Genomic DNA, 66,807 nt, shown 5'->3' with positions numbered 1-66,807 from the left:
AAAGTATTTTTAGAATAAAAATATCTTTCCATTTCTATAATTTAAAATGATTTTTTTAAAAAAAGTATATTTTAATTATAAAATCTGAAAGGTATTTTCAAATTTTGAAAATTATTTTCAAATTATAAAATCAATAAAGTATTTTCAAATTATAAAATCTAAAAAGTATTCTCCAACAATTTGATAATACCTTCCTCATAATCTGGAATGTACTTTTTAGAGAAAAAAAAATCATATTTTATAATCTGGAACACATTTCCGGTGGATTATACAATACAGGAGGTTTAACTAGAAAAACATACAATTCCAAACTGTAGAATTGAAATGTATATTTAAGAACAAAATGGTCTTTTCCTGAGTTATGGGTATCAGAAGAATTTATGGAAGTGCAGGAAGAAAGAACCGAATATTGTGTAAACCTCTAAAATGGGCTGAGCCCTTTTCAGTACCCATAATAGATTTTATTTTTTTCATCAAATCACAATTATATTTTAAAAAGTGTTAATATTATTTTTATTTTCTTTATAATCTTAAATAATTTTTCAAAAAATTCTGAATATATCTAACATAAAAACTATTTTTTAATTTTCATATTTTTATAAAACTAAATACTAAACATTTATTTTTAATTAGAAGAATATTTTATATTTTACCTTCTCTATTAATTTTTAGTATTCTTATTTTTTTTATTGTTTTTTTAAAATCAATAATATTTTAATTCATTTTATTGGTTTTATATCCAACTATATTTTTTGGAATTTTAAATTCAAATCAACTAATTGAACTTCTAAAAATCCAAGCATAAGATAATCTCTACATTTTTTTAGTCAAAAACATCTTTTAATCATTACCCATTGAAGTATGTTTGAGTTGCTTGACTTTAGTTGTACTTACAGCACATTAATGAACATAAGCTCTAACTACATATTTTTTATAATTAATTGTTTGTGGTTATTTTTTTATAATATCAATTTGATAAAAAAGAACACGATTAAAATATATAAATTATAAAATCTAATAATTTAGAAGAAAAATGTTTTAAAGACATAACTAAAATTTGACATGTAATTCATAACCTATCAAGTAATTTAACAAAAATAAATAAATAAACAAATTATTATCTTACATGGGGTACAAATAAATAATGAGTTTGTTTGTGCTTAAAAAGAGTAAACTTGCAAAAACTATGTGTTTGTTTACTTTCATAACTAATAACTAAGACTTGTAATTATGAAAAATCGGAGTGTAACCCTGGAGAAGGATAACTTCCCTGTAACCCTGGAAATTGAAATAAAGACTTTTTTTATTAAAAAAAAGTCATAAAACAACTGTTTTTTTTTTAATCAACTTCAAGCTGCTGATAAAAAAAATATTTTACTTTTTTTTTCTTCTACTTTTAAATAAGTTTACTCAACCATGTATTATATTGTTAATAAACGATTATGTTAATACCAATTTTTTTCTTAAAATAAGTTTAAACAAACATACCAAATATAATGAACCCTTTATCTCATTCAATTTTAAAATATAATGAACACTAAAACATAAAAAAAATTCTCTTTTTCCTTTTACTTTTGCAAAAAATATAAGATTAAATATTTTTTTATCATAAGTTTATTGAAAAGCAAATTAACTTTTTGTTCTTAAATAGATTTTTTTTGTATTTTTAATTCATAAAGTTAAAAAAGAGATTATATGAATAATCCTGATTACTGATCATAACTATGTACTAGACATAAAATCAAATTCAAGTAAGGTTTCATCCCTGAATATCCTCTAGATTCAAGTATTAGACTTTGTTGAACCATCAATCCACAATCACTTTATATTTATAGGTTGCTAGTACTGCTTCCTAAATTAACATTTGATGACATGTAGAAGATTGCGTATAGTTAGTGGAAAACTGAAAAATAATGCTTAAACAAGCTGAAATGCAAAATCTTGAAGAAACATGAGGGCTTTGATAAAACATGAATAAACTAAAAAAGAGAGAACAGCATGTTAAAAAATGGATATGTTTATCTGGTTTACTATATGAATTCACTCAGTTAAACAAAAAGAGTGTTCGGCATTTGACCTTGAAGATGTTTTCAAAAGCCATTTCAACAGGCCAGTAATTTGGTATATAATAAAGAAAAGTCACATAAAAGTGTTACACAAATATTATGATTTTAAACAATGATATTTATTTACCTCTGAGCACTTTTCATGAAACTACAATGACCAGAAAATGCAAAAAAAAAAAAAAAAAAAAAAATCGATGTCATAAAGTTTTTCATTTGGGAAAATCCTGTACATTATTATGTATGCTAACTTCAAAATGTAATAAAGTCAGAGAGGAGAAGCATACATTTCCAACCTCATCATGACAACAAGTAACTTATGAAATTCCTAGAATAAAATACCACTACCAATTAATATAATCTAAAGGTTTGCCAATACTTTCATTGACTCAAGAATATCCATTCACATGCTGTTCTTCTGTTGAATATGGAATCCAGTGAACCGAGCTATGACTACATAACATTCTTTAGACATCTGTCGCCAGCCCTGCGGATGAAAGTTTCACTTAAAGGGTCTTTAAGTGCGAGGGTGTCTTTTCTTTTCCCTCTTCTTTGTGTCAGCAGGAATTTATTTGTTAAAGATTCCAATGCTCTAATTGTCAATGGTCTGTTTCTTGTGCTTCTCCTGAGAATTATATCTTTTGGTTTCTGGTTCTGCTCATCTTCCTCAGCTGTTGCCATCAATTCAGCATCTTCAGACTTCAGTAGAACTTGAGGTTCATTGAAGTTGGTGGTACGTTGTGGTTCACATTTCTCCACTTTGTCAGAAGAAATGCCTTTGTCAAGACAAGCTCTATTAATATTTCTTCTTTCGTTTTTTAATTCTGCACTTCCTTCAGCTGAAGAAGAAATTGAAGTCACGTCCATCTGATGACCAAGTTCATTACTGGCTTTCTTGTTGGCGTCTGGAATGCAAGATGACTGAGAGTGTTCCAGTTTTTCTGATCCTATGCTTCCTGAGGAGTTCTCAAAAATGTGGTCTGTCTCAACCTTAACTGATATAGAAAGTTTTAGCAGTTTGATGGGGGGAAGTGCAAGATCTGAAGGACCTGATCTTGCTCTTCGTTTGAATTTATGCATTCTCTTTGGTTGATTGCCATCAGACACACAAGTCATCTGATTTTCACAGTTTTCTGCCATCTTGTTTCCATCATCATTATCAGACTTAACATTCACTTCTTTTTGGCCAGTAGAATCTCCAATGTGTTTGCCTTGCATGCAATCAGCATTGCTATTATTCTCTTTGCTGTATACCATAGCAGCTTCTGTCTCTCTTGGTGAAATGTTGTCATCATCATTACCTTTCATGTGGTTTGTTTTACTAGTATGTTTGTTCCCTTTATTACATGCCAAATCATCAGTATCTACCTCAACTTTACCCACCAAAATGCCTGGTAAAGATTTTGATTCCCTTAAATCAGATGGCTTCTCCCCGTGCACATAACTAGTATCAGAACCTGTACTGTTAGTAGAAACTTGGTGTTTGAGGTAACAATGGTGATGGTTACCAGGTTGACCATCCTCATTAGATCCCTTTTCTGCCTCTTCCTCGTTGCAGCCACCAACTCTTCTGTTTATAACTTCAAGTTTAAGAAGATTTGGTTCAGCTATCACTTTGCTCAAGACATCTCTGACAGAATCAAAGTAATGATCACCTTTTACAAGTTTTCTCCTAGAAAACTTCTTAACACCAGGGAGAAGAAAGACCACAAAACTTTTGGAGCTAAGATGGCCTTGATTCTTTAGTTTCTCCGAGTGCCAACCTCTTGCCAGTAAGCGGGGCCAAACAGCTTCCCAGAATATATCATTACTTTTGACTTTGCTGGGTTGATATCCTCCAGTCAAATGTTTGATTATATCACAGGGTCCAAGTGAAGACCAAGTTTTGCTAGCTTGTATAGAACAAGCCTGGGTTTTCTTGCCACATTCCATGGCTGGACTGGTAAGGTCTTCCTTCCCCTTACCAATCCCTACAGCTTCCACAAGAACACCAAGTCCAACTGTAGACTTTAAAGAAGAGACATATTCTTCTAGAGAAGTTCTCCCATCCGAATAGGACTTGGAAACCTGATTATAGACAGAAGCAGAGTGAGGACAGAAGAAGGGAATAAGATTCCATTGACAATAAATGTCTAAATAATATCATTGGTCCAAAATTAGCACAAAAGTAACCGGTAAATCCAATATTTTGCCTAATCACTGTATCTAACATCTTAGTAAAGTTGTAATACACATGTGTTCGTGGGCACACACAATGCACTGTATAAACTAGATTATCCTTAGCAAAATTATTATTCAGTCCCAAAAATAAATAAATCACATAACACAGAAGGGAGTTAAAAGTAGGCTGTCTAAAAATTACAGGAGAAAAAAAGATATTGAGATCATAGAATGCATTGACACAAGCTAAGTTAATAATCAGGTAGCTGAAAAATACATATTGCAGTTCATCAACATCACTGAGCACAAAGGACAGTAATAGAAAGCAAAGCTAAATACCTGTTGCAAAGCATCTTTAAGTTCTTCTGAGACATGAAAAGTCAAGCGAGACAATAGTTCCCAATGCTTCTGACCAGAAAAAAGTTTGTCTCCTGTTATACTTTTTCTTCCTTTTATTTTCTTGCACTCTGACCATCTACAATATTCATCGGACTTATAAAACTTTCCATAGTAAAACGACAGTATTTCCCCCATCTCTTTGTTCTCCAGAAATCTTTTTATCTGAACAAAATTTTTCCCGAAGATAAACAAGCCAAGGAGAAAGCTTTTCACATCGGCATCACTCCACGAGTTATTCAAATTAGCTTCTGCTACTGGTACAGTTATATTGACTGCACCATCATTGTGTCCAAGATATCTGCACCCTTCATGTCCAGTATGCTCCACTTCACTATGTAAAAGTTCTGAACCAGCAGGATTCACTAAAAGTTTAAGCCGTTCTGATTCTTTTAGCATGGAAGGAACTTCCACCTGGTATTCATGACCAATTCGGGGGCTTGACTTTGGGGCTTCAACTATGTAGCTTACATCAGGAGGAATTAGCTTTCTTTTAGATGTACGCTCCATAATATTGCCACAATCCTATCCAATTGATTCAACCTGCCAAGCATTGGAAACTCATACTGTAACTCAATCAATACTTGAAATATTATTAAGGAAATGTACATTAGATAACATGCACAAGAACATGATTCACACGAGTCAAAACATGTATCGGGAGCCAGGGAGTTCCATTTGTCACACACCAGCCATTTCATATTTTCCTTGCCAGCAATTATGCAAAGCATCATACTTATTGAAGACATTAAGATCTGATAACCATTAGCATGCATGTATTGAAGCTATTATTCTAACCATCTCATTTGCCATATTTAGCTATCTATAACAGAATATTAGATACCAACTTGTCTTCATCTTACACTGTCCCCATTATTAAGTTATCTAAAATTCAAACACTACATTAACTCTTTGTACTGTTTGTAAATTTCAAACATATAATTTAAAATGGATGATTAAAATTAGAACTCATAGAATAATCTTAATCATTCATGTATAGTTTTATATTCAAAATTAAAACACACATAGACTTAAGTACATCATTATACATACATATACATACACACACTTCCCGAATCTGCAGTAGGTTGATTGTTTACTATTGTTTTTGGAGGCTAATGTATTGTACATGATTATAATACAAATAATAAGGAGTGACTTTTGGGGAAGGAATTTTCATGTATCATTATTCCAAAACATGATTTTTTTTTTCTGAGCCAAGGTAATCAAAACCTAGCTCAAATTAAAACCATCAAAGCTACAGAAACTCAAACAATGGCTCCAAAAACACTCACGGAAAACCCTATCATTCTCTTTGCGCAAAGCAAATTCAATTTGCCTACCCTACACTCCTTCTCGAATACAACATTCTTCACAGATTGACACAGCTTCAGAATATGCTAACATTATATGACACCCATGCGATCTTATTAGCAAGGGAAAAATACCTTTATGAAAAAGACCAATGAAAAGAATTTAAGATAACAAACTCCATATCCTATCACAGGTAAGTTCTTGATCAAAGCTAACAAGTTGGTTTTAGATAAAACAATTCAATACTCAGGCGTTACGTATGAGAAAAATTATATGCAATCATGGAAGCCAGAGAATAACTAGTACGATGAGAACAACCCCACATGAGATCACGACCATATAATGCAAAACATTAATCATCGCCAAAAAAATTTAAAAGGTTGTTTCTTGGTATCCTATGATGACACGCCATCATGATTATACACACAGTTGCACATAGAGAAACATTAGGGAGATGATGGTTGATAGCAAAGATGGATGAATTGGAAACGTGAAAAGCAGACACATATAGTGCATAGAAGAAGGTGAGTGATGATAATTTGCACATACACATTAATACGTGTTACAAAAGTTAATACACATTGAAGGTGTGGAAAGAGAAGTGTAAAGGAATGAGAAGAGAGGAAGAGATACCTGATGTGGGCTTCGAAGGGTGAATTGGTCCACAGGGCACCCAGAAAGAGAAGAAGGAAGGAAATCAAATATAAAGCACAAGGGTGTAAACAAACCAACAACACTCGCTCTAGTTATAAAGCGTGACACCAAGTTATGCAACTTCGTGAAATTGACCCTGAGTTTACCTTCATAGAAAATCGTTAAATCAACTCATTTTAGTCTTCTTTTTAAAAAATAATAATGAAAATTTAGGTTGAAATTATAAAAGATAAGATAATTTTAAGAGTGATTTATAAGTTTTAAAAATGAATAAATTATAATTTCTTAGAAGTATACCAAGCTTATACATTAGTTTATGAAATTTTAAAAAATATATAAATTTCTAAATTTGTTTAATTATTTAAGCTTTTAAATTTAACCATTTATTTATACTTTTATTCTTAAACAAATATTAATATCAGCACTTAAGTAACATATTTTTCAAATTTTTAAATAAAAATAATTAATGGATTGTACTCTCAGCTATTATTTGAAGTTCATAAACTTATTTTATTCTTTTAATTAAATATATTTTTCGTTTCTATTTATAACATGAATATATGTAATATAAAAATATTACAATAAATTCTTTTAAAAACAAATTTAATATTTTAGGATTAAAATGGTGATTTATTTTCAAAATATAAATGTAAATAGCTTTTTGTCCTATATTAACATGCCCTAATTCACATAGTTGGATAAATAAAAATTAGTGATGAAAAAAAAGTCACAAATTTTCCCAAATTATATTGTATTTAATGCATGATTATTAATTATTTCTTAGTTTCTCATAAGAATGTTCAATAAATCTGATAAAAAAACACTTTAATAACATCATGGATAGTAACTACTATGAAATGGCTTGGTACATTATATTTAAAATAACAGAAAAAAAATTATGAACAATAATGACAACATCTAATTCTTTAGTTTTTTAAATGGTCTTACTGCGAATACATTACATCTAGTTTTCTTACTACTCAGGTTTGTCTTGACATTTTATAAGTTCAAGAAAGGTGAGAAATAATTATAAATCTCTCTTATATATAATTATTTTAAAATATAAACATTTATTACATAAAAAGTAAACATAGTTTAATTTAAAATTATATATTTCATTCTATTGAATTAATAATATGGTTTTAATCAAATTTAAAAGGTTTGTTGTAGTTTTTATTTATTTTTGTGAAGTCCTGGGCTATTGTCCATTTCCTTTTCTTCATTATATTTTGTTTTCTTCTTTCTTTTCTTTCTTTTTCAGTTTCTTATTTCTCTCACTTGGTCTCTCTTTCTCGTCCCTCCTTCTTCAATTTCTCTTTTTATTTTTTTATACCATTTCTCATTTTTTTCAATTACAAATTTTACCAACTACCATATTTGACTATAGAACACTTTTATCTAATCAAACTCTAATATAAGTGAGTTCATTTTACTTAAAAATATTCATATTCTTAAGCTTTTGATATTATATATGAGTATTTGACAATTTCACAAGTTCTGACGGTTTGAGCTCCTCTGGAAAGCCACAGCATTCCCTAATGTGCTAGTAACAGCGTGGTGAGTACTCATAGACAGAATTCCAACACGGGAGGCCCTAGTGAGAAGAGGTGTGCAGATGGAATCCACAGTCTGTGTTCTGTGTAGGAATATGGAGGAATCAGCAGAGCATCTATTCATTGAATGTGAGGTTGCGCAGCATGTTTGGTCCCTTTGCCAAAAGTGGCTGGGAATTGTGTTAGTACAAAATAATGAGATTCAATCCCATTTTGAGAGTTTTCTTTGTACTCAGGCCAGTGGAAAACAAATCTTAGTGTGGAAAGGTATCTGGGCAGTGATTATAAGAGGTATCTGGGACCAGAGAAACTCCATCCTGTACAAACAAGGTGTTGTGGATGCAGAGGCGATGATCCAGCTGGCGCAGCTAAAATCCTGGTCCTGGCTAAAACACAGAACCAACTCCTTTAATTACTCCTTCTCAGATTGGATAATTAACCCGGGTAGCTGTATAAAGAGTGTTAAATAGTTTTTCATGTCCAGCAGAGGGGTCAAGGGGGGCAGGTTGGCTCTGAGTGTTCTGGGACGTAAATAAGGGAGCTCCAATATGCAGGTAGCAATAGGAAGCAGAACTGGAAGGGCGGCTATGGTGTTGATTGACATCTTGGACCAGTACTGGAGTGGTAAGGAACTGCAGTAATGAAGGTGAAGAACAGCTGGTGTGAGGCGGTTAGGAAGACAAGGCTACCTTGGGGCAGAGGGGAGTTTTTACTAGCTAGTGATGGACATGGGTCTAAACACATAAAAGGGAAGCAGGAAGGCACGGTCCAAAGAACATTGAAAGTATGGAAAGCTGTAAAATACCATAAGGCATGGACCATAAACCAAAACGGCTGAGAAAGTAATGAGGAGGTGCAGCAGATGGTTGCATTAGCTGTTAGCAGGGACTATGAAGTTTGGAGTTGTGGATTATAGGTGCTATGGTGAAATGGTCTTGGCCAGTTTCGATGATGGCACTGCAATGTCTGAGTTCGGTGCAAGCTGGAATCGAGGAGCTCCTAGGTGTAGGTTCGGTTCGGTATAGTGCAGATAAGGAATGGAATGGAGAAAGGTTAATAGGTGCGCCACACTCATACACGGTTATATATCACAACAGGGAAAGATAACGGATGCACTCGCTGTGGATGGAAAACAGGTTTTATGGGGAAGGTTCTGGATACGAAGGAATGAAACTGTGTGCAATTTGTGATCCTCGGTTTTGGTGATATCTTAAATAGGCCATGCTTATGGGTAATCCAGTAATTGGAATGAATGGAAGAGGGGGATTGTGCTTCCCCATTATGCCGAAGTGTAAAGTATTTTGGGCAGCAAATGGTCTAGGACGGTAGAAGTCATTTGTAGCTTTATCTATAAGTTATATATGTCTGTTGCTATAAGCACTTTTTGTATACGGTTGGGACACCCCTTAAGTGTCCCAGTTTTAATTAAATTAATTCTTTGCTGATAAAAAAAAAAAAACAAGTTCTGACGGTTGAAAAATGTTTTCTTTTAAACTCTTTGATATTTTGACTAATGTTCTGGTTAGTTTGGTGTTATTTCAACAAGTCTTTAAAAGCTTGGTGTTATTCTCACTCCTTTTTCGTTATTTATTGGAATATAAGTAATTATCAAATAATGAAAACTATTTTGTATTTGATTCTAAATTTTTGAATTATTGATATGGTACTTTGAAGTGTTTGAATTAGAGAAAGTGATGATTGTGTTATTGATTATGAATAAGAGAATGACTTTAGAATTATCAATATGAGATGAGTTGTATTATAGTAAATAATTGTTAGTGAGAAGATGTATTAAAAACGTTTAAAATTGTTTTTTTCTTTCTAAAAGTAACTTGAATTATATCTTTATATGTTGAATCCTTGACTTAATTTTGGGTGTTTCATAACAATATTTTCCTTGAGGGGTATACAAACAAGTTGATTGAAAAACAATATTATTTTGATGCTTGAAATAGATAGGAAGGTTAAAGTTGATAATTTTGGATTGTGGATCACTTTTGTGCAATTCTTATAATTGTTGATTTTGTATAATTCACTAAATAGATGAAATTTATTTTCAAAAGAGAAATAAATTCTCTTAATTTTGTTTAAGTTTGATGACGTGTTTGCTCAAAGAATGCATTGATTCTCATTCAACATATGTATTGATTTCACCCAGTAATCTCAACCTAAGAGTAATTGGGTATTTTTTTCTAATTATACTCATTAAACGAATTAGATCTCATATGATAAATCTACCGTATTTAAATGAGATGATGTAATTGGATATATATCACATACTCATAATACATGTTAAGCTAATATGTGATTTGTAGTATTAATCACAAGAATTTAATATTGAAAGAAAATTTTCTTGTTTCATTAATAATTTAGATTATGTAGACTAAGACATTAGGTTGTAAAATTTTTAACAAGAACTATTGTATATTTGATCGTACAATTGTTTGTGTAATGAACTCATCCTAACTTATGAAATTGAGGTCCTTACATGTACTAAATATGCTTATGATAAATCACATCTTAGTTTTGGTGAAACATGTTTAATATAAATATTATAAAATTGTATTTATTTTTCATGTTATCTTGTATTCATTCGAGTTGAGGGTTTTAGATCAATATAAAATTAATCAAATATAATTTTTTGAATTTTTTTTATTTATTTAGAATCCTAATTAATATATATGTATGTATATTGATAATGATTCCTTGAGACCTACTTTTCTTTTTGTTTTATATGATGTGGTTGTACTTAAAACATTAGTAAAGAACATTACACATCTAAATGGATATATATAAGTTAATTATGCCTTTGTTGGATATATATATATATATATATATATATATATATAAATAAATGTTTATGTATGTAAGACATTTTACAGTATTATGTATATAGTTAAGTTAGTACATGTTGTTATAATTTTTTATGTTAACATTTATTATTGATTAAATATATCACTGTCAAAAGTAAATTTTATAGGTATTTTTACTTTTTTATTGATATGCCCCTTTTGTTGTATACATGGTTTATGGTACAAGTTAAATATTTTCTTTTACATAACTATTGTTATAATTATTATTTAATAAACATTTTAAGAATTTAAATTACGATATTATCGAAATTCATGATAAATAAATATCTTTAAACAAATATAAATTGGATTTAAGATTTATAATAAATAATTTAAATTGTGATATAATTAATTTTTTTTTAAAATTATAGTATATAAGTAAATTGTAACATATAATTAGATATTATAATATTATATATAATAAGTTATTTCCCCACATAATCGACAACATGTATTGAAAAAGTAAAATTTGAGTCACATTCAATAAATATTGATATTTTCTCTCCATTATTAAAATGTTGTTGAGATCTCTTCAGACAATAAAATTGACTTAAGAATGCATTTCTATTTCTAGAATATCAATAGGAACAAACGTTTTTGTTTTATCATACTTGAAACACTTAATGTTAATTCCAAACTAAGTTTTAACCTTTTCAAATGAGTACTAGCTTCAAACAGAGCAAAAATATTCAAGTTAAATGACTACAATCATCAATCAATAAATGTTTTTTCCACGTGCTTACCATAGGTCCCAAATGTCACAATATTCAAATAATGATTGGATATCTTGTTGAGTAAATTGAAAGAGTAAACTTAATAAAATGATAAATTTGACAATTGGAAGTAGAAAAAAAAAATCATTACTCAAAAGTCAAATAACTTTATGAGAGACACCTCTAAATCTATAATGTTAAACAAAAGAATATTCTTAGAAGATTTGGTATTCTGAAAAGAAAAGAAAAACATGATTTGTACTAGTCTAAACAAAATTAGAGTTATTTGGCCCTTCATAAGATTACCACTCCAATCTTTTAATAAGACTACCACTTCTTGTAAGAATATGTATACTTGAAATTCAAGATTTAAACATGTCTCTAATCAAATTCTCCAACTTTTAAATAATGATTTTTTATATTTCACACAATTCTTTTACTCTTAATGTCAAATTTGTTCTCTTTCCAAGTTTAAAATATTATTTTTCACTTTATTAAGAGATGTCTAGATCATTATTTGATACATTACCCAGTTTTGACATTTGGCCCTATAGTAAGTTTCTTATGATAACAAACATTTTTTTTCTAACCATGGTTGATGATTGTAGTTATTTTACTTAGATATTTTTAATATTTTTATCAAATGGTTAAAACTCAATTTGGGGTCAATATTAATAGTTTCTTATGTGACAGTGTAAAAGAATTTGTTTTTACTAATTTTCTAATAACACGGAGCACCCAACATCAATTTTTTTTATGTGGAGAGACCCATCAAAATTTAATAGTTGAGAAAAAACATCAACATATATTAAATGTGGTTGAGCTTTACATTTTCAATCCATGTTGCCAATCTAATTTTGGGAAAATATGTTTCCACTATTGTCTTTCTAATCAACGAGATTCCATAAAAATATAATTTATATTTGTTTTATGATACTAATCTCTTAGGTAAGTAACCAGTTACACTACCTATAAAGATATCCTAGTTTAAACTTAGTCTCAACGATCCTATTAAGGATTCTTTTGTATATGGAAGATTAACGGAAAGACTTGTGTACTTTACCATTTTCTTGGCTAGACATTGCCTTTGCATTTCACAAGCTAAGTCATTCCATGAAGAATTCATTAACCACACATTTAACTATGCCACTATCATAACAAGATTCGTTAGACTTATTGCGACACCTGCTATCAAGTTGCTATCTAACCATCCAAAAATATTTAGTCTCACACTTTAGATATCCAATATTCGATAGGAAAGACTGTATTAAACAAAGAAAGCTCAAATTAATATATATATATATATATATAAGTATGTATAAATCTCACTTTATAGTCCTTCATATACAATATGAACTAAACAATTGTCAATAAGGAGTTGAAATTCTTAATCTTATTCTCATTTTAAAGTGTAACAACCATTAACCTTTTCAGAAGATATTTGGTTTCCAAAAATATAAATTATTGTGTAAATTTAACTTTTAATTTTATTAAAATTTTATAATTAAATAAATTATAGTTATCAAATTATTGTATAAATTTAATTTTAATTTATATTTAAACTATATATTTAAACTTCATGAGATTTTTTAGTGATGACTCCAGGAGGCAATTCCATGTATACTTCTTCTTGTAGATCACCGTGTAAGAAAACATTGTTTACGTCCAACTGTTCTAGATGCCAATCCATGATAGATGCAATAGCCAGAATACTTTGTATGGTAGTAAGTCTAGCTACAGGTGAGTATGTTTCCATATAATCAATACCTTTACGCTGCGTATATCCTTTCGCTACAAGCCTTGCCTTGTATCTCTCAATGTCTCTATTAGCTCTTCGTTTGATTTTGTATACCCATTTGCAACCGATGGGCGTTTTGTTGGGAGGAAGATCCATGATTTCCCAGGTCTTGTTGACTTCTAGCGCCTTAATTTCCATCTCCATAGTTTTCATCCATTCAGAGAATTCTTTAGCTTCTTCATAGCATCATGACTCAGTTTGTGTTGAAATAGATAAAGTATACTTTAGTTGTCTTTCTGAGAGTTTTCTATAAGAAATAACAGAATTGAGTGGGTAGAGTGCCTTATCATTGTTTCTAAGAGTCTTGTTACATGGTGTTGCCATGATTTGATGATGATAATCTTCTAGATATGCAGGTGTTTTTCTTTCTCTTGTAGATCGTCTCAGAATTTCATGTTCAACTTGTTCTTGGCTTTGTCTTTGTTCTTCTTGATCTATTAAGTTCTTCTCAATTCCAATCTGCTCAGGATCATCACAGTGATACCTCATTGGATCATTGGTCTCTTGTCCAATCACATGCTCATCCCTTTCTTTTAAATCATCAAAGTAAGTCTCATAAAAAAATAACATTTTTGGATATAAATATTTCTCTAAAATCCACATTCATGATAATATAACATTTTGTTCCTTGTTTGTAACCGAGAAAGATGCACTTTCGTGCTTTAGGATCAAGTTTGCTTATGTTTTGTTCAAGAGTTGAAGCAAAACACAAACAACCAAACACTTTGATATCAGAAAGGTCAGACACACAATTATATAGAAGCTTATAAGGACAATTATTTTGAATAACATGTGAGGGTAAACGGTTTATTAAATGGAGAACATGCACAACAATAAATGACCAAAAAGCTCTAGGAAAATTAGATTGGAACATTATGCAGCCAGCAACATTAAGAACATGCTGGTGTTTTCTTTCAACGGTAGAGTTTTGTTGCGGCGTTTCATTACATGAAGTTTGATGTATTATGTCATGCTTATCATAGAAATCCTTCTAGCAAAATTATTTTTCATTATCAGTCCTAATAGTTTTAATGTCTTTATTAAATTGACTCTTAGCATAAGTGACAAAATGTTGCATATGCTCTCTAGTTTCACTTTTACTTTTCATTAAGTGTATCCATGTATATTTGCTAAAATCATCTACTATAGTTAAGAAGTACTTATGTTCGTGTATGGAGGAAACACCTAGAGGACCCCATATGTCCATGTGCACAAGATCAAAAATGCATTGGCTATTAGTTTTTCTAAGGGGAAAAAGAATCTTACGTTGTTTTGCAAGATGACAAGGAGTACAAACAGTTATTTCATTAACATGTATACTAGCATGATTCTTGGCTAAATTTTATAAAACTTTATTTGATGGATGTCACATTCTGCAATGCCAAACGTTCAAGTTTTCAATAACTTTAAAAGTGTTATCATTCTGAAAGAAAAAAAACAACATTTTCTTCCTTATCTGCACACAGCTGATAGAGACCATTCTTGATCTCAGCTCGACCAATCATCTTCAAGGTAGTCTTCTCCTGTATCTGACAAGCATTTTGTGAGAAAAGAAGTTGGCATCCTAAATAGTTTGTTAGTCGTTGAACAGAGATAATATTCAACATAAAATTTGGTATATATAGAACATTATATAAAATAATGTTTTTAGTCAATATAACAGTTCCAACACATGCAACAATGATACTTTGATTATTTGGAAGCTTAACTTTTACAGGTTTAATTTTATAATAGCTAGTGAAAGAATGTAGGGAGCAGGCTACGTGATTTGTAGCCCTAGTGTCAATGATCCAAGAGTGCATACCTCTCTTACCTGTGTTGTTTTTTATGGCAAACTAATCTCCTATGGTGTTGTTTATCAACTTATCTTTGTTCTTTGAATCTTAAATCATGTTTATCAGTTGTTGAAGTTGCTCCGGTCCAAAGGCTTTAAAGATTTGCTCATTGAGAGTTTCATTGTGTGTTGGTTTTTCAGTCTCAGTCATCAAATCACCCTCTTTCTAAAGAACATTTGCAGTGTAATTCATCTTTTGCTTCATCCAAGGTGGGAACCCGTGTTTTGAATAACACTCGTCAGTGTGATTCATCTTGTGGCAGTAAGAACACCTGCTTTCCATAATGTTGTCCTCTTCCTCTTCCATAACTATGCCCACCTTGACTGGTGTTGTTGCTCTTGTTGATTTTTTGATTGACACTGTTAATCATTATCTTTGTATCCATCCCCATGTCTTCATTCAAGTGACGTTCTTGTTGAATAACCAAAGAGAAGACACGGTTTATTCCTGTAGAGATTCTATCAAAAGAATTTTCGTTTTAACATCATTATACATTTCTCCCAATCCTTTCAAGAAGCACATTACCCGTTCAGAATCCTTGTAGGTGGACATGGTCTTCATCATGTTACAACTGCACTTAAAAGATTTGAAACATGAAAAATGGTTGCCTTTTGAAAACCTTTCTCTGAGATCTTCCCACAACTCTTTCGCATTGTCTATATACACTGTGCTTTGTGCGATTTGGGTCGTGATGCTCCGTGTGATCCAGGAGATGACCATGACGTTGCATCTCTCCCATGCTTCATATTGATTGTCGCTATGGGATATGTGATGGCTCTGGTAGGTCTCCATTGACGAACTTGAATTTATTCTTGGAGAGCAAAGCCCTCTTCATTGCTCTGCTCCAGGAATGCTAATTTAAACCATCCAATTGTGGCACGACCAAGACCATCCCAGGATTTTCTCCCGGGTGTAGATAATACGCGTTAGCGGGATTTTGTTGTTCATTCTTGAAAGAATTTTCCCGGGCTTCAGCCATGGAGACAAATGCAAGAAAAAGATAAGCAGGGAAAGAGAAACAGAATCGTTAGGAGCGGAGAGCAGAGCGGGGTTATACCCGCTCTGAAACCATCTTGGATTTTTGAAGGTTCTTCGTTGTAGAAGGCAATTAGTGGTGCAGTGAACGTGGATAGGAACAGAGAGCTATGTGCGGTGGGTGGTAAAGGGTAGAGAGAGAAGATAACCACAATAATTAATCAAAATAAAAAACTTTATTAAAATTGAACACCCTTTTCATAAGGAAAAATGATACATGTTAAATACACCCGAAGATGTAATTGGGATGCAATTGGGTTTGACCCATACAAACAGAAAAGGGCCCAAAAAGATAAAAAGTTTGTATTGATTTTCTTTGATGACATATTAATATACAGTCCTTCTTGAAAGAACCATTTGTTACATCTTAAATGGGTTATTATTGGTTATTCAGTTGTTGCAAAAGCACCAATTATTTGCAAAATTGTCAAAATGCTCTTATTGTGTAAATTTAACTTTTAATTTTATTAAAATTTTATAATTACATAAATTATAGTTATCAAATTATTGAATAAAGTAGGGATGACAATGTGGGCTGACCCGCTTCGCATAGGTTTGTCCCATGTTTGGCCCTGCAAAATGCGGGTTGGGTTGGCCCGTCCGCGTAATGAACGTGAACTGATTTCTCTGTTCTTCCACGCATAAGAGTCATCCCGTGGGTCTACAAGACAACGCACGTACAATTTTTTTTTAGAAATTCAATAAAAATGTTTGTTATTTTTTGATACTGAAAAATTAAATATAAAGGAATTCAAACAAAATATTTGCTACTTTTTGCATTGTTACTTAAATGTTTCGTGAGACCAATATGATCATCGTACAAAATAACAAAATAAATTGTTATCATAAAAAAATATGATCATCCTGTAATAAACAGAGAAAGAAATGATGGTTCAATTAGTTATGTCTCATTTAAAAAATATTATTGTCCTGTTTCTTTTCTATATTTTGAATCACGGTGATGCATATTCAATGGAATCAACCTCACACGTTGATCCAACTCCAATTGATAGCAGAATGGCAGTGAAAGAAGGACAAAGGATATATCTGTCTCATGACCTGCTTTCCAAAATTGCGAGTGGTTTAGGGCTTATGGACTTTCTCAGTTTCCGTTGTATCTGGAAAGATTGGCACATTGCTTCTTCAGAAGTTTTCCATGAAGATAAATCTTTGGACTGAACGAGTTCAACCATATGTATTTTTACCGGTTTATTGTGAGAGTATGATCATATTTTATTTTGTACTATAATCATTTGTTTTGTACGATGACCATATTGGTTGAACCATTAATTTTAATTTACACATTGAACAGTTGAAAACACATGGTCTTATCAGATGGGAGGGGTGGGAGGAGTGGGAGGAAAGCTCTGTGTCTGAAGGTGGATTTTGAAAAAGCCTACGATTCGATCAGATGAGATTTTCTTTATGATATGCTACAAAGTATGGGGTTCCACAGTAAGTGGATTACCTGGATGAGAGGTTGTATGGAAAGTGTCACGGTATCTGTACTTGTTAATGGGAGTCCTACGGAGAATTTAAACCTTATAGAGGTTTGAGGCAAAGCGACCCTCTAGATCCTTTCCTTTTCATAGTAGCAGCAGAAGGCCTGGCAGGCCTAGTAAGGCAAACTGTTAAGGCTAGTATGTTGTCTGGCGTTAAGATTGGTAGAAAGGAGGTAGAGGTGAGCATCCTTCAATTTGCAGATGACACTGTGTTTTTCTGTGAAAACTCTTTCTCCAATGTGGTGACTCTAAAAGCTATCCTTAGAGGGTTTGAGTTAGCTTCAGGCTTGAAAATTAATTTCCATAAGTCAAAGCTAACAGGCATCAATGTCCACAGAAACTCCCTTGCTTGCTACACTAAGACCTTGAACTGTGTCCAGATGGAATACCGTTCAATTATTTAGGCCTTGAAGTGGGAGGAAACCCAAGGAAGAAAAACTTCTGGGATCCTGTGCTTAATAAGTTAAAAGCAAGGCTCAGTGTATGGAAAGGGAGATTTTTATCCATGGCATGGAGAATTTGCTTAATCAAATATGTTCTTATGTCAGTACCGCTTTACTATTTGTCCCTGTTCAGAGCGCCGGTAACGATTTGTAAAAGCATCACAAGTATTCAAAGGAGGTTCTTATGGGGTTGGGGGAAGGAAAACAAGCCAATCTCTTGGGTAAGCTAGAAAGTTGTGTGCAAATCAAGAGAGGAGGGTGGTCTGGGGTTGAAAGACATTCGAATGTTCAACTCTGCCCTTCTGGCTAAATGGAGATGGCGTTATATAACGGATGTGTAAGGGAGGTGAAAGGACTTGTTGGATGCGAAGTATGACTCAGACCTACAACATATGCAAACACCAGTGAAGCTACAATCATGGTGGTGGAGAGATATCCTTAAAGTCTGCAAGGAAGGTGAAGGAGATGGATGGTTTATAAATGGAATTGGGTGGAAAGTAGGACGCGAATATAAAGTAAAGTTTTGGGAGGATGTGTGGGTTGGAAACTTCAATCTCAAAACTCGGTTCCCCAAATTGTTTTCTTTGTCTTTAAACCAAGGGCATAAGGTGGAAGAGGTAGGTGAGTGGGAGGATTTGGAGTGGCGTTGGAGTCTAAGGTGGAGACATGCAAGATTTGAGTGGGAATCTGTGCTAGAAGCAGAGCTCGTAATACTCCTATCCACTGCCAATCTGATTAAAGATAACAACGATGTTCTTGTATGGAGGAAAGATGAGGCGGGAGGTTTTTCTGTGAACTCCGCTTATGAATTCTTAGCTAAACATGGATGGAAGAGGCCCTCAAGTTGATGTATTCAAGTATTTGTGGAAAGCTAAAGCTTTCCCCAGTGTGGTGACCACAGCATGGAGGGCTCTGGTGGATAGATTACCAACTACAAAGTGCTTAAGAAGGAGAGGGGTGATGGTAACCTCCACCTTATGTGTGTTATGTCAGGCTAAGGAAGAATCTTGTCAACATCTATTCCTTGAGTGTAAATATGTCATGAGTGTTTTGTCCATGTGCTTTAGATGGATTGGTATCTTGTTTGTCCAACATAACGATATGAAGATCCACTTTGAGAGCTTCCACCTGTTCTAGGGTAGCTATAGTCAAAATTTGGTGTGGAAAGGGGTTTGGACAACAGTAGTCAGGTCAATTTGGGACCATAGGAATTAGGTTGTTTTCAAGCAAGGAGTTGTAGATGCGGAAGAGATTTTTCAAAAAGTCCAACTCAAATCGTGGCTATGGATGAAGCATAAGTCGGTCTCTTTTCATTACTCCCTAATGGATTGGATCTTGAATCCAATGCTTTGTATCAGAAGTCACAAGTGGGTTTTGAAAGGAGTTAACTGCCTTGTAAGAGGAAGGAGGCGCCAACGGTGGTGTGTTGTGAAAGTTGCAGAACAAATGTTGTGTATGATGGTGTTGCGGTTGCAGGTTATGATCCTTATGGATGAGGGAGTGGCATAACCTGTTGGGGTAGGAAATGATGTCTGCTGGGTGGATGGTGATCCAATGACTTTTTAGTTTGTTGGATGTTCTGGTGCTGACTTAAAGTGGTAGGGTAGGTTCATTTAAAGTTTGCAGCTGATGTATGATGCTTCTGAAGGTGATGAGGTCTTGCAGAAGTTGGAGAACACGCTGGCAGAAGTAGGTTCTTCTTCTCTGATTGAAGCTGCTGGTTGCAAGGGCTTGGCTGGGCATTATAAATGCAATCATTGAGGGTGACGTTATGTAGAGTTGAGCATGTACACGAACCAGCTTCTGGTGTATGATAATGAGAGCAGTAGGCAAAAACAGGATTAACTGCTCCGTTGGGTTGGAAAGGATTTTGTGCTTCACAAAAGGTGGTTATCGTGGCAGCTGTGACAACTATTTTTCGTGGCCATTTTTTGAGACTGCTATAATAGACCAAAGCAGGGATGCTACCACATTGGTTAAGGCATGATGGATTGGTAAATGAAGACTTGGGATTAATTATTTCCACCAAGGTTATAGTTCCTTTTCTAGGTGCAATAACTTTTGTCTCTGGATGGTTGAGGTCTTTACAAGGAAGAGGTGTCAAATAGATAGGTCTCTTCTTAATCAGTAAGGTATATGAAGACTCTTAACAAGTATATGGAGTGCATGGAAATCACTGCTGTAGGTTGTTGAGGTTCAGTGATGACCACATAGCCCAAAACAGATGTTTTTGGGGCAGCATGAGCTTTATCAATCCAAGCCATTGTATCAGTCCAAGCCAATTGGGGACAATGAAATCAGAGTAGGTGACTATGAGGAGGAATGAAGGATCAAGTATAGGGAGGCTTGGAGGCTGGAGTGTTTTAAGGCATTAAGGAAACATATCTCCAAAGTTGGTGGAGGTGGTTTTTGGTGATTGTGTCCTGTATTGGATAGATTTGTGGTGTAAATGGGTGCTGGTCCTTATGTGCATGACCTATCGTGGGGTTTTTGAGGTTTTTGCAAGCTAAACGTTAGTGTCAAAGGTAGCAGGGTGTCAAGTATGTGTTTGTTTATGCGGTTGCAATTTTAGCACTTTTTGTATAAGGGTGTAGGGGCACCCCTTAAGTGTCCACATAATGATTAATTAATTCTTTGTTGATAAAAAAAATGGTCTTATCAAAACATGATTGGAATAATCTCTTATGATGCAAAATATTTTGATAATACATATTTAATGGTTGATAATAAATTAATTATAGAGTAATATGTCAAGCATCTATGTTTGAATACATTATCTCTCCTGGTTTATTGTGGGAGTAGGATCATAATTAATTTTGTACGATAACCATTAATTTTGTGCATATATGTCTCTTTCTCAGTTTAAAACTAAAGATGATATTGAAAAACAATATATAGCAATGGATGAGGAAGATGTAACATGCTCAATTTTTCAATAACAATGCAAAAAGTAACAAATATTTTGATTGAATTTCTTTATATTAATTTTTCTGTAGCAAATATTTTTATTGAATTTCTAAACAACATTGAAATTTTTTTATTCAATTTTTCATTTTTTCATTTTTTTTTGAAATATAATAACATTGATGAAAGAAGAAATATTGAGTAAATATTTTTAAAAGGACATAAGCATATTAATTTTTTTGGTTATTGTAAAATTAAATTAAAAAAATTGAACTAAGACAAAAAATTAGTGACTAAGTAAAAAAGGGAATATATATTGCATATTGTTGGGGGTAATCTGACCAACTCAAAGCATAATAAATAAGTTGAGCTAATAAAAATTTGTTTGGAAAATGTTGAATCTTATCATTTTATAATAGGATTTTTCTTTCTTCACTTCCTTACTTTCTTCTCGCACTCTTGTAAAATACAAATACCAGCATGTCTTTATCTAAATATATTTTAAATTATGTATTTTAAAATATAATTTTGAATTAGATAATAAAAAATATTTTAAATCATGTAATCTAAAACAATATTATTTAATTTTTGAAATATAATTCTAGATTAGATAATCAAAAGAATATTTTATAATATATAATTTGAAATGATATTATTTAAATTTTAATACACAATTTAGAATATATTTTGAATAGTTTTAAATTTATTAATTTAAATTATTGTAGATTACATAATTTTAAATTGATTACAAAGTATTAGAACATGTATCTTGGTCATTTCATATTATTGAAGTAGGAGAAAAAATTTGTAGGAGTGCAAAACGAAAATCTCTTGAATATTCTGTTCATAATTTTTTGTTTGAACAAAAGGCCAGACCCAAGTAAAAACTAAGAGGGAAACCTTGAATCAGCCCAATAAAACAATATTGAGAATAAAATAAATTCTAAAAGGAGAAAAAGAGCCAACTTCTATCATGATTCTCACAGCATGAAAAAAACTTATATCGTATGAAAAGTTTCCTTAAAGAAATTTCTTTTACATAATTAAATGTAAGATACGATAATACCATTTTTTTTGTTCTACTGCTGATATAAGTCAGTTTTTTAATTCATAAATACATATAATGTTAAAAAATATAATTTTGAAAAAAATTATATCAATCATTTGTATATAAATTAACTTATATGAAAATAATTTTAACTTGAAAAAAATCATTTTTCTAAAGTAATTATAAAAAAATTATCCAAACAAGCTCTTAATATATTTTAACTTTCATATAAAATATTATATCTTCTTAATATATCTTTTTATCTTTACAATTAATAACCAATTTACTCGTAATATATGGTTCAGTTAGAGAAAATGATAAATAAATATTTAATGTAATATTAATTTATAAAATAATTGAGAGCTTTTTATAATTGAGGTTATAGTCTAAGCAAAATAACATATTTCTATGTTCTTAATGAGTTTTCAAAACAATTAATCTTCTTCTTCTCTTCTTGTTTTATCGGTTTTTTTGGATCCGCTAGTTTAGACTCTATTACGAGGACTATTTATAGTGATTGGTTTTGAACTTTAACTTAATTGGACTTTTATTTTTCACACCTTACGATTGTTAAATATATTTTTGATGTTTTCAACCTATTTATTGAACTTTGATACAATATTATTTTATTTTATTATTTATTTATATTATTTTAACCTTTAACATTTTCACCTCACGACCTAGTCACTACACTCTATATCACACGAGCTTTAAAACAAAACAATTTTATGTTTATTTTAATAGGATTTGGTTTCAAAATTAAACATGCAAAAATAAAACTTGTAATTTAAAAAGAATCAAACTTACGTAACAGTATCTAAAAAATTGTGTAAATAAAAAGATCCGTGTGTAAATCCGAACTTTAATTTTCAAGAATAAAATTTTAAACATAAATTAAATAAATATATCGAAATATCAAATTTGTGATTAAGAGGAATAATATAAGAATGAAAAGAAAACTGTGAAATTAAATCTAAAGAACTAGAGATGAAACTAATTCTAAAGAACTGAATTTAGATTATCCAATAAAGACTTAAACTGTATATAAATAGTTTATTTAAGAATATGATGAAAAAAGATACAAACACGCAAATTTTTATAGAAGTTAAAGTTAAAACTCAATTTAAATACACTTTTCTTATTTAATCTTCTAAGTGTTTTCTAAAAATTAAAAGTGATGCTTCAAATAATATACAATGATATTTTAATGAATTTAAACTTAGATTAACTATAAAAACATCAGTCATCTATATCTATTTTTTCCACCTCAAATATTATAAAAACATCTTAATTGTTGACAACTTCTTATGGTTATTTATTTTATAATAAAATTACACTTACACCACTTTGTTAAAAATTATGCTATACACATCCATGAAACTGTTTTCCATTTGTAACTAACAAATCCACATTTTTTTTAAGTTTTAAGTTGTGATTATCTATACCTGTAAGGTTATTTTTATAATCGTTTTTAAGTATATATAATATTTTTTTATTCTATTCTTGTTTAATCTATTTCATTTTATTAGTACAATGAAATATTTTATATTTCATATGAATTACTTAAAAAAATAAAATTATTTTTAATTTTTTTAAATTAATGTTAAGGGACAATTTTTATGTATAAACTAACTCTCCACCCTTCCATTAATCTCTTATTTTAAAGCAACAACATAAAGAAAAAGGGAGTATACCCTCACATTCATCCGATTTCCACACCAAATCTCAAGTATCAAATATAATAACTTTCATTTTCAATTATTCTTTTCACTCTATTTCAAGCAACTCTATTTTTTTGGCAAATCATTCTTTTGTATCTACTATCAAATGAATCATAATCTTAAGTGAACATCATCACACTTTTCGATCTCAAACTCACTAATGGAAGAAAAAAAAAATTGAAGAAAAAGATAAACTCAAACCAGAAGAAAACAAAATAGGTTAATTAATCAATTCATCAATTTTTTTTACATATTATTTTTTACTTTTTAATTTTCAACTCATCCAAAATTATTTATGTATATCATTGTAAAAATTAATCAGAGGAAGAAAATTCAGATACACATACATTATTACGTATATGTTTTCGCTAGTATATATAATCCTACTTGAACTTCCACATTTTGGACAAAAAATTATTATTCTGATTATATGATCTCATCAAATTTATATCTTATTGCATTATCTATTTCATCAACTTAATTTTTATTTTATTGAAAACCATAATATCTCTATTTTGATGAATTGACTTCCAGTATCAATAGTTTTTCTTTACTGGATTAAATAAAATAGAGTATTTGAGGATGTTCCTGCTTCAGACAACACGTTAGTGATAGAATTACATCGTATATGATTCACTACATCGTACTGATTTGGAGATATCTTGACTCCCTTTAGACTTGATGTTTTTTTTTTAAAATAGCTACAACATTCACAGAGAACCACAACATACTTTTTGTGTAGCTTGTATCCATATAACTAACAAAGTTGGAACCCATGACTAAGTGAAATATCTCCTATCAAGGTAGAAAACAGAGGAACCAATATGAACAGCATGCTACAAATGGAAGTTTCTGGTGCACAAAATGGCAATTCAGTTTTAAACTATGTATTTAGTGGCTTGGAACATTATTAATTTTGGATGTTGTGCATCACTGAATCATTGTGAAAGTAAAACAACAAGCGGATAGAAACAAGCAAATTTGTTTGGGGAACTTTTTTCTCAATTCACTCAAGAATTACCCTACTTATATACTATAAATTACTGCACTTCTGATATAGTGCTACGTTCCTGTCTAAACCAAACATAGCATAAGGGTGTACGAATGTTTGGAAGCATGAGAGAAAGGTAGAAATGTTAGAGATTCTGTGATGAACTACAATCCAAAACCTCAGACTTGAAAAAATCTCCTCGTAATAACAAATTTCATCCTTATATTGCCTTTCACTTCTTGTTATGCTATTCAACGTTGAATCTTTTCTCAACTATTATCATTACGCTCAAATTTATTTACTTAAATTTAAATAATTCAAAATAGATGCAAATGTAAAAAAAACTCTTCAATCTTGTGTTGAAATTAAATACGGACTTTTTTTTAACTCCACCAGATATATGGTTCAACGCACGCAAAAACCCTAAAAAAACGTCTAAACAAATACAAACTTTTAAAACATAAAAATTCAAAAAATATATAATATAAAAAATAATTTAAAAATGTGTTTTTTTATAAATGAATAATGCCATTCATTATTCAACAAACCATGCAAATATTACTTTCATATAATTGCACACAAAGTTACAATTGTCAATCAATAATCATGCCATAAAGTTGAAAAGAAGAAGCCCAACCTTATACATATGTATAGAAACATGCTTGCTGTAAACAAATTAAAACTTTTAGGAAAAAGTTCACTTTTGTTAATAATAACAAAAAAAAAAAAAGATTGATCACATATAAGAAAGTGTAAGAACATAACTAAACCTGACAGCTTTAAAAATAGCGTATTCTACTATCTTACATACAGCACATTAAAAGGCTTACCTTCTACATTGACTGTTATTAAAATCTATATAAAATGTGATTTTTCATGTGGAATATATATTTCATGTATTCATATAATTGATATTGAAAGACCTTAATTACATCCAACTATGCTCTTTCTACATTGATGATCAGTATAATCTTTAACAAAATTGATGTAAAATAGTGTTATTGTAGCTGCATTCAAAAGCAAAGTTATTAAAATGATGAGATGTAAACCTTTTCATATGTTGAGAATCTAAGCATCAATTGGTTTAGTTAATATTCAAGAGGAGAGTCCTAGAATTTGATAAAGCTTAAGGAATTCGAATTTATAAAAGAAGAAATGCCATTGCCACAAAAGATTGTCAAAAACATAATTTAACATAAAGCAAAGGCTATTATAAAAGAAATTATGGTATGTAAAAACTTCTTTTTAGGTATGTTTAGGTCGGATCTGTCCCAGAACATGAAAATGCAGAAATGTGCTCCACTTATGTGAGTAGTAGGAACACTAAGATTATATTATTCTCCAATAACTAAATAAATTATGGATAAAAAATGGGTGTGTGGGGGACCAATTGTACCTTAACTCATAAACTTTGATTCTAAAAAACACAAAAAATTGAACAGTAGCACTTGTCTTTGGATGCAGAATATGTGATTTTTAGTGTGCCACTCAGCTTTATGCCCACCCAAAATAGAAAGTAAATGGCAGACTTGCATATTTTTAAGCAGATTTCCCCAGGAAAACTGCAATCACATATGCCATTTAATTCATGCATTAGCATTAAAAATTGTCATGGAATTTTGTCATCTTTTTCTCGTATCTTCTCCTGCCATCTTTTAGCCAAATTGTATTGCAAAAGATTCTTAAAACAAATAATTTGAGCTCATTTTTCATTTCTATCGACTTCAATACTATTATTCTCTAAGTCTATTTTTTCCCTATGTTATATATATAACAAGAATTAATAGTTTTCATTTTAAATACATATGTATTGTTGAATATATATATATATATATATATATATATATATACACGAATGACTGATATTAAAAATTAATTATTTGTTAGATTATTACTTAAAAATGTGTATTTATCATTTACATCTACCATTAAAAAAAAATTTAATGATATATATTGATTACTATAAACAGAGGTATACCTAATCTAATACATATTCTAATAAAACACAAGTTGTAAATGATGATGTCTCCATTTAATTATTTGAAGAATATGTTGTGTACTTGGATAATAATTTTAGAGACTTGTTTATTTAAAAACTGCTATCATATTATGATTCAGCCATAATTATATTATTAATTTATATTTTAGATAATACATTATTTTTAAAAAAATAAAATTATATGATAATAATTTAGGTAAGAAAAACATTTCAACTAGCTTTAAATTTCTTTGTTATTAGCTAAAAAGTAGTTCGACTATATCACTAGTATTTAGTTTTAAGTAATATTTTAACTTTTCTTACTATTTAAGTTATATTTTTATCCTTAAAATATTAATTAAATTTATTATAATTTTTTTTTACATAAATTAGGATTCTATTATTTCTTTTTACAAGTTATTATATTTTATTTAAATTTGACTGGAATATCTTAAGAATATATAATTAATGCACAAAATTAAAATTAAAAAGTGTAATTAAAATATTTTATATTTAAAAATTACAAAATGTAAAATTAACTAAAATAAAATAAAACTTGAATTATCTTTTTTCCATAAAGTTAAGTTAAATTTATATAAAAATTTAATATAAACATATTTATTTGTGTAATTTTATACTTATTAATTAATTAGTATAATTTTATTTATCACTTAAAATTCAATAAGTTTTTAGATAACTTTAAATTATTAGTTATTTTTTTCATGTAATTCTTAAGCTCAACTTTTCTAGTAACTTTTTGTTAAACATAACCTAAAGACAAATTTTATTGTGAAATCGAAAAACTAATCAGTACTTGAGTAAAATTTATTCATCTCTTATTTATTAAGATGTGGTTTTTCCTCTCTAACATGATACATTGGCATATTTTTATGAAAAGACCTAATTAAATCCGTTAATATGTTGCGTTACAATAAACATACCAGCATTTTCACATGTGACATTTGTATCGTGTTTCACAAATTGGCTTCAGTTACACAAAAACATGTATAAATTTAAACAGATAATCTATTTAAAACATTGAAAGTTTTGTTCATACATAGATCAAAATCTAAGGTGTGCACAGTATCCATCTGATCTTAGAAATGGATCAGGAGGAGCAGGATAAAGCGTTGCCCATTGCAAATGTGGGTAGAATCATGAAGCAAATTCTTCCTCCTAGTGCAAAGATCTCCAAGGAAGGGAAACAACTAATGCAAGAGTGTGTGACAGAGTTCATAAGTTTTGTGACTGGTGAGGCATCTGACAAGTGTCACAAGGAGAATCGCAAGACCGTTAATGGGGATGACATCTGTTGGGCTCTAAGTTCCTTAGGGTTTGACAACTATGCTGAGACCATAGCAAGGTACTTACATAAATACAGGCAAGCTGAAAGGGAGAAAATGAATCACAACAAAAAATATGAAGGATCAGCAACACAAACTCTCAACCAACCTCAACTTATCCTTCCTCCTCCACCACCATCACTCTCTAGGGTTACTGGCAAAGTTCAAAACCCTCCCACTACAGATCAATCTGGATGAATACATGGTTTCTGTGTTTTTCTGAAGATCGAGCAAGGATCACAAGAACAACCCTTCTAATTTTGTTGAATTTTGTGAGGTAATTTTGCAACTGCACATCTGCTCAAATAAGAGGACTTCCCCTTCTACCTTCTTTAAATAGTGTATCACTACTGTTGAGCTTCTGTAATGTTGTATATTAATTATATGGGTATTGATTAAGAATAGTAGCGCTAAATTTTCTACTATAATCATTCATAAAAGTGATCTGATTTAGCATGTGTGTTGAAGATAAAACTGGGCAAGGCCGGTTTGCAGAAGGTATTTACTTCCAAATGAAATCTTGGGCTAATTATTATTTGCCATCAGGTTACTGTGAACACCAGATTCCTTCTATTCAATATCATATTCAAGACTTAAGGGGAATGTTTTGTTAAATATAGGGTTGATGAATTTAGTTTCTAGCTAGATTCAGCTTATATTATTACTATCTATTATTAGTTAATTACCAGTTAGCATTTTCATTCATTTTTAAAATGTATGTTTTACAAGTGATCTTATATGTACACAAAGGATTATTAGTAGCTGAGTTTCTGACAAACCAATAATAGAAACTAGTAATGGTAATGGTAACTAACATCTAACATATATTCTACAAAATTTGCTAGGTTTTGAAATGGATGAAACTCTTCTCATCTTTTTTATCATTTCTTGCATTTTTGCACTTTGAAACTTCCCTTTCTAGTTAATGAATTAATTGATCTCCGTGATACTTCAATGCATATCATTTGCTCCAGAACTAATTACAACCTTCCTGGTGATTGATGTTAATTTCTTTAGAACATTGTTTATGCAGAACATATTTAGTAGTTCAGTTCTGAGGCTTTGAGTAACCTTAGCAAAATCCCAACATTTCATTTCTATACGTCTATCATATGAAGCGAATGAACGAAGTTTATCAGTTCAAATAGATATATGCTTGGTGATTGATCCCCAACTTCTTCTCAACTGATATTATATATCATGATCAATTGTTAAATAGACTTTATAGTCTTGCCACAATAAGGATTTAACTGCAGAAGAAGCACAACTTTGTAACCCAAATGCAAGTAAAACTTAGCCAGTAACAGTAAAAAGGCTATATATAAAATAATCCAAGACATACATGTACTAGGTTTTGATTTTCTAACCCTAGAACCGGGACCACTATCTCGTTGCTTTACATGTGCATAATTAACCGTGAAAATCGAATCATATCTCAGGCATGCCTGCATTCTACTATATTTCAAATTAACTGTTAGGACATTGTCCCATTAAAGTTGACAGCAAATTCCTTCTCAATTTTAACTTCTGTCAGAATTAGGGTTTCATCGATGGCCTGAGATTTTCACACAAGCGCTTGGGACCACTTCAACTACTTTACCTTATTGAACTGAACTCTCTCTCTCGCTCTAAATAAACTTCACTGAGAAACATGTTTCCCGTCTGAGAAAGGCAGAGCGAACAATGGTGTTAACCTTTTACATTTGAGATTTTATATTAAAGGATAAAAACCGTAAAACCAAAGAGATTATAGAGCAATTTAGAATTAATATTGTGCAGCTTCAGAAACCGCAAAACTTTTTGGACTATCCATACCAATGCAATGATGTAGTTGACCATTTTACTTTGAAAACAGTAAATCACCACTAAGACTACGTGTACATACCACCAGTACTGCAACACTAAGATATGGCTTGATTTCTTGATAGAATAACTGCAAACATTAAAATTTGTAACCGGTGAATGATGGGATGATTTGCACAATTGAACACTTTGAAATGAACAGTGTTCCCATGGGCTCCGACCACGAAATTGCGGCATCGAGATCCATAACCTTGCGCTATAGCATTCCTTTTGAGGGAGTGGGTACTGACACTTATCAACCATTATGGCAAACAGCGTCAGATGTGCCTTTTTTTCAGGATCATGGGGGTTCTAGTCCATATAAGTTGCAGAACCTCAACAGCACAAAATCCTAACCTTAAATTACATATGTTCTTGCATAGACAAAATGGATTTGGATAGTAATTAGAATTGGTTGTACAATTGCTGATATCTCGGTCGTTCAATCGCTTCTCCACTTCTTACTTCAAGTCTCTTTCTTTAATTGCTGAATATCAGATATTCAGTTCGGGTTGATTTGAAAAAGTACTCCGACGAAGTAAGTAATCAATATACAGGAGTGTATATTAAAAATCGAAGTGTTGCTCGAATTTGGTGGGAGGTGTCCCTATTCTCAAAGAGTCCGTGTAATTGTCTTAACTACTATTTATAATAACTACTTTAAATATATTCTAACTCGATTGGTAATCAAGATCGAGTGACATGACTTGTCTGACTGATTAATACAATATATAAATATAATAACTATATACCGATTTAATGGTTGTGAAGCTCATTTTCAAAATATTAATATTCCATGTAATTTAATGAATGGCTGTGGCCATGGTACCATTCCATGAAGGAACTCTGAAAATTATACTGTTAAAAGGCTTTAACATGATTGGAAATATATGAATCTGAGTTACGAATTCTTATGGTTACTTCACCAAAATTTCAAGCTGAAAGCTTCTCTAATGTTCGATTTATGCTTTAAGAAGGGATCAATGTCAGTACATTCATCCCCGTTCGTTGTTTAATTCGTAGAATAGCCAGCTAGAATCCCACGCGAAACAGAAATTCATCAACATTTTTCAACCCTTCTTTTTGGAAATGTAAACAGCACTATTTTGTATTTTCATATTTAACAAATTTCTTTTTGCTGAAAAAAATGTTCAAAAGTTCAGTACCATATGTTGAATTATACTTATAATTTTGCACAAAGATATGAATTTAGTTAATAAGTTGGTTATAACTTTAAATAGCAAGTTTTAGTCAAACTGGTGAGATCTAAAAAAAATAAGTTCTAATTATATCGTAAGCTCTGATGAATAGTGATGTAAAGACATTGTTCTTTTGTTTTTATTTTGAATCATATGACAAAAGCAGTATCTTTCAGTTGCTATCTTGACATTAACTTTTGCCAGTGTTTGAGGCTTAACATGCATGTAACCTTCCTCGCAAACAGAAAAATAAATCTTGAAACCAATCAAAGTTGTGTTGCTCACAAAACCTGAAGGTTCAATCAGATTAAAATAAAAAGGAAGAAAATCATTTCCAACAGAAAGTTAAATACAAATATTGCAGAAAGATAGATGAAAATCTTATCAAGATATAGAACTCGAATTATATCACCAAATGTTAGTTCAAATATAATTTCATCATTTAATATATCCTCAAAAACAGCAAGTTGAATTGCATTAATCCTGACAAACAACTCAAGCGGAGACCACCATAATTAGAAACATAGGGTTTAACGATCGAAAAAGGGGGTAGCAGAAAATCAATGATATAAACACAGAAAATAAGAGGCAAATACGATTCAGAAGTGCTTATCTCTTCAGCAGCTATTGATGTCAAATCTCCATATAGGTGTATTGATCCAAAGAGTGCTTGAAATCAATAAAAAAGAAAAGGTGTCGATGGTCAGAACGAACAACTAGGTTGTGACATATATCTTGTTGAAGGGAATGGTTTTTCTGTCCAAAGTTGTCATCTCAAGTCTGGAAATGAGCTTGAGAGGCTCAGGTTTGCCATAGTTTAGAGTAGGTTTGGTGGTTTAGGTGATGTAATTATAGCTACATGAATAGAAGCTTGAGGTTTAAGATGAAAAGATTAGGTAATAGCCGTACTTTTTGCATGTTGTTTTTCTATGCCTGTTATGCTAATTATGCAGGGTCACCTCATAGGATGAGCGTATGGTGTGCTTATTACTAATCTTGCTTTCTTGGTTGGAAGGGTGGTTTTTTTGGCTGTTTTGATTTTGGCCCAATTCTTAGCATATGAGAGGTTTTTTTTGATAAATTTGTTTTATAATACCATGGACCAGGTACAAAGGGATGGTGTTGGTTGAGATGGTTTTTTCCGCATTGATGATGCATGTAGGTAGAGTTATGCAGGTTTTTTGGGGAGCCATCATTTCTTCTCCTTTGCTTTGCAAGTGTAGGCTTGTAAACATTTGGAGGTGTGTATATTTTTATGATTGTTTGTTTAGTTTTAATGTCTTGAATGAAGGTATTGTAGAATATGGGTTTTGCTAGGTAACTTGGAAACTGTGTTCTTTCATGTGGTTTAATAGATATTTGGGGATTTTTGTGAGGAAAGGAGGTAATACTGGATATTTTGTACAAGAGTTAGAAATATTTCTGAAGTATACACTTTTTTTATTTTATTTTACTAATTTTAGTAATCATGATTTCTGTTTGGTGCTTTTTCTCAGCAAATCTTCATGCGACCGGTTTTTGTTCCGTCCGGTTGACCGGGACGTCTTCGTGCGTGACCTCGACCGTCAGCTAGAGACTCCTTCCCACTGGTTATCTGTGGATTCCTGCAAAAAAGAGGACAAAGAGGCGCCCTAGCGGCCGTTTGCACTCCGACGCTCAAGTCAGCCAGCAAGAAACACCAAAACTGTCCACCTACGTCTCTGAGCACCGCGTATGGCACTCTGAAGGTGGTAAAAAGAACTGTGTATATGTGTGTGTGTTGTCTCCTTCAGGCAAAAAATATTCTCCAGTCACTTGTACGTAACCTTCAAGCACGAGCAAGCAACTAGAGAGTTCTCTGGTAAATTTGCCGAAAGTTCCAACCTCGTTTCCAACATTCCCCGCGCTATTTAAACCTCCCAAGCATTTAAAGCGCCTTAAAGCGCTTTTAATCACAAACGTAACGCACTCATTAAAGCGTTTAATTAGAAAACGTAGCGCATTTAAGACGTTGAAACGCTTGGGAGCCATCATAGTACCTGAACGCTCGAAACAGAAACTGTGTTGAATGACTTTAATTACCTGGCACCTGACTAGAGGGTGTTTCTATTCTGATATGGCTGTCGTACACGTGGAGGGCCTCACGACGCCATGACCCCATCTGGGGGCGTTTCTGCCCATCTGGGGACGTTTCTACATGTGAGTCCTCCTGCTTGGGAGTGCTACTGCGCTAGGGGTGACTTTTTGGGTGCCAACTCATGCCCCCAATTATCTAGTCACTTTACTTTGAGGGCGTATCTGCCTTCCTCTTGTACCCTGCACCCGGCTGCCCTGGGCGTGACCTTCCTCTTGAGTCGTATCTGTCCCACGGGCGTCTCTGGGGCGGCAGGAGTACTTCACGAATCAGGCTGCCCTACACTGGTACTATTACTATGGCCTTGAAGTCACCTTTTCCTTCTCTTTATCACTGCCCCGTGCTATCGGGACCTGAGGCCTTCCCACGGTGTCGCTCCCTCCATGGTCTTTCCTACCCATGGGTATCGGAGAACCACATCGTGATTGCCTTGTTTCAGCACTGTTTGATCAGGCGACGCCCTGGTGGGGCGACGTCTTCACCTAGGCGACGCCTTGCCTTGGCGACGCTTCCTCTTGGCGTCTCTCCACCTAGGCGACGCCTTGCGTTGACTTTGACTCTTCAGCTGTTGACTTTGACCTTGACTTAGTCAACACCCGGATACGGAACGGTACAGTTTTCATCAAATTTCATGCTGAATTCCCTTCCGCTCTTTTCCAATCATCGGATTCTAATCTCACAAATATTTGGTGAAGAAATTTCGCAAAGGATATTTGAGCACTGAAACTGTGCAATCGATCAAAAAAGATTAAATAAGATGAAAAATGAAATCTAGTTAAGCTCTTCCTAGGATACTATCCAGCTCAAGTTAAAGATTACTTTGAGGAAGATAATATTAAATGTGATGAAAGGAGAAGATGATAATTATTAATAAATTTCAAACTTAAAACACCCAAATATAAATATAAATATATATATATATATATAATAAGGTGGTTTAAGTCAAATTATGTTATTATGAGAACCAAATATATATGAATAATTGTTTATTTAACGGAGGAATTAATTTTATTTTATTTTATCAGCAATAAAAAATAAATAAATGGGAACCACTTCAGAGGTGGTCTAACCCTTATACATAAATAGCTAGCGCCTTACCAACCTCCAACCAAGGAACACCTTCTAGCTTAAATAAGGAACAACCAGAGCTACTCAAAAAAGCATTAAACAACCAGCCTCATACAATCCACTGGGTTCAAAACCCAGTTGGGGTACGTAAAGGAATTACAACAGGACTTTGCAAAAATCCAAGACCAAACATTTACCTGTACCAGTGCAAATACCTCAAGCGCATCTACCACGCCCCTGTCGAAGGTCACCGAGTTCCTATGTCTCCAAATACCACTCACAACACCAACCCAAATCGCCCCCCAAACGTCATTAACCACATCAGAAGCCGTACACAACCTGAATTGTTAGAAGTTTACCAAAGGGTCCTTGTGAATAACAAACGACACTCCAAGCCACTCAAAACAAAGACACCACACCCGCCAGGTAAACTCGCAGACGGAAAACAGATGACAGGACAACTCTTCCACCTTCCCACACAAACCACACACCAGATTCTCTACCACCACCCCTCGCTTTTCCAAATTTACCCTAGTAGCAATCTTATTCTCCATCACCCTTCAAGCAGTGACCAAAGCGGAATGCAAAGCTTTGCACCTCCACAACTTACTGTAAACTGGAGAAACCTCCCCAACTCTATCCTTCCTAACCTGAAAATAGGCTGAGTTAACCGTAAAAGTATGAAACCCTCCTGCCTTCCAAATCCAGCAATCTGCCTTCCCTGATTCCAACTTCGCCCCTTGTAGTAACTGAAAGAACTGCTCCACCAGAGGTTTCTCCCATTCAAAAAAGGGTCTACGCCATTCAAAGTGTCACACCCAAACACCATCAATCCAATTCCCTAGTTCAGCCACTTTTGCACCTTTTGTCACACTAAGAGAGAAAATTCTCAGGAAAACACTCTTCAACGCTCCACAACTCAACCAATTGTCCTCCCAAAAAAGGATAGCCCTCCCCTCACCAACTTCCCACTCAAACCCATCTTCAAAACTTCTTCCCCAACCCTCTGAAGCCCACACCTCCTTCAAATCTTTCCACCAAAGAGAGCCCCTACCAACTTTACCTTCCTCTCTCAAGCTTCTCCACCCACCGTACTTAGAAACGAGGATCTCTTTCCACAAACCACCCTTATCCGTACCCAACCTCCAGATCCACTTACCTAGTAGAGCCAAATTAAACAACCTTAGGTCAATAATATCTAGACCCCCATAGTTACGAGGCTCACAAACCTTTTTCCAAGAGGCCCAAGCGATCTTCCTACCATCTGAACCCCATCCCCAAAGGAAATTCCTTTGTATTCGAACTAACTTCTTTGCCACCACAGAAGGTAACTTAAACAATGACATAAAAAATAACGGGATTGAGGAGAGAACTGATTTTAACAAGCAAATCCTCCCAGCCAACGACAAACACCTGTCTCTCCATCTTGACAATTTACCCTGAACTCTCTCAATCACCCTGCTCCAAAACGCACCGTTTGTGACACCCTCCTATCGGCAACCCTAAATAAACAAAAGGAGTTACCATCACTTTACAATTTAGAATAGCCGCAAAACACTGAAGCAAGCTTTGATCCAACCCCAACCCATCAATAGTACTCTTCACAAAATTGACCTTAAGCCCAGAAGCAAGCTCAAAGCAGAGTAAGATCGCCTTCAAATTGAAGACACTTTTTGTATTAGCTTTACAAAAGAATAAAGTGTCGTCAGCGTATTGTAACATATTTACCTTCACTTTATCCCTTCCAACCTCCAGACTGTCAAACAAACTCTTGTCTTCTGCCATCCTGGAAACCCAGTCAACCCTTCCGCAACTATCAGGAAAAGAAACGGTGCTAACGGATCACCTTGACGAAGTCCCTTCCCAGGAGTAAATTCCCTAGTTGGACTACCGTTCACAAGCACCGAGACTGAAGCAGATTCTAAACACCCCTTAATCCACCAAATCCATTGAGCGCAAAAACCCAACCTCTCTAGCATATAATAGAGAAAATCCCAACTTACCGAGTCATATGCCTTCTCATAGTCAACTTTAAAGAAAACACAACCCTTCCTTTTCCTTTTATATTCTTCCAAAACCTTATTCGCCACTAACACACTGTCTAACAAACCCCTACCTTCCAGGAAAGTCGACTGTCTAATATCAATGACTTTACTAATCACCTTTTTCAAACGTAGGGACAACGCTTTAGAGATAATCTTATATAGGCACCCGACCAATGAAATAGGTCTAAATTCGCTAAGTTGCTGAAGGTTTTCTACTTTTGGAACAAGACATAGGAATGATGCATTTGAACCTCTAGGCCAATGACTCTTAGATGCGAAATCCTTCATTGCTGACACCACATCCGACTTAATGATTTCCCAACAATGCTTTAAGAACCCAAAATTAAAACCATCAGGGCCAGGACTCTTAGAACTATCACAATTCCATACTGCATCCCTAATTTCTTTTTCAGAAAAATCGGCAATCAATAACTCATTATCTTCTTTCGAAATAGAGTTGAACCTAACGTTGTCCAACCTAACTTGACATCCTTCTTTTCTGGCAAACCTTTCTTCGAAGAAAACTCTGACCTTGTCCTTAATCACCTCCCTATCCTCACACCACCGGTCGTCAACAAACATCACATGTAACTCATTCCTCGCACTTCTCCACTTCACGGATGAGTGGAAGAACTTTGTATTAAGATCTCCATGTTTCAACCACTTATGTCTTGCTTAATAGACTATTTTGAAATCTTCTCTTTGACATAGGTTAATGTTTGGTCTTGTATCTCGTCAAAGATACTTTCAGCGAGTTTCTCATTCTCTGATTGGTGCATGGAACCTCTGATATGTATGTACTTAATTAATAGTTGTTGATAAGGTGGCGGAGTTAGTCTTTCAATTTTAAGTAATTTTTAACTAATTGTAGCAGGATAGACAGTCGAAATTTTCTTAAATATATGTTTTTTTGTTTTGTAAGAGAATTAGATCATTTCTAAAGTGATTAAATACTAATAATTCTTTTAATTTATAAAATAGTTATTTTATCAACAAAGAATAAATTAAATAAAATAGAGCATGAGAAGGATGATGTAACAAGGTTACAACGTAATCCCAATAGTCAATAATAATTCTGAACAACAGTATTATGTTGTAGAACTAGCATTAGACAGATACTCTAATCTAAGTTACAGGAATTACATTACATGCAACCAGAATCATCACCACGCCCTGTGTATACAAATTCCCGGTCTTGATTACTCCACTTGATTATTCCAGCAGGACATGTATACATATTGTTCCATGTGTGTCATTGTTTTGCAAGTTAACGTGAGATGTTTCTACTTGAGACAATTGATCATATTTGATTGAGTCCTCCTCCTTCCCTAACCACTTTTTTCTTCAACCTTTGATAGGACATGATCTACCTTGTACCTGCCTGAACCTGCACAACTGAATCATATAGCTAGTGTATTCCCAGGCACTAAAACAGGTCTCTAGGATTGATGCAGTTAAGTTTGATCAGGTTATGGATGAAGCTGACATAGTTCCCTACAATCCAATTCATGTAAACCAAGTTATGGGTAAAGCTGGCCTTTTCATAACAGACCTTTTGGACTGTTGCGTCTTTTTTCTTTTACTTCACCACCCTTCAAGATTCAGTGTTAGATATGTAGCAAAAATGGACATATATTTGTGAACAATTGGCACAAGTATGAAAATGATACGAACAACCATCTTTACTAGGAACACCTTCAACTCTTTGATCTATCTGGTATCCCGACACTTTGCATCATATTCCTAATGACTCTAATAACTTTTTGTTGGAGATCCCACATCGACTAGAGATTAGGACATTTCATTGTATATAAGTGAGTGCAAACTTCATGAGCCAGTTTTATAGAATTGAGTTAGACTTAAAGTGTTTGTTAACCATTATTAAAACCATACAATCAACATAAATTTGATTTTCATTATTTATATGTTTATTTTCTAGGTTGTAGTTCCAATCACAGAGGTTATGTATGTCTTTCACCATCTGAAAAAAATCTTTATCTCACATCATATCATTTTTAATGAAAGCTTGGTTCCTTATGCCTTATCAATAATGTTTCGAATAAAAGTAACAATACTTTGTCTGTAACTACTTCTCTTCCTCTCAGTGTTATTTGTCCAATGACATCTATGGTCAATGTTAACATCTAATTGTATCCGCATAAATAGTTTGAAAACTAAAATTAAAAAATAATAATTTTTTAAAAAAAAACTAAATAAATGTAAATATATAAAAAATAGGACAAATATAATTCTTTAAATTGTTCTCTTTTTTATTATAAAATTTTAAAATATTTATATTTTTATCATTTATTTGTATTTTCAGAACCGAAACGAGAGAGGGAGGGGAAAAGACGCACTTCTCACTCGCGGAAGACAAGAAGAAAGGAAGTGCTCCCGGCGGCACCCTCCGGCGACCCCACCGGCGATAACAATTGCGCTCCTTCATAGGGTTGAAGGGGAGATTTTGCATCTGTTATGGTGTGTATTGCGTTGGTTGTTGTGTGTTTTCGTATGAGAGTCTATTGTGTTTGCATTGTGGTTATTTGCGCATTTTCGTATTTGGACATGTGGAAACTCTGTTGTGTTTGAAGTCTACTATTTTTGCATTTTCCAGCACTTGTTAAACTGCATCATACACCTTTTATTTCTACTTCCTCCCAAATTTATTTGCTGCTGAGCAGTTATGCAATTTCTCTGTGCTAAAAGTGGAATATGTTCATGACAACAACAAAAATGCATTTGGGCACAAAAGTGGTGATTTTGTGATATTGTTAATTTCTGATTCTGTATAATTATGAAAAAGTATTCTCTCACAAGAAACCAAACAGCATAAGTGAGCTTTCCCATGGTTTTCTTCTTGGGCATTTTGCAGTGAATGGATCTTTGACTCTCCAAAGAATATTAGTGCTTAAGTGCGGGTATATATATAATCTTATATTTATAATTTTATGCTTTATTAGTTTAAATACAATAGTTTGCATACAATATATTAATATTTTTTCTAATAAATTTATTTCTTACATTTAAATTTTATTTATTTAACTTTTGTACTAAAGTATAAATATATATATATATATATATATATATAAATATATATATATATATATAAATATATATATTTATATTTATATATTTGTACTAAAGTATAAATATATATATATATAAATATATATATATATAAATATATATTTATACTTATATATATATATATTTATATATATATATATATTTATACTTTAGTACAAAAAAATATAATTTCTTTTCATTAGTTTTATATTAGTTTTATATATTTAAATAAATTTTAAATATATATGATCATACATTTCATTTTATATTTTGTATTTTATTATTTAAAAATTATTTTATTAAAATTAAAAATAAATTATTCAGAACATATGTACAATCAATCACATTATCTTATATCAAATATTTTTTTGAATATATATATATATATATATATATATATATATTTCAACTACGATAAATTAAATACTTATCTCTTAAATAATCTACACATTTGTCTACAATATGTCTACTAGTTTACACTATCAAGCATAGTTACATTATTAATCTAAATTATAAATATCGATGTATAGTTACACTATCAAGTATAATTACATTATTAATCTGAATTATAAAAACGTAAAATCTCATTAAAAATATTAAAATTTAAAAATTAAAAAATAAAATACACAACATTTTTTTATCTAAAGAATTAAGTAATCTTGATTTTTTTTTTCAGTGTGAAAGAAAATATACAGTAACATAGTAAATCCTTTTCAGACTCAAATAAACAATTTCATAAATATTTTCTCAGTTAAGAAAATAAATAAATAAAAGTGAGTTTTTACATTATTTTTTATTTATTTTGAAAGAAAAAAAATATTTTAAAAATTACATTTATTTTACACAGACAACCGTCTTAAGACTTGAGTGCTAATATTGTGACCTACTCCACTGTCTTGTTTTCAAAAGATTTTTCATTATACGGTGACCCAGTTGTGACACTTCTAAATTAAAAACTAAACAGTTCTGTAAGCACTACTTAACATTGATCAAGTTACACTAATCACTCACATAAATGAATGCTTCATTTCGATACAAGTTTTGGGTTGAGACTTGTACGATAATTCAAAACCAATTCAAATTCGCTGATAAAGAGCCATTGATGCTGATAGTAAAGAATAACACTAGATTTAAGTTCAGACAACTTCAGCAGCCTATGCGAAACACTTCATTTTGTTTTCAAGTTCAATCTTAGTCAACTACAGCTTCGAAGAAAAAAAAAACGTAAGTAATTAACAAATCTAACATGCACACTGAAACCCATCCATCAAGCCTTCACAGAATTAGATATTATCCCTCCAGTATTCTTTTATACATGATACTCTCAATTTTCCAAATCATAGGTTAGTTTACGGAGCCTGTACTCAGTTTATCGAGAGCCGCACAGCCACTAAGAACATTAGATAAAAATGAAGCAAAATCAACCCTTATCTAAAAGAAGTAAACAAAATGGATCAATTCATTTGATTAATTACAGCTTCCACAAAACCCCACCCATCATCAGCATCAGGTCCCACCCAATATCCATATATAACTATTTCAGTGCCATAATCTACATCCAAATTATATGAATAAGCTTCATGTAGAAATCTTGTGCATGACATCAAGCAGCGATGACAGCTTCCTTTCAAGGATAGTGCGTTTTTATTTGAACTGCTAGATCCAATAATTTTTTGAGCTGCAAATATAGTATACACTGTCATATTAAAATGAATATTTGAGTACACAAACATAATAAAATTATTCAAAAACACTCCCAAAAGAAATTATCATATAACTTTCAAAAGTTGGCTATTTTTGTTTTAAGTTGAAGTTGAAGCTATCACAGGTATGTATGATAGACACAAATGGTCATGTGGGTGTATGTGTTGTGGCTAACATTTACCCAATATGATAAAATTATTCAGATTCCAATTTCCCATTCTAATTTCTCATATTCATCACAGCATCTCGCCATGGACGTTTCTGATAAACATATAAAATCCTAGCGGATGGGGGTGGCAGGCAGAGGATTACATTGACCTATAAGAGTAAATTAACACCGCAAAGACTGGACTCATAATTATGAAATCTGAAATAAATTCCTGTCCAAGGAAGCCAAGACATGAGCAATATTACTACACAATTAAAATTCTACAACAAAAAAAAAATAGACAAAATTATGTACCAGAATGCTGCTTATCAAACTTCAATTTTGTATATTTCACAGAATCTAACTACAGCTAAACCATGTATATACAATACGCAGGTTTAAAAATCCAATATGTCTGTTTGTCCTTTACTTCGTCTTTTAAGAGTGAGGAAGAATGTCAGAATCAGATAGGTCACCTTTTAATTCACAAAACTTGGCATATTTTTTACCCTCTTATTTTATAAATCTTCTTCCCCACAGATGATCCACCTCCACAAACTGGAAATTTATAATACCTTCCAGACATTTCTTTTCAGTTCACATCTAAAAGTATGCGACTAAGATGCAGATTCAAAACTCTAATCCAATCTAACCATAAAATGGCTGTAGTAATTCCACCCAAAAAGCGAATATCTCACTCCCACTAAGCCAGCATGACTCAGCAAAAGGATTACACAGTTTGCAAGTTCAAAGCAGACATATTAAATAACTAATTATGCAACCTTCCAATTTAACATTCGGCCAATTACTACAGCAAAAACTGAAAGATCCTGGCAGTGAGTTTAAGGTAATAAATAACCACTAAGCGACCATGAGAAAGATGGAGTTATACAGCGAAGACAGGAAGACCCCATCGCCAAACTCTGGTGTGTAAAGAAATTCAAATCAAACTACCAAAGTTATCAAACATTGTAAAGTAAAATATAGTGAACAGTTCTGTCGATCGATCAAGCTACTAACGGAAAAGCACACGGTTATTAAGCGAGAGGTTGAAAAGAAAAACCTGCAGGAATTGTTGCTTTGCATAAAAGTGTATCCAGAGCAAAATTTAATTGATGTCGATGCACACCCTGATAGTAAGTAATCAAAAGTAACGACATTTCATTCAGCGTGAATATACAAAGAGAGAAGAGAAACTTAGTTCCAGCATCTAATTAGAAAAAACAGCATCACAGAGACAAAGCAAGTTGCGCGGCATAGAGTTGTCAGGCAAGTAAAATTGTCAAGTTTATGCACAATATCATTCAGAATTATAAATTGAACTGTTCATCCATTTTGAGATTTAATTAGCGTCAGTAGACGGAAATGAAAAGGAAAAGAATGAGAAAAAAGTAAGATAAAATTCAGTTGTAGAAGAAACGAACGACAGTGTGTGGTTTGGTACATTGTGGAACGAAAATGGGTTTTGCGCAAAAGATACTTTAACGAAAATTGAGAAAGCTAGGGTTATTTTATGTTATGTTGGAAGACGAAAAGGTGAAGAATTGCCTTGTTGAGTGGTGAAGCGCGCAAAGGAAGGGTGAAGGTGGAGGAGGCTAAGCACGCCATTTTGATTTTGAAGGCTTCCACTTCGGACCCTGCGGGAACATTCGCCAACTACCATTCGCTCAGGAGAGAACAATCCATTCTCATTAGGACAGCCCAATCTTTCTTTTCATTGTGGGCTTGGCCTGATAGATAACACTCCTATTAGCCAAATTCTCCCTTCATATTCATTCTTGATTTCCATACTTTTTTCTTCATTTTTAAGTGATGTTAATTGTTTGTAGTGATTGATGATGAACATTAGTGATTGAGATAAATTTTGTGGTGTTTTTATGGTTGTATTTTCTTTCAGCTATTTTTTTTTTATTCTTTTAGAAGTCACAAAACCAAAAAAAAAAACTACCAAGGTGCAAAAATGGAGTATCAAACTCTAAAAAACAATTATCTTTGCATTGAGGAATGTCGGATACAACAAATCTTCTTGTCAACCTTCTCACACACGCTCAAATTATGGAACTGCTCTCTCAAACATTGTGGTTGGAGAAGATTGAAAGTGTTGCGGCTAGAGAAGAATGCAAGTATTGTGACTGGAATTGGAGGTATGAGAGTGCAATTGAGGTTATCTAAAAATGTGAGATTATACTTCATTTAGGGGTTTTTTTACCATCATGGGGTATATTTTTTTTGCTTTTTACCAAAATGGGTCCGTTTAAAAAAAATTACAAATTTGGGCAAGTCGTGCCAATTTAGCACGACTTCATATGCACAACTCGTCCCAATTTGACACGACTCTGCCATGTCATATTGAAGTGTCATGTCATACTGAAGTCGTGCCAACTTGACACGACTTCTGCCACGTCATAATTTTTTTTATTTTTTTTAAATTTTATTGTTTATATATTGGGTAGTAAGTTAAGTAATGTTAAAAATTAATTTGATGCATAATTTTCTAAGAGTGTTAGTTTTAAGGAACAAAAAATTGGATAATCGTGTATGGATTATGTTTGACGGTAATGTAATACAATAACTTGATTATTTGATTAATTAAAAAATGAAGAAAATTGTTATTGAATTTGGAAATAAATACATAAATGAAAATTTATTGTATTTGAAAAATAAATAAAGAATTATTGTTTTGAATTTGCAAAATAAATAGCTTGAGAATGAATGATTTTACAAAACACGTAATAATGAGAAAAAATTAATTAGAATTAAACAAATTAGTAAGATTCATTACAAGATATAAAATAAAAATATAAAGTTGATCTAGAAGTAAATTATTTATGGGAAGACGTGCTACAATGTGGTCTTCGTATTTGTCGTCGAGGTTTTCGTGGAGGGTGATGATCAATATATCAAATTAATTTTTAACATTACATAACTTACTACCCAATATATAAACAATAAAATTTTAAAAAATAAAATAAAAATATGACGTGGCAGAAGTCGTGTCAAGTTGGCACGACTTCAGTATGACATGGCAGAATCGTGTCAAATTGGGACGAGTTATGCATATGAAGTCGTGCCAAATTTGCATGACTTGCCCCAAATTTGTAATTTTTTTTAAACGGACCCCATTTTAGTAAAAAACAAAAAAAAAAATAGCCCCATGATGTCAAAAACCCTCATTTAGGATTATTTAAAAATTTAAAAAGGTTAAAATTGACTTTTCACCATTAATATGGAGGTGAGGGGAAGGTATAGAGGTGAAGGCAGAATTTGCCCTCCAATTTAGGACTATGCGATTGCAACCCATAGTGTATGTGAAAATACCAAACTACCCCTCTTTTATATTTATATTTAGCCTACAATTTTTTTTCTTTTCCCCATCTCTTCTTCTTTCGTCTTCGCTCCACCTCCCTTCCACTACTCTTTAATTTTTGTCCTCCTTCGTTCGTGGGTGGGTGAGAATCCTATTTGAACTGCATTGGTCACCATCGCTAACGACTACAGTGCACCATTACACTTGTTAAAGAGGTAAGTGTTTATGGGTTTATTTTTGTTGGTTTTGTGTTATATCATTTTCTAACAAAAATATATTCTTGAATGCACAATCCAAAATGTGTGTATATAGTGTGTATATATACTATGGATTGTACATTTCAAAGTGTATTTTCATATTTAGAACACATTACAGAATATATAATAAAAAATGTATATATACTCTGCATTGTGCATTCCATAATGTATTTTTGGATCCATAATATAATTATTAATTTGAAAAGAAGTATTCATTGTTTATTATTATTATTGGTTGAGATATGGCCAGGACCAGAGTTGGATCATCATCATAAGCGCAAGTTAGTGTCGGTCAATAGAAGGGATATAGAATAAGTTTATATTGACCACATGGCTTGTAGAATGTGGGAGGATGAGGATGAAGAGGAACTAAAGTTGGTCTCCTATGGACGTAAGTTAAGTAAGTTTGGAATCTCTCATTCTCAAATTGAGGCTACGATGCTTAATACCAGGTTGTTGCAATTGTGCAATGTTGGTTATGAGATCGTTGATAAATTTCATACCAACCTTTGTTGAAAGATGGCATTATCACACCAACAATTTCCACCTCCCATGTTGATGAGATGACCATTACTCTAGATGATGTGCCTGCACTGTTGCATCTCCCAATTGTGGGACAGTTTTGTTCGTATTTGACGTTACATTTCACATTAATGTCATCGTTGTTGGTTTAGCTGCTTGGAGTAGATTTTGATAATGTCGCAATAGAGTTGAGGTAGTTTCGTGGTGCTCACATCTGATTAAGTTGGTTGCACGAGGTGTACGAAGATTGCATCGTACACCACATATAGGAGTTCGTCACTCACGCTTATTTGTTGCATCTAGTTACGTGCACAATTTTTACTAATAAAAGTGTTACATTGTTTAACATGTTGTACTTGTCGCTATTTATGAATTTGAGGATATGTGGCAGGTATGCATGTGGAGTTTACACACTCAGTCATATGTATGACCAACTTGGTGATGCTTAACAAAGCAATTAAAAGGTCATGTCATGTTGTTAAGGTAAATAATATACATAAATTGAACAATTTAGATTTATTTTCAATTAAATATATAAATAATATTCGGTTCATTTGGATCAAGTGTAGAAATATGAACACTACCTAGAAATGGGAATCGGTGTATCGCTCTCACATATCAAGAGCTTCTCCTCCCTTGGGCGTGCCATTATGTCATCAGACGCCACATATGTACAGTTGTCATTGTGAGGGTCTAGATCAATGATTTTACCCATGTTGTGATGCTTTCATCCTAGTCAGACATTTAAGACATGGTCATTTTCTCAAGATATATCTAGTTTGGGATGTGTTCACAACGTCATTTGCCAAAGTGTGTTATGCGTCAATTTGGCATGAGTAGACAATTCCTCAACCTCCCCTACCTTTTGAAGGAGGTGGTTATTGTCATTGATGATCGAATGTTGCACTTTGTCGACCATCTTGTTACTAGTGTGATACTATTTCACATCCCTCAGCATGTGCAGCCAAATACATGCACTGGTTCAGATTAGTGTCACACTCATATATACTTTCTTGGGCAAACAAAGATTGATTATAAGTATTGTATCGTCGTTCCAGTAGGAATATGTTTGTCCAATAAGTTATTTTCATTACTACGTTACTATAGTTTCTTTTTTAGTTTTCAGATGTCTAATATAATTTCATTTAATGCAAGATATATTCAAGAGGATCATGCACGCATAATCGACTGTGGACATATGACAAAAAGTACTCTAACATGATACAAAACCAGCAAATCATTGTAGTTAGCCTATGTAAAAAATCTAAAAATATCAAATTATTTTAAAAAAATCTAAAAGTAATGTAATCCATAATGTATAATCTGAAATACAAAATATATATTCCAAAATACACAATTCAGAAAATATTATGAACTGTGCATTATTAAATACATTTTTTTATTCTGGATTTTACATCTCATTATATAATTTTTAAACGGTAAAAATGAATTTTCAGAATATATGAAAGTGGCATTTTAGACTATGGGGGTCCAAAACGCAACTCCCCTATTATAATTCAATGTCTCCCTCTATAATAATTTGATGTCTTCCTCTATATCATGTTTTCTTCTAGCACATCCATCTTAGATTAGAAAAATCTAAATTCTACGTGATTCAGATTTCTAATTGAAAATATACGTATAATTTAAAATATGCTTACAAATTTAAAATTCTATTTCGTAATCCAAAAATATATAGGTTGTAACATTTCCGAAATCAGAAATGCATTCCACATTTTTTTATATAATCTAAAATATATTTTGAATATATCCAGATTATGTATCCCGAAAATTTATTTCAAATTAGATATGCATTATAAATTATTCAATTCAAAATATGTTTAAATTATACAATTTTAAATATATTCCATGAATCATTCAAGAAGTATCGAAGTGTCGAAAGAAAATGCCCTATTATAAAATAGCATGGTTAGGGTAGGTTATTTTCTTCTCAATTTCCTTTTTTTCTCTTTTTATCCCGCTTCTGCATTTTTCCTTTTTTTCAACAATATTCCTTACGGGATTAAATTTAAAAACATTATTTTGAATTTAAATAAATGTTTTATATATTGTAATGTATCAAATAATTCCAAAAACAAATTGTGAAACTGTAAAAACTTTGGGATGGGAGTTTTTGCAAATTGGAAAACTACTTTCTTCAATTTGAAAGCACACAGATAGAGTCACTGAAACTGTTCTATTGGTACATTAAAAAGGTGAACTAATGCTAGACAAATTCAATATAAAAATGAGTATTTCATTTGAAAATAAGAAACATTCATGTAATTTTGTCAGATCTAATGGACAGTTTTACATAAATAAAACAAAATTAAAGACAAGAGAATAGATAGACAAGGGTTTTCAAAATTGTAGGAATTGCATAGAAGGTGTAAAGTAAAGCAATTAATCAATTAAAAAATGTCAGTTTTGATGAAATAAACCAATTGTTAACAAATTATTGATTCACAAACACTTAAGAAATAGAGAAGTTGGGGGTGGGGTTCATCAGGGAAGAAAGACAAAAGAACATAGGCGAGGGGAAAATATGTGTACTTCCACAGCCATACTGTTGAGTAAAATGTCAAGCACAAAATATGAATGTCAATTGAGGGGCATAAAGTGAAGCAACAAAATTAGACTCACTAGTAAGCAGGCAGGAGTTTTCAAAAGGCTCCTTGCCCTCAAACGCTCTTGCATGTAGGGTCAGGTAACGTTAGACAAAAAGAAACTGAAAAATTCCAATCCATTTGAAATGAATATAACGCTAGACAAGAGATGGCATATTTTGTGCTTCACTTGAGCTCCGTTTGGACTTGTGCTTTGATTTCTTTTCCCGCTTCTTGCCCCTGTAAACAAAGCCAAAGTTATTAATACAGAACAAAAGGTTTTTTCTTTTCGGTGGATTTGTAGGCCGGCATGTAATTCAATATAAGGTTGAAGGAAGTACTCGTCGTGAGAGCTATGACCCCAACAAGACTTCAGTTTTCGGTTGATATGCTTCAATTCCTTCTCAGACGGAATTTTGTATTTTTTAACCTGCATACATATCCAATGCCACAATGGTCCACATGTAAAACAGAAGAAAAACCACAATTGCTGCCTAATACAAAATGTTTATTCGGAATTTCACATCAGTAGTTCAGTTTAATCACAAATATCAGAATAAGAAACAATTACACAAGAATCAATTGCATGCAGTGATTCATCAAGCTCGGCCATTGTATGCATGGAATTCTGACGGGAAAGAATGCTCCCAAGATAACTGCAATTAAGTGTCGGCATAAAGACATAAAGAGTGAATATATACCACAATAACACATCTCAGGCAGGCCATTTTGTTACATGACTTTGTAACAGATAATAAAAGGGAAAAGAACAGGGGGAAGGTTCAGAATAAATTATCGGAAATAAACATGTGAAGCAATTATTTGTACCTATCGAAGTCAACGACTTTGTGCAGTGCATTTGAGTTACCCAGAGCAGCCAAGGCCAACTGCATCAGAAGAACCAAACAGGTAGGGTTAGATTTTGATGTAAAATGGTTTAAAACAAAGCTGAAGTAGAATATTGATCTAGATTGACTAGAAAATGTTTAGTTGCAAATCAGTAATTGAGAGGTATAGCTTAGGTTTTTTGTTTTGCTGATGATATGGAAAACCTGGCAAGCATATTTCTAATTTTGAAACAATCAACTGATATTAAAGAATAATGATAACGGTGAATCAATATATGTGAAGTGATTAATGGGTGACTAATCTTTCTTAAATTTAGTTCATTAATTTTCACTAGCCTGGGTTGTAATTTGTGACATGATTACTTGATTTTGGATAGTACACTGACCTAAATTAATTACAAAACATGCAATTTTTTTATTTGAAATCCTTGCTAAAGGCAAAAGAGAACAAGGAAAACTTGTGTTGTGGCTGCTGTCAGTAACAAAAACACTGCTAAAGGGACTCTCTCTCTCTCTCTATTTGTCTATATATATAGATAGGGAGATTATTTTTAGAATACCTGCCCAGGAGGAAATAAAAGTGGTGCATCTGTAAGCATCATTTTATCAACTTCCAACCTTGCTGTCTCTTGCAAAGTCTATATAACATCAACAAAAAATTATCAAATGCCAGTGAACATGCCCAAATAAAAAAGATGCATGAAGTTTTTATACCTAGGGAAGTACATCGGTTAAACACATACAAAAAACATTGCTCCGGAAGAGAAGGGGATATAGGAGCCCATCAATACACACATATTGGAAGTTCATCACGAAAGAATCAGATGTGAGAATGGCCCACGTTGACCTCTTCACACCTTTCATTTCATATGTTCCGAGTGTATAGAAAGAAATTGCCCCAATAACTTTTGTTTTTATGGTCCTTTATACTCAATATTTTGCTAAATGCCAATTAAAAATAAAGCAATATATTTACATTTCAAGTAGAACAATGATGGATGGAGACCATTTAACTGCAAGCTATGCAGTTCCCAAACATAAATTATTTAAATTCATTATGTTTTAGAATAAATTTTAGTTATAGAAAACGAATGACTGGGTATATTAAAAAAATATTCTGGTACAAAATAATCTAGTGCTTAAATTTTAGAGATATTTGAGAAAAGAAAGCAAAATTATGCTTGTTTACAATCATAAAAGACAGTTCTAAAAATAGACAATTATTACTACAAAGCTATTAAAAATGCCTACTAACTAATTTTCAATCAAATTTTAGATTCTTTTCAGCTTCTTACTATTTTGAAAAGTTGAAGTACATGCATGAAAATCTTAGTAGTGATTTATTTGAAAATAGTTACTTTTATGAAAAGAGCAAGTAGCAAACAGCCCCAATTACCACCAATTGTCACAGAAATGGGGGGTGGGAGCGAATGTTACAAGACAGTCTACAAATAAATAAAAAGCAAAAAGAGTTCCATCTACTCACAGTCACAACAATGTGCTCAGCAAGATATCAATCAATTTCGTTGGACAATAGGAATATAAGTAAGTACCTTGAGCATTTGAAGCTGATCATCACCAGCATTGCAAAATTCCTGTCTATGCCGATAGATATTATTTTTAGCATAAAATAAAATCACTAAAAAAACACAGTTTATATCAGCCAAGTCATGAAATTACTAACCCAGAAAAAGAGTAACTGTGATATTTATTAACTTTCTGAGATGCAAAAATAATTTAATAAATTTAACATTTTAAAAAAAAATCCACTCAGGCCAACCAGACAAACCTCCATATCATTTATAAAACCTTCAACTGAGCGATATGGTGCGTAAACAATTAGATCAAATTCCAAACTCTGCAAAACAAGGATTTCATGTCAAAGATGAACAAAAACAAAAAATGAGAAATAGATCATTTTCTTATTTGGGGCCTATCCATGCCTGATAAACTATCATCTCATTATTGAGAATCATTTGATGATCCTGTGAGATCCCCTTACCAAGCTCCTCAGCTGACACATGATTTTCTTCTATCTTACAAGCAGCATATATGCAGGTCAACCTGAGAAAAATTCAGTCTGATACACTGAAAACTAACAAGTAAAACAGAAAGATTGAAAAAATATATATAAATAACCATACAATCCATCAAACTTATGACAGCTAAACAGGTGATCACTCAAACCAAACCATACAAAATAAGGAATTAGATCAAAAGGATAAAAATATTAACCAAAAGAAAAACTAATGATCAATCCACAGAAAGTATGTGGCGCACCAGGTGCAATCATCCAACCAATATCAACATCTAAAAATAAATAAAGTAACAAAGTCCCTATAATTATGAATTTAAATTCCATCGTAATATTGTCAAAAGTACAAGTGTGATCTTCATCTTTAGACTAGAGGTTCTCATAAGACTGACTGAAAGCAAATCTTACATAATATGTTTTGGTTGATGTTCCATCACCGACCATTGTAGATAGAATCTTTTAAAATAGATGAGGGCTGTTGCCTGTATATTCCAAACTAATTAAAAAAATGATAATAGAAAACAGTGTTGCCCTAATCAACTCATCACAGACTGCTTTACAAATCACAATTACATTTAAAATATCTGGAGGATGGCTTGCATACCTGGATTTTATGAGGGAAGCGAAAATTGTTACATACTTCTTGTAGCTTGTTTTCATAAAATACCCGTATGCATTGTTCTTCTTCAATACTAAGAGGTTTTGTCCGAGAATGCTTCTCACCTAACGAGAAATACTACCCATGTGAACAGTAGAAAATAGAAACTCACACAGACAATCAGGGGGAACCAAAACATAATGAAACACTTTGAAAACAATTATTAAAAGACACATTATTGTCTACATATTGAGATAAAAGTGAATCAAATTTGTGGAAAAGACATTACCAGTGTCTTTTGCAGTCATCTGGGGTTCAGGATATGACAATGAACCATCAACATCTACTTCCATTAGAGTTGCACCATACTTGTTTAAGAGATTAATAGTCATCAGCAGCCAAATAACAAACTTTTATAAAATATTATACAGTCGTTTATATGGAGCTTATTTAAATTTATGACTCCCACAGGCTCTTTTTAGGTTGTCCAGAAATTTCTTGGTGTACCATATCAAAATAAACCCTTCAAATAACTTATTCCAGCAGTTTATCGTCAAATTTATGGCATATGTTCTAATGTGACAAGAGCTTCTTAAATAAATCAAGTTGTGCACCCAAACCCACCAACCCAATTTCTGTCTACAAGTTATAAGGAGAAAACAGCACCCAAAAGGCCACATTGTTCACAAAAATATGCAACAACAAATACTATAAGGTTGTATGGTCCTAAAGCTTGCTGGTTAAAACTTGCACTAGTTTATGAAGATAATTATAAGGCAAGGGAAAAGTCTGTATACCTTCTCTAGAATTTGTTTGGCTCTCTGATTAGCTGCTTTATATTTCTCAACCTAAAATCAAAATAGATATAAGAAAAATGAAACAGTAAACTGTACAAATAATATAACATAAAATAGATTTTCTATTTCCCCTCCCCTAAAACTCCCTCTTGCACAGAAAAATTATGTCAGCCTCATTTGAGGTAGCAAAAGTGATTATGAATCTTGATTTTAAATGAATAGCAAAGGCAGAAGCGAAGAAAATTACCAGCTGTTGAGGGGAGAAAATCCACTTCACTCGATGAGTAGAGGTCATAAAATCAGCCATGGAGAATCAGAGCCCTAACTGAACTGCTTTTATTGTTTGATTCACAAATAAAAAAGGACAAGCACAGATTAAGGCCGAGGTTCTCCAAGCTGAGGTCGTCAGATAGCAATGTCCGTGATGAGGAACCTTTAGAAATCAACATTATCAAACATAGGAAATTTAATCGGTAAGTATTGTTGAATACCTAAAACCAAAACTAAAACTAATAAAAGAAATAACCATATATGTTTTTCTTTTAGAATGACATATTACAACTACAATGAAGGACTCTGTGGCCATTAAAGTATTAAAAGAAAGGTTTTCAACTGATTCTGAGATTTTTAACCATATAAGGGGTAAGTTAAAACAAAGGTATTAGGGGTAAGTTAAGACAAAGGTATAAAGTTATAAAACTAAACAAGATGATGAGGAATTTAGGTCACTATTACAGGATTTTGTATTAAAATGCACTAAAAAATACAGTTGTTCCGGCCTCCCACAAAGCATCAAGTGTGTAGGAAAATACAAAATAATTCAGCAATTGCGAATTATACATTACTCTCGGTTAACTAGTATTCCAGTGTCAGAGTGAATAACAATAACACATGGTACGACACACGAATATTAGACAATCTTCTTGAATTTAAGGATAAGATATCTGGATGGATAGTTATAAAAATCTATACATATATGCAAACTATTGGCAAAGAAAGAGACAATAAATCATCTTTTACGATTTTATTTCTGTAAACCCTACTGTTGAAGCAATGTCATAGCAGACTTTGGGTCAGGGTAGAAGATACCAAATCAATGAAAATAGCTCTAAGAATTCATATATGCATTCGAGCCCTAACATTGAAAAGAGAAAACGAAAAGGGGCAAGTGCGAAAATAGTGACAAAGCCGCAGTAGTCCAAAAATTGGAGAGTAACAGGCAATATAACAAAATCAACAGAAGACTAGCAGAAAGATTTGAATTATAAAGATTAAAAAAAGTAAGATAACTGAAGTGAGAAGAAAAGTGATTTACAGGGGCAGACGAACAGCGAAGAAGAAAGGGTATTGAAGAGATTGTACAGTGGCGGTGGTGGTGGTGGTGAGAAAGATTTGGGGGAAGAGGCGCAAATGGAGGATGATTATGTTTTTTTGTATTTGGCTTATTCTTTAACCAGCAAAAACACAGCCATCAATGTGTATTTAAAAAAAAAAGTAACTATGTATAAAAAGTATACAATATCTTAACATATATACATTTTATGTAACATATGTTAACTATGTAATCTTTAGTGTGAACTTTTAATTTTTTTTTCTCATAATTGTATTTTTTTTCTTTTTTCACTCTATTTGTGTGATAAATTATATTTGTTAAATCCATGGGATCATTGAAAAGTACATCACAAACTATTGACTATATTTAACTTTCATAAATTTTTACAATGTTATTTTACTAACTTCATAACTATGACAGTGATTATGTACCCACTGGTAATAATTAAATGTAGCCCTCTTAGTCTTGGTAACAACTTCTTTTATTTTTTGTAAATAACTTTATTTATAATGTGATTTTAATTATCTGAAATTTGTATCCTTTTATTTATTATAACAAAGTGACACTAATTATAAAAATTATTTAATTATAATTCACTTAGTGTGGTCTAGATTAAGCATTATAATCCATTCATAGATTCACAGGTTAAGAATAATATTATCTTCTGAATTGGGTGGAAAGAGAGCACCAAGTAGGCTGCTTCTTCTTGCACCTCCATGCACACATTCTTCACACCTCATATTAAACTTATAAAAGCAAATGCATCTTATTTTTTATGTTATTTATTTTTAATTATGTATAATTAGATATAATTTAGATAGTTTATTATTATAATTTAAATAAATGTTTAGTAATTTTAAATAATTATTTATTTATTTTTTAAAATTGTGTATTTAATTATTTATAATTGATTATAATTCAGATAATGAAAATATTTAATTAGTTTAAGTTATTAATTAAAAATATAAACAAATATTAATAATAAAATTAAAAAACAAAAAAACCAAAATATATTGAAAAACAAAGACACATTGAAAAATTAAAAATATATGTAAAAAGTGCTTCCAAACAGTTAAAAAATAAAACAAAAAGTATGCACAAGTTAGAAAAAAAAATATTGAAAGTTGTTTATGTAACAATTAATTATTTTTATATTTTTTTATAATTTAGCCCAAAAAAAGTTACTCAAACTTGTAAATTTCCCTAATATATATTCGTGTGTGATGCTGTCTCAAGTCATTGTAATTATTTTCCGTTTTGGAATGTGGTAAGGTTGCAGTTTTCCTTTGTCGTTATGCTTCATCTTTCATGGGATGATGCACTTCGGTTCTTTTGCTTATATTAGCTTTTTGCATTTTTTTTTTTACCTGTTGGACTTGTGACAGCTGCATATTCTGGTTATTCGTGTTGCTCCCTTAACCATTTCTACGCATGTAAACTTAGGTATTTGCATTTGTGGGGTGGTTATTCATGCTCCAATCACATTTATGAAACTTGTTTTATATACAAGATTGTCTTTTGTCTAGGTTGAGGACTTCAGTTCTACTGGTATCTCAAACAATGGGTGAAATTGTATTTTGGTGCATGTCTTTTTGGACGTAAGTGTTGGTGCATGTATAGAGAATATATCTCTTCATATTTTTTACTATGTTATCATTGGACGATGGTCATGATCCTTTTCATCATGATTCACTATTTCTTTCATACTGCATGTTGTGTACCCTTTTTACCTCTTCTTCCTCTCTAGAAAAAACTAATAAAGGAGCTGAACATTTCACATTTCAAATTTTACATTTATCAAGTAGCTCATATTATTATTATGCATTGTGAAAGTAATATTTCCTATACTTTTTTGGTTTTAGTTATACATGCTGCTCATATTTTAATGCTTTTAGTTTAATTGTATTATTGGTCAATTTTATTGTGTTTTGCGTGCCAATTCTGATGCAATTCTGATCCTTTAGTGCTTTTTTCAATGATAAATTTTGAACTATGTGTTTTTATTTTTATACAACAGGTAATTGTGATTTTGGATAAATTTGAGTTTTTTTTTTCTTTAGTCTCATTCTTTTTTACACATGTAATAGATATTTTTTATGCACTATCATCAGTACATTATGCGGTTTTAAATAAGATAAATTATTTATCCCTAATGGTAAACTCTAAACTTTTATATTATTTGTAAAAAATCAATTTTAATTTTTTTAAAATGTTTAAATAATCTAAATGAATCATAATCTCACATTTTAAAATAATATCATATTGTATCTCATACTTTCATACCTTCCTTAAAGTCATATATCTCTCTTTCATTCACAACATCTCTATTATTTTTCAACCATGACATTTGAGAAACAGTTTCATCATTTAATATGTTTTAATTTACTTCATAAAGTAAATTCACATTTACCTGAATGCTTAGGTCTCTTGTAATTAGAAGTTTTTTCCAAACATAGCATAAATTCTATCAAGAAAATAACTACTTGTAATGGTTTCATGAAGTGGACTATTATTATAAATTGTGAATCTTCAAAACCAAAAGTTTATTTTACAATGTGAAAATATTATTTTTTAGTTTTATATTCTATTTTTTCACCTCGTTTATTTTGTTCTAGGTTTTGTGGCTTTTGAATTATACAATAAACGAATAAAAACACGGTCACCACAAATAAAAATATCATAAAATTTAAATTTACTTCAATCATCAACGTTCACCACAAAAAACCACCACCATTTGAAAAAGAAGGAGAACACACCACACTCTTCATCATACTCAAAAGGGTATCTTTAAAATTAAAAAAATATGAAGATGTTGGGGGTAGGTATGGAGTTCTAAGAAGAATTTGTCTTCAAATAATGCATATTTTTGCATTCAAGGTTTTTTAAAAAGAGAGAAAGATACAAAATGAGGTTTTTTGAGAAAAAAAAAAGTGACTAAGAGAGAACTTGAAAAGAAAAAAGAGTAACAAATGTATCATGCAAATCTTTACAAATAAACTAGCTTGAATTAGAAGTTTTATTTTATGTACCTAAATATCCATATTGTGTCGTTGTCCACCTCATCTAATGTACCTACACACTATCCATTATATAAATTTAAAGCTAAAATGATATTTTAAACATTCATACCCCAAAAGTACAACCATACACATTAATTTAATAAAAAAATATACCTTTCATAACAGTTTAAGAATCTTTTAAAAAGTAAAAGTCTACCAACGACTAATAAGTAAAAAAAAACATTATCATCTAATAACAAATCATTATTCATAAATTTTTTATTTTAATAATACCATCAATGAAGATAAACTGTTTTATATTAAAAAAAAAATTGTAAAAGTTTCTAAGAACATATATTACAATTATTAAAGCACCTTTTTCAATGATTTATTCCTGTAATATATTTTCGTTTTGATCCTTAAGGAAATTCAAGTCATTGAATAAAATTATTTTGTTCTCATTTCATTTTAATCATTGCAAAATACTCTTTTTTGTTTTCATCTTTTAATATATATAGATATCCACTTTTAGATCATGTCCTTTTTTCCAAAAAGACTAACTCAATCAATAAAATACTATTGGGACTTAAAAAAACAAGAGACAAGAGACTTTGAAGGAATACGAAATGATAACTTCAATAAGTCAAATTTGATTTTGTAATGAAAAATACTAACTTTAGGTCCTACAGGGTTTAAAGGGAATAACAATTCTAATACTTTTACTATTTTTGAGTTAGGATATTTGGAACTAAATTACAACAAAATTGAGCCTCTTATAAGGCTTTGTGGGAAAAGGGTAAATCAATCAAATACCCTTATTCTTTTTGCGTTTTTGTCTATCACTGATAATTTCACCTATAAAGCAATATGTTTATCGCATTTGACGATAAAAATGCTTACATAAAATAAAAAAATATTATTTGTACGGGTCGGATGACCGAGTCAAGCGACATTCACAATATGACAAATGCAAATATTTGTAATTAAAGTTGAATGAGTTAAAGATACACTCCCAAAATATCAGGGAACTACTTCTGATAACCACTACACACGTTTTGGTGAACTGATTATCTGACTCACACAAGTAAAGGCTCAAGTCAACCTATAAATAAAACTTTTGAAAAAAAAAAATTATACGTTTTTCATATTGTATACCAATAGATAAATATTACCTAAGTTTTGTCATCAATATATATTTCAATCAATCAATTTATTAAGAGAAACTTAATAAAGTTATGTTTTACACGTGTAAGAGCAGTTTCATGTTCAATGAATAGTTTGTCACGGGGAAGTGGACATAAAAGTGCAAATAAACGTGAAGGAATCAAAATACTGTGACGTGGTCCTTACGACCAGATCAACGTTCCATTCCACTAATCGCAATTAAATAGCTATCTTAACGGTAGATAGATATAGTTGTATTTTGGAAGATGTAGTTTTGAGATTATTTTCCCTTCATTTTTGTGATGAGAAAAAAATAGAGTAATTGAGTAGATAATGAAGCAGCAATGTAGCTTTCCGTGAAGGTGGTAAGTAAAATGGTGATGCAGTATGTTTAATGACTCCGTGAATGTCTCCAGCTAAAAGGTGTGGTGTTCATCATGTTCATCAGTCTTTTTTCTTTGACATTTTTTCTATCATATTTTTTTTCCATAATGCAAATGTTATTTTATTTTTCATTTTAAAACTCCTTTTTTTTATTTTTTTTATCAATTAACTTATTTTTATTGTTGATAAACAAATTATTTGAGAAAGTTGGGCTAGAGATCTCACTTAAAGTTAAATTATATATATATATATATATAAATGAAATACACAAATCAAAATCACCTTTAATATACTAAAATATGTATATAAATGAAAGATAACTTTTATTTTAAAATTCAACCCAAACACAGAAGCTAGTTAACATGGTGAGTAATAAATATAAAAAACAATATAGATGTATTATTGATGCAATTTTTTTAATAAAAAATGTATTAATATGTTGAACGAGGGTTTTTATACAAAAAAAGTGACTAAAATATAATTGCGTTTTATTCATTAAAAACTAGATAAGATTGAACTTTAACCTCTCGTCAATGTTTTAGGTTTTAGTTTAGTCTTTTTAAATTTTAGAAAATAATTTGAACACGTAATTCTATTAGAACAATTTGATTTTTTATTAGTTATCTCACTAATTTGGTTAATTTATTTCTAGTTGTACTATTTATGTTTGAGGAAGATTAAGGAATTCTTCGAAGTTAAATTTTCAAAGAGAATTTCAGTTAGATTTCACAAAATCCAGAGAAACTGAATTTGAATATTCGTTGTTTTATTTGGATATGATAATTTGAATTTATTAAATTTTCATACTTTTTTTGGATAAAGTATTTTAATTACTTTAAATAAAAATAAAATATATATTTTAATATTAAAAAAATTGAAAAATAATTTAGCGATTTTTTATATTTATCTATTGATGCTGTAGAGATTATTTGGTTAAATAAAATATATATTTTAATATTAAAAAAATAATATATAATTTATCGATTTTTATATTTATCTATTGATGCTGTAGAGAATATTTGGTAGAGATTTTTTTAGATAAAACTTTGTAAGAAAAAAATAGTTAATGTTGAACACGAGTTAAGATTATTTTTTTTTATTAATGTTGGGTACAATTATTTTAATTAATATCTATGAATGTTATTTTTTAGTCACATTTAAATAATATCAGTAAACTTTTACAAGTTCTTCATATTTCAATTGAAAACACATACGAATGAATATTTAAATATCATTTTATTATACAAAATATATTTAAAAATAAAATAATATCAATCATCGAATTATCAACGTCATCTTCTATGTACTGTAATAGTTAGAAAATACACATGTATGAGGAGACATTAAGGAAAAAAAATATTAATGAAGAATCATGATACTGACATTAATACATATTGTTAGAACTAAATTTAAAATTAAGCTTTTGATGAAAAACTATAATTTATATAACCCTTAATTTACCATGTTAATTATCAGAACTTAAAGTGGAAACATATCTAAATTTGCAAGATTTCACAATGATTAGAGAGAAAAGAAAGTTGGCCTCAACACATACTCTTCTTTTGAGAGAACATTTAATAATCTCTGTTTTTTATTGACAATGGGTTGTGAGAATAGGGATGAATGTAGTGTGATATGAGAAACTAATTTCTTTATAGAGAGATGAGATTGTCATTTGATATTTCTATTTACCTATTTGTAAAATAGTAGTAATAGTATGGTCATTTAATCACCACATGTAACTCTGTGGATGTCAGGGCCAGAATAATATTGGTTCACGTCGATACACAATTGTTGTCTTGTCTGTAGCTACCTAATTCTTTGAGTTCTTCCTTCTTCGTGTTTGCGTTCGTTTGCGATTGCACTCTGACGCTCAAGTCAGTGCTAGTGTTTAGTTTAGTCTCTCAGAATATCATAAAACGTACCTTTCCCCTTTTCAGAAGTTCCTTTTATAGGTTGACTTGGGTTTTGGCTCGTGTGGGTCAAGTAACCGATTCCTAAAGACATGCGTAGTGGTCCTTAGGTCATGTGTATAGTGGCTTCCTAATATTAAGAAAGTATTTCTCGAAGTGTCTCTGACTTATTAAAGGTCTCATAACCTTTTAAGATACATAACTACCAACAATAATTTAATAATGATAACTATTAATTTGACACAACAATAACAATGTGTTATTAATATCTTTGATATATAATTATTTATATACAAGACCAATTTGGATTAAGGATCTAATAAAGCTTTAACAAGAGAATATATTCTATTTCAAATTCACTAACTAAGATTATCTAAAGTAGATTATTTTTCCTAACCTCTTCTTCTTAGTGAAGCTTTCAATTCACACAAGAGATCACTCAACACTTCGAAACTCAAATAGACAAATTAGTCTTATAAGAACAATATCAATTCTCCAACTAGTGTGAGTTGTGATTAAATTGCGAAAGAGAAACAAGAATGAATGTAAAGAAAGTAAGGATAAAACTTGGGAAATTTCACCAAAATGGTGCATTTTTTTTCATATTTACGTAAATAGGCAAAAACAGAAAAAATTACAGAAATAGGCAATTTTTAGTCAAAGTTGTCAATAGTGTAGGTAACATCAATTAAATTTATTAATCCACTCACTTTTTATTTTTTAATTAAAGTTTCTAACTGGATTAAATAAAATTGGATATTGAATTAACAATTTATCTCATTTTTTTGTTTGATTGACAATTTATAAAGTTGTGAATTTAATCGACAACCATCATCCATATTTTACTATATTTTTTTCAAGATTAAGATCATAGCGTCAATCAACCATCTTCTAAGGTATAGTGCTTAATGAAATATAAGTATTTAGAAATACAGACTTAAGAATACAAGAACTATAATTAACAAAATGATAAACAATAAAACTAAAAAGGAACCATGGAATTCTTAAAAAAAAAACAAGAAAATTCTGAACAGAAAGTATCTCTACTTCTAACGGTCTAATAAACTGAAAACTATAAAATTGAGAACAGAAAATAGAGCATGATTGAGATTAAAATTGAAATTGAGATAAACCAAAATTTAAAGGAATTAAATGCGTAAGTTGAATCATAAAAACAAAAATTAAAGGTAATGCAAGAAAGAGTAGAAAATTCATACAAGAATTGTGAAACATCAAACTAACCATGGTAAAGTCATCTTGAAGGCAAAAAATTCAAATATGAATTACTTATTTAAAGAAGAAGACACATAACCAATTAATTTATATATTAGAAAAAATAATTCTTAATAAAAATTGAACAACATAAGAATTTAAGAAAAAAAAAACAACTTGAAGAGTAAACACTGATGGTTCTAACTTCAAGAAATTAATTTGTTCCATTATGTATAAGAACATAAATTGTAAATTCCATAAAAGAAAAGCAGAAGAAAATAGAATTTAGAAGATTGAAGAAAAAATACGAGAAAATTGAGAACAACGAAGAACTACAATAAACAGAAACTGAAAATTTCACAAACTGTAAAAATAGAAAACTAAAAGCTGCAGTGACTGAATGTATTGTGTGTCTTCAACTATTCCATATTTATAATGTTTCTAAATCATCAACTACAAACGAATGGGTCTAAGCTAAAATCAAAATATCCATAAAAAATCTATATTACAAAGAAATTGTATATTAGACAACCTCTTTTAACTTGATTCTCTATCAGCTATACACAACAACTATGAATGAACTCCATAAATCACATTCCAAGTATCTAAACTGAAACTCTAACAATAAGGAATTCAATGAAAAAAGGAATCAGTCAAAATGGATCTCTAAAATATTTTACAAAATAGTAAACTAATGTTGGTGTAGAAAAATATACAAATAAGGAAACAAGAAGACACAATAAAACTATAAATATGAAAATAAAATTTGAGTTATCACTGAACTGATAATGAGAAAATAAAAAAAATTAAGACAAATTTAAAAATTTTCTTTTATGTATATAAAATTTAAAAGTTAAGTTGTTCTAATAATTTTTCAATTTTTTAATTCTTTTAAAAACTTCTTATTTAAATAATCTTTTATGATAAAATATTTCAAATTCTATATAAAAAAATTATTGTTCATGGTTAATAAGATTATACTCAGTGAAATTTGTAAACATAAACTATAAGAAAACCATTAAATTGTGTAACAACGTAAAAAAAAATGACAAAACCTCCCACCACACGATCATTTTTTTCTTTCTTCTTTCTCTCTTCGTCTCTCCCTTCTCTCTACACTCTTCATTTCTGACTTCATACTTCATCTATTTTAAAATTTTATCGTACCACGTTGTAACTGAGGAATGAAAGAACATTTCTATCCTATCAGAATTTCAAACAGGATAGGTTCATTTTTGCTTTAAAGATCGTTTATTCTCTATTTTTCCTTAGGATTTAGTCATCAATCTTGATGGGGTTAGTTGAGAAGAGTAATTCTCTCAATTTATTCTACTATATACTGAATTTATATTCTGTTTGGATAACTTGCATTAAGTCCTTAAATCTTTAAGCTTATCCAGACTTGGAGAATTCTAGAGGTTGCTTGGAAAGCAATCAATTAAGATAAGGGAAACTAATTTTAATTTTTAATAACACCCTGGACTAGAAGATCTGAATGTGAAGGGGATGTGGTCTCAACATTCAATTTCTCTTGCGGGATGTTGTGTGTTTATATAGTGTTGTTTGTTTATATATTATTTAAACTTGTAGAAATATTAGATTTGGATGGTTTCGTATTTATGTGTTGTTTTCTTTTATGTTAAATAGACTTTTGAATATTGTGGATTGTGTTTTGTAAGATACTCTATGATGAAAATGGTACGGAATTGAATCATACATTTGTGATAATGTATGGACTCATCTTTGTATGTGTATTAAGTATTGATGTATATGTGATAACAAAGATATTCAAACTTTACTAATGATCTATGTGACATATAAGATGCACGACTTGAGTTGTATTGAATTTATCTTAATCCTTTCTCTTGGATTCGCCGGTAATCTTTGGATCAGATATGTTACTCTCTAGTGGGACTTAATACGTAAGTTGTTATTTTGTTTGATGATTTTATTTATTTTAAAATTTTATTTAAGTAGAACATTAAATAATTTAGAATTATTATTCATTAATATTTTGAATAATTTAAGAATTTTTTTTATTTCAAATATTTTATTTAAGTAGGACATTAAATAATTTAGAATTTTTATTTATTTAAAATTTAGAATAATTTAGAAATTTTATTTATTGTAAATTTTTATTGAAGTGTGACATTCAATAATTTAGGATTTATATTTATTTATAATTTTAAATAATTTAGGAATTTTATTAATTGTAAATTTTTATTTAAGTATTCAATAATTTAAGATTTCTATTTATTTATAATTTTAAATAATTTAGGTATTTTATTTATTGCAAACTTTTATTTTAATACTACATAGGATTTGTATTTTTTTAGAGTTTAAAATAATTTAGACATTTTTTTATTGAAGTTTTTTATTTAAGTATGACATTAAATAATTTAGTATTTGTATTTATTTATGATTTTGAATAACTTAGGAATTTAATTTATTTTAAATTTTTATTTTTGTAAAACGTTAAATTATTTAGATTTTGTATTTATTTAAGATTTTCAAAATATTATTTATTTTATATTTTTATTTAAGTAGGAAATAAAATAAATTAGGATTTTTATTTATTTAGAACTTTGAAAAATATAAAAATTTAATTAATTTAGACTTTTATTTAAGAATGACATTAAATGATTCAGGATTTTTATTGAGTTTTAATTTTTTATTTAAGAACGACATTAAATATTTTTGGAATTATATTTGTTTAGGATTTTGAAAAAACTTATAAATTTAATTTATTTTAGATTTTTTATTTAAGTAAGAAATAAAATAATTTAAAATTTTGAATTTATTTAGGATTTTGAAAAATTTAGAAATTTTATTTATTTGAGATTTTTTTAAGTATATCGTAAAGTGTAAGGATTTGTGTTTATTTAGGATTTTGAATAATTTAGAAATTTAATTTATTTTCTGTTTTAATTTGAGTAGGATATTAAATAATTTAGAATTTATATTTATTGAGATTTTGAATAATTTGGGAATTTTGTTTATTTTCTATTTTAATTTAAGTAGGATATTAAATAATTTAGAATTTGTATTTATTGGGATTTTGAATAATTTAGGAATTTTATTTATTTCAGATATTTTAGGGAGGACATTAAGTAATTTAGGATTTGTATATTTGAGATTTTTTTAAGTATATCGTAAAGTGTAAAGATTTGTGTTTATTTAGGATTTTGAATAATTTAAAAATTTAATTTATTTTCTATTTTAATTTGAGTAGGATATTAAATAATTTAGAATTTATATTTATTAAGGTTTTGAATAATTTAGGAATTTTGTTTATTTTCTATTTTAATTTAAGTAGGATATTAAATAATTTAGAATTTGTATTTATTGGAATTTTAAATAATTTAGGAATTTTATTTATTTCAGATCATTTTAAGGTGGACATTAAGTAATTTAGGATTTGTATATGATTAGAATATTTAATAATTTAAAAAATTTATTTATTACAGATTTTTATTTAAGCAGGACATTAAATAACTTATGATCAATATTTATTTAAGATTTTGAATAATATAGAAATTGAATTTGTTTCTGATTTTTATTTAATTAGAACATTAAGTAATTTCAGTTTTATATTACAAATTTTAATAATTTAGGAATTTTATTTATTTATGATTTTTATTTAAGTAAAACATTAAATAATTAAGGATTTGTATTTAATTATAAATTTTAATTACCGTATTACCTTAAATAATTCATGGTTTTTATTCATTTAGGATTTTTAATAATTTTGGAATTTAATTATTTCTAATTTTTATTTAAGTAGAACATTAAATAATTTAGATTTTGTATTTATTTAGGATTTTGAAAAATATAGAAATTTTTTATTTTTATTTAAGATGACATTAAAAAATTTAAAATATGTATTTATTTAATATTTTGAATGATTTAGGAATTTTATTGATATTGGATGGTAGTACATTACTTTTTCTCTAGGTCAGAATATTTACAGCTTTGACACTTGGTTCTTCAAAATGTTCCTGAAATGCATCCTATACATAACAAAGAATTTTAAATTATCATAATCTGAAAAATATAAAATGGTAATTTAATCTGAATCTGAATCTAACATGGTCTCAAACAATGAAAAAAAATACTAAACAGAAGAAACGAAGACAAAAAAATTGTGAATAAAATATAAAGTATGATAACTTAGGTATTTATGTATGAGTTTACACTGAACCCTTACCAATTGATAGTTTGATCATTCACAAAAAGTGATAAGATAAAAATTATGGAATATTAACATCAACATTACACAAAAAAATGATATAAATGCATAAAAAATCTAATATAAATGTAGAAAAAATATCACAAAAACTAATAGAAATTATATATATTAGTAATTACTATTTAATAATTACTAATATATTACTAATTACTAATTACCAATACATTACTAATTAAATTACCAATGTATATTATTAATGAAATTTAATTACTAACTAAATTAAATATATTAATATATAGATATGAAATTAATTATTAAATATTAAAATGTATTAAATTAAAATACATTAAATATTAAAATATATTAAAAAATTAAATCACAAGTATATATATATATATTAAAATATTAATATATTAATCCTTTTGAAGTACTTTAATGATTGAGTGCAATAGAATTTACCTTTTTGAAATTAATAAATTTTCTTATAACTCGAGTTAATATTAATTTTATTTTATTGATTAATTTGCCATAATTATAATTATAATTTATAATTATAATAAATTCATAAAATCATGGAATGAAAATCAAAGACATTTTAATTATGATTTCACCGTTTTACTGTATTAAAGTTTCATCTCAATATACATTCATTCATATAAGATGAAATTAACTTAACATATTACGGTTAGAAATGAGGCTCTACCCATTTGCTTATATAAACAAATTCTGTGTTCATTTCATTTCATTCATTCTCCTTCCCCCAAAACCCCATATTCATTTCCTTAAGCACAGCTACAAAAACTGCATTTTGTTTTTGTTTGATCCATTAATTAAAGACCTTCATGGCTTTCTCACACAACAAAACCTTCCTCAAAGTTCTACTTCTCATCATCTTCACCATTTTGGTTCTGTCTCCTCAATTTGGAGCATCCTCAAGGCCATTGTTATCGCAAGCTCGTAGCCGAAATGGACCTATGTTTTGGTCAATTTTAAGAGGTCCAGCACCACCATCACACCCAGATCCCATTCATAAAGCACCACCGTTACTCACAAGTACCATTTATACATAAACTGTGCCCGAAACAAGTGTGGTGGGAAAATCGTGGGTTTTTTTTTATGAAAGTAGGATAATTTTCTCCCTTTTTTACTAAAATA

The 66,807-nt window shown here is 30.7% G+C and overlaps 5 protein-coding genes across 17 annotated transcripts; 1 reads left to right on the top strand and 4 right to left on the bottom strand.

Moving 5' to 3' along the window:
• Positions 1–2,330: 2,330 nt before the first annotated feature.
• LOC150025982 (uncharacterized) lies at positions 2,331–6,645 on the bottom strand. The gene has a single exon (XM_090304715.1). It carries the CDS (start codon positions 3,993–3,995, stop codon positions 2,517–2,519), a length of 1,479 nt encoding a protein of 492 aa, XP_090160841.1. The 5' UTR covers positions 3,996–6,645; the 3' UTR covers positions 2,331–2,516.
• On the bottom strand, positions 4,482–5,129 carry LOC137828809 (uncharacterized). The gene has a single exon (XM_068635521.2). It carries the CDS (start codon positions 5,127–5,129, stop codon positions 4,482–4,484), a length of 648 nt encoding a protein of 215 aa, XP_068491622.2.
• A 21,373-nt stretch (positions 6,646–28,018) lies between the features above and the next one.
• Positions 28,019–28,731, top strand: LOC137830015 (nuclear transcription factor Y subunit B-4). Its single transcript, XM_068637089.2, has one exon. The coding sequence runs from the start codon at positions 28,064–28,066 to the stop codon at positions 28,499–28,501; it is 438 nt and encodes a 145-aa protein (XP_068493190.1). The 5' UTR covers positions 28,019–28,063; the 3' UTR covers positions 28,502–28,731.
• A 12,168-nt stretch (positions 28,732–40,899) lies between these two features.
• LOC150025981 (uncharacterized) lies at positions 40,900–43,206 on the bottom strand. Of its 2 annotated transcripts, none has more exons than XM_090304713.1 (3): positions 43,037–43,206; positions 42,552–42,618; positions 40,900–41,332 (listed from the first exon to the last, which is right to left on the bottom strand). In XM_090304713.1, the coding sequence occupies exons 1-3, from the start codon at positions 43,094–43,096 to the stop codon at positions 41,091–41,093; spliced, it is 369 nt and encodes a 122-aa protein (XP_090160839.1). In that variant the 5' UTR covers positions 43,097–43,206; the 3' UTR covers positions 40,900–41,090. The 2 variants fall into 2 exon arrangements, with proteins under 2 accessions (XP_090160839.1, XP_090160840.1); XM_090304714.1 differs by having other exon boundaries at positions 40,900–41,314.
• A 4,897-nt stretch (positions 43,207–48,103) lies between these two features.
• LOC137829819 (cyclin-H1-1) lies at positions 48,104–53,960 on the bottom strand. 12 transcript variants are annotated; one of them, XR_016523180.1, is made up of 14 exons: positions 53,774–53,960; positions 52,706–52,891; positions 52,459–52,509; positions 51,951–52,029; positions 51,668–51,786; positions 51,472–51,545; positions 50,972–51,092; positions 50,818–50,886; positions 50,582–50,627; positions 49,589–49,666; positions 49,009–49,067; positions 48,752–48,836; positions 48,522–48,610; positions 48,104–48,420 (listed from the first exon to the last, which is right to left on the bottom strand). XR_016523180.1 is itself a non-coding variant. In XM_090304705.1 (14 exons), exons 2-14 carry the CDS (start codon positions 52,763–52,765, stop codon positions 48,339–48,341), a joined length of 1,008 nt encoding a protein of 335 aa, XP_090160831.1. In that variant the 5' UTR covers positions 52,766–52,891; positions 53,774–53,960; the 3' UTR covers positions 48,104–48,338. The 12 variants fall into 12 exon arrangements, 8 of the variants coding, with proteins under 8 accessions (XP_090160831.1, XP_090160836.1, XP_090160832.1 ...); XM_090304705.1 differs by having other exon boundaries at positions 50,582–50,623; XM_090304710.1 differs by having other exon boundaries at positions 50,582–50,623; positions 51,031–51,092; positions 53,774–53,909.
• Positions 53,961–66,807: the final 12,847 nt, after the last annotated feature.

The sequence above is a fragment of the Phaseolus vulgaris genome, chromosome 7 (assembly GCF_051622355.1).
Source record: "Phaseolus vulgaris cultivar YP4 chromosome 7, ASM5162235v1, whole genome shotgun sequence".
Classification (NCBI taxonomy): Eukaryota; Viridiplantae; Streptophyta; class Magnoliopsida; order Fabales; family Fabaceae; genus Phaseolus; species Phaseolus vulgaris.
This window is presented reverse-complemented; position numbering and strand designations above follow the sequence as displayed.

What these genes read in the sequence shown, in the direction of transcription:
- LOC150025982 (XM_090304715.1), bottom strand. Translation starts at nt 3,995, where the DNA reads ATGGAATGTGGCAAGAAAACCCAGGCTTGTTCTATACAAGCTAGCAAA.
- LOC137828809 (XM_068635521.2), bottom strand. Translation starts at nt 5,129, where the DNA reads ATGGAGCGTACATCTAAAAGAAAGCTAATTCCTCCTGATGTAAGCTAC.
- LOC137830015 (XM_068637089.2), top strand. Translation starts at nt 28,064, where the DNA reads ATGGATCAGGAGGAGCAGGATAAAGCGTTGCCCATTGCAAATGTGGGT.
- LOC150025981 (XM_090304713.1), bottom strand. Translation starts at nt 43,096, where the DNA reads ATGGCGTGCTTAGCCTCCTCCACCTTCACCCTTCCTTTGCGCGCTTCA. An exon ending in GCGCTTCACCACTCAACAAG is followed by an intron (nt 42,619 to 43,036) that starts GCAATTCTTCAC and finishes ACTTACTATCAG; the next exon opens with GGTGTGCATCGACATCAATT. An exon ending in CAAAGCAACAATTCCTGCAG is followed by an intron (nt 41,333 to 42,551) that starts GTTTTTCTTTTC and finishes TTAATATGACAG; the next exon opens with TGTATACTATATTTGCAGCT.
- LOC137829819 (XM_090304705.1), bottom strand. Translation starts at nt 52,765, where the DNA reads ATGGCTGATTTTATGACCTCTACTCATCGAGTGAAGTGGATTTTCTCC. An exon ending in CCAAACAAATTCTAGAGAAG is followed by an intron (nt 52,030 to 52,458) that starts GTATACAGACTT and finishes CTCTTAAACAAG; the next exon opens with TATGGTGCAACTCTAATGGA. An exon ending in GGTCATAGCTCTCACGACGA is followed by an intron (nt 48,421 to 48,521) that starts GTACTTCCTTCA and finishes CTTTGTTTACAG; the next exon opens with GGGCAAGAAGCGGGAAAAGA.